The sequence below is a fragment of the Hydra vulgaris genome, chromosome 02, assembly GCF_038396675.1.
Source record: "Hydra vulgaris chromosome 02, alternate assembly HydraT2T_AEP".
NCBI lineage: Eukaryota > Metazoa > Cnidaria > Hydrozoa > Anthoathecata > Hydridae > Hydra > Hydra vulgaris.
In genome coordinates, this window is record NC_088921.1 from 8,238,064 (window position 1) to 8,310,152 (window position 72,089).

General features: G+C 28.1%; 3 protein-coding genes across 3 annotated transcripts; 2 read left to right on the top strand and 1 right to left on the bottom strand.

The window, feature by feature from the left end:
• Nucleotides 1–19,036: 19,036 nt before the first annotated feature.
• LOC136075792 (piggyBac transposable element-derived protein 4-like) lies at nt 19,037–20,818 on the bottom strand. Its single transcript, XM_065789229.1, has one exon. It carries the CDS (start codon nt 20,816–20,818, stop codon nt 19,037–19,039), a length of 1,782 nt encoding a protein of 593 aa, XP_065645301.1.
• A 16,970-nt stretch (nt 20,819–37,788) lies between these two features.
• LOC136075793 (uncharacterized) lies at nt 37,789–38,232 on the top strand. Its single transcript, XM_065789230.1, has one exon. It carries the CDS (start codon nt 37,789–37,791, stop codon nt 38,230–38,232), a length of 444 nt encoding a protein of 147 aa, XP_065645302.1.
• A 2,126-nt stretch (nt 38,233–40,358) lies between these two features.
• LOC136075794 (uncharacterized) lies at nt 40,359–42,600 on the top strand. The gene is made up of 2 exons (XM_065789231.1): nt 40,359–41,139; nt 42,467–42,600. Exons 1-2 carry the CDS (start codon nt 40,359–40,361, stop codon nt 42,598–42,600), a joined length of 915 nt encoding a protein of 304 aa, XP_065645303.1.
• The last annotated feature ends 29,489 nt before the right edge of the window (nt 42,601–72,089 follow it).

The following is a 72,089-nucleotide window of genomic DNA, read 5'->3' on the forward strand; positions in this document are numbered from 1 at the left end:
GGAATCTTTGGAATATTTTTTTTAGTAGCTGCCTTAGCGATTCGATCACTTCCAACTTTTCTTTTTAGAGATCCATTCTCCTGTTTTACGATTTTATTGAAGCAGTTGATCTGGGTAAACCCCATTCTATAAACTGCTCCACAACAAACGCTTTACCTTTTTCTCGATTTTTTTGGAAAAAAACTCGAGATCCTTTAATTCGACCATTTTATTTTCAATATTTAAATTATATTTTTAACTTAATTAAATTAAATTTAAATAGATTATAAAATCCTATTTCAAATAAGTATAAAGGTTTTGTGCGTGCATGAAATAAATTACAAAATAAATGCAATTAAAGTTTGTCCGAAATTTTATTTAAAGGGTGTTACTTGTTGACAAAAGAAATTATTACTTCGACTTTTTAACATAAAATTAGGACTCATGAAGCAGTTTGTAAAAAGATTGTGTAATATAATGCTCCAAGTTATTCTTTATTTTAACAATTTTAACGGATCATGTTCTGTTATTTCTATTTATATCTAACTTTTTTAATATTAATTATCTTGAATTTCATTTTTAACGGTTCATTAATCAAAACTGAAAAAAATTGATTCAAAATACTCGTGTTAAAACCAATAAACGAAACGTTTGTCTACTAATATTTTGATAGAGGTAATAAAGTGCCTAAAATTAAAATTTTCGAGCTTTTTTAACCGCCCTAATATTAATGGCATCGTCGTCGGTCACCTGTTTAGCAATATCTTTATCAATCGACATAATTAAAAGATCAGCAACGCAATCTCAGCCAGTCGTAGAACAGGAAAGCTTTATACCATAAAGAGTTTACTGAACAATCTTTCACCCTCAGCACTGACATAGAAATAGTGTTGAAAATCCGGAGTGTGATGCAAGTGTACAAAATGTACGGAAAAAAGGCGTCCAAGCTATTTCTCAAAAATTTGATTGAGTAGCTGCAGTAGAGGTTTTTTGCTTGAAAATTATTTTGAGGGCATTGTTAGAACGGTAAACCATTTTAATCAGACCTACTTAGCTCATATATCTTCAATAAAACCCTGCATCTTCGCAAGCTTTGTTTTTAATGGAGAGATCATCATTATCTAACAGATGAATGAAAAAATATTGCCAACCATCCTGTTTTTTTATTTTATTCAAAATCTTGCTTTTATTTCAAAAATCAAATCTTTCAAATCTGCTGGATCATCTAAAACAACATTAAAAACGTTCACTTCAAGTTCTTTAATTTAGCTGAAAAGACGTGAAAAAAGGCTGTGTTTGATGAACCATTGTAAAAGCACTTAAGTTTACGCTTTCTTTTAGTACCACATTTCTATTGGTCTCTTTGAAAAGTGGATTGATTGCAAAGGTACGAGAACTCCATCTTGTCGTGAAAAGTTTATGCAAATGAATTTCTGTCGCTGTAATAAAGATGTAGTAGTACTAGCAATAAAAATACGTAAAAAAGATTTGACATTTCCAAAGATTTTGATCAAATTCAGACTGTGAGATCTGCAGAAAACGTACAGGGATTCCAAAAAATTTTTCTTATTAAGGGTTAAACTCCCATAAACACCTGAAATATTGGATCCATTATCATGTTACTAAAGGCAGTTTCAAATATCCATACCTAGCCTTTCTATTACATCAGGGATAACCTTGGTTTTACAACTTCTTTCTTTTTCGTGAATGCATCAACACATAACAATCTATCTTTGATTTGCCAGCAGTTAGTTTCTATTTCATGGAGGAGTATCTGGTGTACTATTGACTATGATCGTGAAGTATATAACATGTTTTACTTCTTCTAAGGCTGTTCTTTGGATGACACCACATTATCTGATGTACTCATTTTTCTAAAGAAGGAGAGAGGTTATAGACACTCATTCTAGAGCCCTCTTATTGGATTGTAGTAATGGGATTGTGGCAACCAATAAACTCCCGGCAAGAAAGTTTCCAATTGCTTTCTCATTCTCATGCCATGCTTCCCTTGAAAACGTTATTGTATATAATAATTAGACTAAACAATTCAGAACCAATTGCACAAGGCGGGCCGGTAGGCCACGTGCAACCCCCTTCTTCCAGTTTTTTTGTAATGTATTTTTTTTTTAAATATTTTTAGATATTGAGGACTTTTTTTTGGAAAATGATGATTGTGCCCATCCACCTTGAAACCCGTGACGTCGGCCATGTTTATACAACATTTATAAAGTTAATTAAAATTGATATTTAGAGAGCTCTTTATTAAGTTACCTAGAAAATCATAAATTCTAGAAACCTAGAAAAGAGTCACATCCAAATTTTCACAATTAATTGTTTTAAATTTACCTGTCTAAGAATTTATTTGCTTTTAAAGCACTATACCGGTGAAACTGCATAGCAAAATGTATGCCTCCTTCCAATTCTCGTAGAACTTTTGGTGCGATGAACTGGATTGATTCTTCTTTATCCAACCTTTGAAATTTTTCCATTGATCCCTAGCTCTTCCATTCCTAAGAAGAAGAGACAATTTCCCGCTTTTGAATATTTTCTTGTGCCCAAGAAAGATCAAGGGAAACAGTAGAGAGTTTGGTGGTTGAGCTCGAAACCAAAAAATATCTTTCCATTTTTACCTTATTAGACAAAGATTAATAAGATATATGTATACGAAAATAAAAAATAAAATAAAGTATTAAAGATTCTCTTTGAAATGATTACATCCTAATATTTTTAACTCAAAACAACTGACCACAAAGAGTGGTTAGCATTTTTTGTGTGTGTGTGCGTGTGTGTGTGTGTGTGTGTGTGTGTGTGTGTGTGTGTGTGTGTGTGTGTGTGTGTGTGTGTGTGTGTGTGTGTAATTTATAACGCCGTTAAGAAATACTAACATTGTTAATAAATATATCGAAATTCATGGCTGGAGCAAGAAATTGCCTATCCCATTTACAAAAAAAGCATTCTTCATTACCTTAACATACAGTTATATATATATATATATATATATATATATATATATATATATATATATATATATATATATATATATATATATATATATATATATATATATATATATATATATATATATATATATATATATATATATATATATATATATATATATATATATATATATATATATAAACATAGATCATAATTAAAACAGAAAATAACAAAGAAAATTAAGAAATTCATTATAGCAGTTAATTAAGAAGTGTTAAAATGTTACAACAGCTAAAATGTTCAAAAATTACAAAAACAAAAATTTTTACATAAAAAAATTATAGTATAAAATTTCATAATTAAAATATTTGCGAGATGAAATTTTAACATCGTCACTTAAATTTCATTGATATAAATAAATTTGTTTTTATTTAATTAAGCCTCCTTTAAAGAAACCTTCTAAGTCAGATAAAATAAGTTCCCTGAACAGTAATAATTGTTTTGATTCATTTTAAAATTGGTCTAATATTGTTTTGTTTTTGTAGACAATATCTGGGATTTTCTTCCACAGAAAAGGTTCGCGGTATTTAATTGAATAGGAGGTTAATTTTAAATTATATTTGAGAAGATCAAAGTTGTTATCTGAAAACTTTATTGAATATTTATATCTAATTTTATTAAAATAAGTTTAAAAATTTTTTTGGAACAGTCTCATTTTTTTTAAACATAAACAATAAAACATGGTGTAAATTGAGTTTAAACACATTTATAGGCCGAGCGCACGTAAAAGTGGTTCGCAAGGAGTATCTCTGTAGGCTCCACTATTCTGCACGTTTGTTTTTGTTTGTTGTAGATTTTTCTTAAATTTTGTATAGCCAGCAATAGCCCGCACAATATTACAGTAAGAAAAATAACTGTGAATAAAGGCCAGGTACAATTTTTTTAAGAATGTTACATTTAGGAATAGTTTAGTTTTAAACATTATTGCGATATTTTTTGAGAGTGTTGTTTTAATACTAAATATATGTGAATACCACAGTAAATTTTCATTCATTTCCGAAAAGATTTAAAGTAAAACATATGTTTCCCATTTAACATAAGTATTTTTATTTAAAAGATTTGGTAATTTTAGAGAAATGTTTTATTGATTAACTTACTTTATGGAAAAGTATATATTTTGTTATATCCACATTTAATAAAAGTTTGTTACCTACAAACCATTCATTAACTTTACATAACTGTTTATTAACTGTTTTAAAAATTGTTTTAAAATCTCTGTAACAACATAAAAGTTTGGAAACATCAGCAAACAAAAATATTTGTTGCTAAGTATAAGTTATTTATGTATAATAGAAGTAAGAGTGGTCCTCAAATTGAGCCCTGAGGAAACATGCAAGTTATGGAATATGGAAATGTATTATTTTGATCATAATATAAAAATTGCTTTCGGTTTGTGAGATTATTTTTGAACCAAAATAAGCTTTTATTTTTCACTCCGTAGTTTTCAAGTTTTTTACTAGTATATTGTGATTTACAATATCGAAAGCTTTTGACAAATTAGTTATAACTCCTAATGTTAAACAGTCATTATCAAAGGCGTTAGATAATTGATAAAAAAGTTCAATTATTGCTTTTTCAGTGGAATATTTTTATTTAGATCAAATTGCTTGCAATACAACATTAACTACATTATATATATATATATATATATATATATATATATATATATATATATATATATATATATATATATATATATTGATTATGATTATTTGTTTATATATTTATTTATTTATTTTAAAAATAAGTTGTTATACACATGCGCAACACTTTTCATAAGCATCAGTTCATCATTTATATTGAGGCTTCCATGCATATCATATGCCTCTTTTAATATAACACCTAATAAGTACATTAAGGGAGTCATCGAAACAACATTTTTTGCAGATAGTATAAATGATTGCGGTATTTATTGTGTCAGAAGCCTAGATTGTGTATTTGCAAACTATAACATAAATCAGCGCACTTGTCAAATAATGTCATCAAATGCAAACTCTCAGGACAGTACAAGCGACCAGCAATGGACAGTTCTAATGACCGATTCTACAAACAATAGAAATGTGAGTTAACTATGTTTTACGTTTTTTATTTTTTATCTATCTAAGCAATTTGAATTAACTACCTGATTTTTATTTTATTAAATAATAAATAAAACATTTATACCGTCTCCTCAAAGCATGACCGCACCACCTAGATTTTTGCTTAGTCGAGAAAAATTTTCTCCACTGAGCAAAAAACATCATGGTGCGTTCTTCGTTTGAGGTGACCAATTTCATGTTCATCAATTTTCATGTTAGAGCATAAAACACTCAATTCAAATATATAATAATCGAACTGAGTGTTTTACTCTCTAAAATGAAAATTGACGAATAACCCAGATGGTGTGTTCATGCTTTGAGGCGACAATATTCTTGTTTTGTTTTGATTTTACCTGAAAAATTGTAATTGTAAATAATAATAATGTTAAAATAATATGAACAATGTACCTAAACAAAAAAAAGGTGAATTTAAATTGTAACTTAACGTAATAAAATCAATAAATAAACTTTATCGCAAAAAATATTAGATGAAGACTTTCATAGTTTTTTTTTATCTTTTCTTAGCGCCCTTTGTGTGTTGATTTACCTTGGAGCAGTTTCGAAACTATGTATATTTTACTTAATAAAGAAGTTTAAAAGTTTTTGAATGTTCATTAAAAACTTTCGATTTTGTTTCATTATTTTTGTTTCGTTTAAAATATTATTATAAAATATAAAAATTAATAAATAAACAGTAATTAGAAAAACTGCCATAACAACAACCAATATTTAAATATATAATATAATAAAGTTTAACTTGTTTGGAAAGATGAGTTAATTTGATCTATATTCAAAATTTGTTATTTACACAATATCTCATAAAACTTCAAAACCGTGTAAAAGATTATATGGCTGTACTATAAACAAAAGGCAAAAACATGAAAGCTAGAAAAAAGTATATAATGACATATCATGATAGTTACAATATTATATTTAACAACTTGTTGTAATATTAGAAGATCAAATTTTCAATAACAAAGCACGGCTTTTAGAAGATTATAAGGATCCTATCATTTATCACTTAACAAAAAATGCTCTATTTAAATAAAAATATATTTAAATCAATCAAATTTTTAATTTTTCAAACTTCTGTGTGGACGAAACATAAGTCAGTTAAGTAAAAAAAAATTTGTTAAAATTATTTGTTGCATATAATTTTTGCTTACATTTTATGATAACGCGCGGTGTTTATTCACCCATTAGTTACTTTAAGTGTGTTTATGTATGTTTGTGTTCTGTCAGTTTATGTTTATATAACCGTAAATTATTTTATATATGTTTGTATTCTGTTTAAATTTAACTATTCTGGTTAAATGATTGAATATTTTTTGATGCCGTTTGATCTCAATCTCTAATTAGCTACTCTAACCCTAAACTTATGTTCACCTAATCTCTTGTATTTTATTAGATGTAATAATTTTCCGAATGCATTTTCAAAATCTTATGTCTAACGTTTTAAGGTACTATGTGCAAGAAGTAGCTTTTAATTACTCCTTGATGAATAAATTGGCTCTAACACAACTCTGATCCTGCCGCACTAAGGTCTTTGTCAATCTATTACTCAAACAACTCAGTTAAAATCGTGAATCATGTTCTTGATAACCCTAATTATTTACCTTCAATCCATGCAATGATCTCTTTAAATCTTTCATCTTGTACACCCGCTTCGGACTCATCCAATCATTGCACTACTTACAACTACCCTAATGCTAATTGGGATTTTTTTCTTGATTTTTTTCGCAATGGATCTTGGTCTGATATCGTTTTTCTCTCAGCTTAAAAGTTTCTCCTTCTATATAAACTCCTGGATTCAGGAAGGAAGAAAAGCTTTTTTTTTACGTCGGTTCCAAGTCAAGCCTTATTCTACTCCATGGGATTCACCTTTTTGTCCAGCTGCTATATTTATTCGTAAGTACTTTTTATATATATATATATAATTGCAAGAAATTTTTTTAAAAAAGCGTTTTCTGATGCTTAGCTCTATTATTTAAGTTTACTAAATCTTCTACTTAGAAGTGAGGTTTTACAGACTTTTGGAAAACCTTTAACAGCGTTTTTAACATGGGTAGGTCTAACACTTTATCTATCATTTATGGGACTGATCATATGACCTCTCCCAAGAATAAGGCAGAACTAATTCAAATTTTTTTTTTTAATTTGGTTCTTAAGTCTTACGGTCATTCTCTTCCTTCCATTTCAATTAATCAGATGAACCGATTGTTAGACATTCAAATTATTCCAGCTTCCGTTGCTTTAATAATATCTCAATTAAACTCATATACCGCTTGTGGTCCACATAACATTCAATCATACTCTTACAAAATTGTTCTCTAGAACTCTCTTCAATTTTCTCTCAAGTATTTTAAAAGTGCTTGACTCAATTTTGTTTTTCTGCCTGCTGAAAAATAGAATCTATTGCTCTAATATGAAATATGTAGATGAGTATTCTTAATTAAATATGTACATATATCTATAGTGTTGTCACATTATTCATCGTTATTAGTTTTAGGTGTGTAAAACATAATATTAATAAAGATAAATTACAATATGACACGTTATTTAATAATTTTAAATTGAAACCAATATATTATAATAGCAATAATCTATATTAATAATATGAACCTCAGTAGCCAAAAATATCATAAACATACTAATTAGACGGTGTTAATATAAAAGTTGTTTGAACGCTCTTATTTCTTTTAAAAAAATATCTTATGCAATTTATAAAAAATCCCCACTTTTTAAAAATACAACTATGATGTCATACTATTACGTATTTAAATTAACATAACGGGTAACATAACGGTAAAGCATAACGCCTTCTTAGACAAAAGAAAATATAAATAACTTTTTACTAACATAATAGTAAAGATAAAGTTAAATTCACTAACCGCTATGTTTGCGTTATATTTTTTATTGTCTATAATGTCATTGTATGTTTTAAAAATATCGCAATAATTTATCACTTTATGTGTATAATATCATTGTATCATTTAGTATGCAGTCGCCTACTTCAATTACTACATTTAGTATTCAGTCACTTTACTAACTACTTTTAACTACTCAAAAGCAACTCAAAAGTTATTCTAAGTTCATATTAGAGTTTATTGGTGTTTCAAATTGATCAACAGAATTATCTTTAATTTATGAAATCCTATTGCTTAATTTATTGTGTATGCCTTTTCTAATACACCAGTTATAATGAAACAAACTTGATTAGTAAGAGTTATTATGATTTCAAATATAAAAATAGTATACTCAAGGGGATCATTTCTTTTAGCATAATTCAATTAAAAGAGAGATAAATGTTTTTTATAATAATGTTTCTTAACATTGATTTAATTGGAAATGCAACTTTTTTTCATAAAATGACGACCACTATTTCTTGAAGTCTAGAGTTTTTGTGAACTTAAGTTTCTGTAACAAAAATCATTATCTGACGATTTTCAATTAGACTACTTTTTATTGTTTACTTGTATGCTGTTTGTTTGCTGATTTAAGTTAGTTCTGAGTCATTATGCTTAAATTCTTTTTGGTCCGAGCAACTATCTGAGAATATATAAAGTTTGGTATGCTTCTTCATTACTTCCATTAAAAAGTAATACGCAAAATCATATTCTAAATAACACACTAAATCTGAAACCTTTCTTTTGTACCTTGTTGGTTTCAAAATTATGTCCTTTGTTGGTTTCACTGTTATGAATAAAAAACTCATTAACTGAAAGTTGTCCAAGATTTTTAGCTTTAATATTTTTGTGATCTATATATTCTTTATAAAGCCAAAGCACAATAATGAAATTTGACTATTGTCCTTTTTAATTACATTCCTTGTGATTTCACAATAAAATTTTGATTTGCTTTTATGTACATCAAACTATGTTTCTGCTTAATTGAGATAAAAACTACTTAACTTTGAATTGAGTTTTTCGGAAAGGGAGTTTTGTGCCAAGCTCCCTTGCAAAACTGTAAGACTTCTTGAGTCGACTTAAATATTTTTTCAATTATTTTAAAGAGTAGTGGGTATTTTTAAGCGTATACAACTACACAATTTCTATGTTTTTAGTTTTTATGAATTATCTTTGAAAGTAAACAAAAAATTATAGCTTAAGTTGACGAAAATAAAATATAATGGTTATATATTAATTTCGTAGCTGATTATTTAAAACAGCGTCACTTTTATTAACAAAATTATAATGGTTTTGTTAATTTAAAAAAATTGAAGTTAACAACAAAGTTAGTTTTTATAATAATATTTCGGTAAAATTCTATATAAATTACCGTTCATAAAAAACGGAAGATCTGGAGTATTACCATAACGATTAGCTGAAAACAAATCGTTATTGCAAGTTTTCTCTGAGTTAAAGTTCAACAATGCGAGCCCCATGCTGCAGCAGGAATGATATCTTTTTCAAGCTCAAATGCCACCTCCAAGCAATCAGAGAGTGTTGGCTTCTAATCAAGACAAGAGTAATTGGTATTATCAATAGCGAACAATGCTACCTTAGGTGATAAAATATCTGGAAGATCATTATGTAAATTAAAAAGAGTTTAGGGTTAAAGGTTAAAGCTTGAGGAACCCATGAAGTGACAGGGTATGAAGAAGAGTGCTGTCCGTCGAAGGCACTATTAATACTACGATTGGTAAAAAAGGTTTCAATAGTCTAACAGATGCAATTAATACATTATAAGAAGAATACTTACAGAGAAAACCGGCTTACCAAACTTTATCAGCATGTCAAACTTTACTAAAATTTTACCAGTATGCCAAACCTTATTAAAATTTTGACAGTATGTAAAACTTTATTAAAATTTTACCAGTATGCAGTATGATATCCTTAGCTTTTCTAAATCTATCTAATTCACGATAAAACTTATTGTTTATTGCTGTTAAGCACTTGATGAATACTTTTTAAAGTTGTCACAACAGCTCCGGAAAACACTTCTGCAAGACTATTACAGATATGTTGGCCGGAACACAAGCTGCAAAATAGTTTAAGCTTAAAATCACTTTAGATAAAGAAGCTGGAGTGATACGAATTTCAAATAATGGATCAACCTGTTTGATTTCAGGTCAAATAAAATTAGTGGAAATATAAAATGAAAAACATAAGCTTCATTTGAATTTTTTTTGTAATATTTGTATACATATATATATATATAATATATATATATATATATATATATATATATATATATATATATATATATATATATATATATATATATATATATATATATATATATATATATATATATATATATATATATACATATATGTATATATATATATATGTATATATATATATATATGTATATATTTATATATATATATATATATATATATATATATATATGTATATATATATCTATATATGTATATATATAAATATATATATATATATATATATATATATATATATATATATATATATATATATATATATATATATATATATATATATATATATATATATATACATATATATATATATATATATATATATATATATATATATATATATATATATATATATATATATATATATATATATATGTATATAAATATATACATATACATGAAATAGAATAAAAAAAGATGATATTGATAAAAAGTTCTTAGCAATCAATTCAGCTTTGTTTTTATATGAGGTGACAAAATCTGAACTATACAATAGTGGTGGAATAACAGATTGAAACTTTTCCAAAAGTTATGAGAGTCTAAATTTTGAGATGAAATACAAGATTTTATCATATTTATATATAATCTATATATAATAATCTATATATAATAATCTATATATAATAATCTATATAATATATATATATATATATATATATATATATATATATATATATATATATATATATATATATATATATTATATATGCATATAAATTAGTAGAAAATCACTTAACAAAAATTTTTCTCATTTTACACTGTGTTTCATCAATAAAGACTCATCAGAAATGAAAGATCAAATTAATAAAACTTCAATTTATACCAAAAATTAAATTACAGGAAGTCGCAAATGTCTTAACTACTGTAAATTTTGACATATTTGTTGGATTTGTTGGATTTGCTGACACTATTATAAAAAGAATTCCTTGGAAATGATTACTTTTTTAGAGACTTAATGTAACTATTATGTGAGCTCATTTATTTTTATAGTTTTTAAGGAGAAACTCATTTTCGTGCCTGCATTTAGAAATTAATTCCGATTTTTTGTTTAATAAACAATAAATGGTTTGCGTGTGTAATTATTTCAAATTTTTCTGGAAGGCATAGTATACATTTTTTGGAAATATTGTTATATGGAGGGGCTGTTTTAAGGTTGGACCAATTCCATATAAAATCATCAATATTTTTATCTTTTAACTCCCATATAAATTTTGACAGCATGGTGTCTTTTGAATTCTTTTTATTTTTAAAAGATTGCTTATGATTGGCAAAACGTTTTTTACATTCATCCTCTGTTATGCCAATATATTGTTTATTAGGTACATTCTTGGAGGAAACAACACATTTATATACCACATTTTTTGATAAACAACTTCCACTCATTGGACAATTATTTTTTAAGAACACTTTTCCTATGATAGTGGAAACATTTTGGCTATATGGGGGGTTGTACTAAATTACATTTCTAATTCTATTTCGTTTTTTTGTATTCTTTTTTTCAGGGTCAAATTTTAGTTCAAAATTTTCAAAACCACTTTTTTTTAGGGCATCTTCAAATATTCGTTTAGAGGAATTGAATACATTTTCATTAGATGAGTTTTGGTGTAATCTGTTATTAATTGAAATCGGGTTTTATTTTAGAATTTGGGGTGGATGATTAGAGTTAATATTAATATACAATAATTCATCGTTTGGTTTTTTGAAAAGCTTATATGAATTTTCAGAGAGTTTAAATGTGACATCAAGAAAGTTCCCAATTTTAAATTTATGTTTGTTTCGATTTGAAAGCCAATATTTTTAAGAATTTTTATAATATCAATTCTAATTTTATCGAGCTGGGGACCAGATCTTTTAAGTATTACTAATAAATCATCGTCTCGATAAAGGCCTAAATCATTTATATTGATTATTTTAATTAATAAATCTAATATGTATAGTCCAACAAATTCACATATACGTGAGCAGAGATTTTGTTGACTGTACACGTATAGTCAACAAAATCTCTGCTCCGCCATAACTGCCCATTGTTACATCAAAGCAGTCATGTATGTTTTTCGTTTTCCAAGTTTCCATATTAAAATAGAGTAAGGTTTTCCTACAATGTTTTATTATACGGATTGTTTCTTTAGGAATAACTGTGTGGCTTTTTGCAAATTCAATTGTTTTGTCTAAAATACCTGCAGTTATTGAAGGGTAAAAATCATTAATATCAAATTGAATAAATGTACAGTCATTTTTATTTTCGATTATGGAGAACCAATTTATAACATCAATGGTATTTTTCCATTGTTGCAAATTTAATTTATTTCTAAGAATATTAATAATTTTGTCCAATTTAATTTTGCTTACATGTCCCATCTCACTTTTTGAGGGAACCAATAACCTACAAAGAAGTTTGTTTTGAAATTTTGATTTATGGTCTTTTAGAGTTACGAAGGCTTGGGCAGGGGCAGTTGATTTGATTCAGTTATTAAGGTTTATTTTTTTAGCAATACTTTGTGCTTCTAAATTAATTGCGTTTTCCAAACTTTTAGGGGCTTTTTCATAAGAACAAATAATATTGTCGCGTAAAATTTCTTTCATGTTATCTGTTGTGAATTGGTTAATGTTATTTGTTTTATCAGCAAAAATCAAAATATTAGGGTTTGATTTAATTTTTTTAACATCTTGCTTTAATTCCGTTTGAAATTCGTTTTTTATAGGGCGAAACTTTATTGTTTTAATTAAATGCAAAAGGTCATTTTCAAAATTTACTAAATCAGGTATAAATACATTATCTGTGTTTGTATTTAATTTTTTAAAAAAATGGGCCTTCCAACAAATTCTTTTAATAAAATGCTCAACTTTTTCAATCAAAGAAATAGTATAACTTTTTTCATCTAGTATAGGTATATTTTTCAAAGAAGTGAAATTTAGTTTTTATATTTACACGGAATGTTAAAATACAATTAAGAGTGCTCAACAAATGTTAATAAGGAGCCTAATATATATAATTAAACATTTTAAAAGATATTCTACAAAATAGAGTGCTCAATTTTCTTAAAAGAACAGAGCAATTATAAATTAGTAGAAAATCACTTAACAAAAAGTTTTTCATTTTACACTGTGTTTCATCAATAAAGATTAATCATGAGAGAGACTAGGTTTTTTCAAACCGAGACGAGACCGAGACGAGAAGTTAGTACTTCTCGTGAGACGGAGAACGAGACGAGAAATTTAACGATTTTTGAAAACAAATTTATTAAAATAAAAAATTAAATTAAAAAAAAAAATGTAAACATGGTTTTGACAAATAGACACAAATGACATTTGTCTAATGTAAACAAGTTTTTCAAATATTAATTCAGAAATTTTTTGCCAAACTTTTCCAACAAGACAATGTTTTCTCTGATTAAGATGATTTGTTCTACTTTTACTGGGTGTAAGTTGTGCCTGGATGATCGGACGACATTTCCACCTGAGCTAAAAACTCTCTCTGGTTTAGTTGAACTTGCTGGAATAGCTAAAATTTGTCTAGCTAATGAAGAGAGTTCTGGCAATGTATTTGAATGCAATTTCCACCAATCAAGAATCGGAAAGTCTTTTTTGGCATCAGGAAGATATTCATACTGGCACATTTCGCTCAAAATAGGATTCAGTTCAGATGTTGGCTCTTGTGTTTCAAGTCTGACGTTTAACCTGCGCTTCAGTTTTGAATTAGGGGACAAATCTGCTGAAAGGACTCTGGCAACAGGTTGGCACTCAACATTGTCCTTAACCTGTGAGGCTAACCATTCTTTTGTTGTTTGAAATTTTTTGAAGAGCTTCAAGTGAAGTCCCTTTAAAGCAGGATTTAAGTAGTTTGCTGCAGCACTCAATAAGTTTCCAGTGTGACAAAGAGGAAATCTTTTCTCAATGCAGCTTTTCAAGTTTTTTGTATACAAGACACCGTAGCCATTTTTTCCATCCGTCTCAATAAATTGATCAATTTTGTCATGGATTAGAGAGATAAAGAGAATCGGCGACAGTGTTAATTGTTGGAATAGACTCAGCCGACCACGTTTCCGTAGCTTCTTTAAGTAGTGCCAAAATTTCTACAGCTCCCTCAATTGATTTCCACTGTGATGCACTGATGGTCTTTGAAGAAAAAATATCTTCAAGCTGATAATTGCACTCTTTAAATGTAGGACAGAAGCCATGCAATCCAGTTCACTATTCCATCTTGTGTCAACAAATTGGCGTAACTGTCTAAAATTGATTCCTTGAGCGTCTGATTCTGATTCAAGCAACTCAGCTGCAACTGTTGACTGGTGAGTTAAAGAAGCCAAATCTTTGCATGTTTGCAACGCATCATCCATTCGAGCAGTCATTCCAAATGAGTCTCAAACTGCACATTGCAAAATATGATTGTTGCACAAGTATTGGTCAAGGCGCTTTGACAATTTGACTGCAAATTTCATGTTTCTTGCCTGGTCGTTCACGCAGTACATTGGCAAATCAGCAGGCAAATTTAGTTCTTCTAAGTAAGAATCCAGCTTTCCTTCAATTAAGATACCTGTGTGTCTGCCTGGGAACTGTTGGACATGGGGTGTCCAGTGATCTAGTCTCCAATTTTTGTCAATAGCATGAAAAGTCCAAGAGATGTAGCTGTCCTGAGCTCTAGAAGTCCAAAGGTCAGAAGTAAATGCAGCACTTTTTAGATTTGGCATAATCTCCGTTATTATGCTCTTCATTCCAGCTCGAACTTTGCTTGACCGAATTGAAAGCTTTCTTGAATATGTTGTTCTGTGATGAAGGCTCAGTTTAGGGTTTGCAATGTCAAACAATTTCTTGAAACCTCTTCCTTCGACTGCTGAAAAGGATGCCAGATCAGTGCAAAAGTAATCTAGCATTGCAGAGCCAAACTGTTTTTGAATGGAATTGTCTTTGTCATATTTGAACTTTGTTTCAAGCATTTCGACCGTGGTTCGTTGTTTCTTCTTAGGAGGAGGAAGAAGAGAGTCGTCAGTTTTTTCAGAATACTTAACGTAATCTTGGCTGTGTTTTTTTTCGAGGTGACGATGAAGTCCGCTTGTGTTTCCATCTTTAGTTTTCAAAGACTTTTTGCGCGTCTTGCATTCAGCACCGTCACTTGTTTTTTGAAAATATCTCCAGATTTTGTTTTTCTTGGTGACATTTTTGATCGTTGAAATGAGGCAAGAATATTTCTTTTCAATATGAACAATATGTGTCAAGTTAAATTCCACTGGTAATCTAATGAAATTAAGTCGAAAGTGCACCATTTTATACAAAAAGTTTTTGTATTTAAAATCTAATTAAAAATATTTAAAATCTAAGTAATATTTTTTAATTAGATTTAAAAAAAAAATCTAATTAAAAAATCTTATTAAAAATCTAATTAAAAATTTAATTTGTTTTTGTCAAAAACAAATTAAATTTTTAATTAGATTTATTAAAATCACGGAGTCAAAATATTAAATAATTAAAAAAACAAATTATTAGGCATTTTTTTAAATTATAAAAACTTTTAAATTGGAAAATAATATAATATTCAAGTCTCGTTCTACTTCTCGCGAGAATTTTCTATTTCTCGTTTCTCACGAGAAGTCCCATTTCTCACGAGAAACGAGAACGAGTCGAGATCTCGCTCATGGTTAATAAAGACACATCAGAAATGAAAGATCAAATTAATTAAATTTGGTTCAACCCCCCATACGGCAAAAAAGTTTCCACAAACATAGGAAAAGTGTTATTAAAATTGGTTGATAAGGATTTCCCGCCCTCTAATAAATTATATAAAACTTTTAATCAAAATACAATTAAAGTTAGCTACAGTTGTACAAAAATTATGGAAAGAATTATAAAAGGTCACAATAATGTATTTTTCGTCATCGATGACTAGAAGCGATTTTGTGTTATAGAGTTGGTTAACTAGTTTTCTGCTTATTTTCTTTGCCTTTATTTGTTGTTCTATAGTGCATTTTGGAGTCTTCTCAAATAATGAAATTAGGATTTGTCCGATAACTTCCGCATCACCCGTTATGCCTTCAAGAAAAATTTGAAATAAATAATTTATAAATAATAAAACAAACTACTATTATATTTTTTTAAAATAAAGCATTTATCTTTTAATAAAAATATATTATTTTTTATATGAAAAAACTCCACCATCTGCAATTGATCTCAATTTTGCTCTGACGCCTTTCATATGCGACTGTAAAAAGTTTAAATCAATTTCTTGTAGTTTTAGTTTAATGCGATCAATCAAAACTTGCTCTGTTGAAGCTTGCCAATCTCCCTCGTAAACCTTCTGTGCCAAATGTACCCCAAAATTTTCAATTGGTCGTGCTTGAGCCACATTTGGGGATTGGATTCTTTATCAACGTAATAGACATATTGGTCCATCCAATTTAGAGAATCTTTAGAATAATGAGAACTTGCTGAATCTGGCCAAAATAAATAGTTAAAGTCTCCATGATAATTGTGAATAAATGGAAAAAGTTGTTTTTCTAAACATTTATTAATATAGATTGATGAATTGATCGCTACAGCCTTGGAAGTGCGAAACATTGGCTCGGACATACCACGGTCAGATATGGCTATCCACATTAATAATTTTTTTGGCAATTTCTCTTTTCCTATAAAGCGAACACTTTCTGGGCATGTCTTTTTGTTGTTTGTGTAGTATCCAGAACTTCCAGGCATGTTGTCCCCTGCAAAACAAAAGTATTTTTCGTCATCGATGACTAGAAGCGATTTTGTGTTATAGAGTTGGTTAACTAGTTTCCTGCTTATTTTCTTTGCCTTTATTTGTTGTTCTATAGTGCATTTTGGAGTCTTCTCAAATAATGAAATTAGGATTTGTCCGATAACTTCCGCATCACCCGTTATGCCTTCAAGAAAAATTTGAAATAATTACACTCGCAAACCAAGAATGTTTATTCAACAAATTCAAGAATGTCTATTCAAGCAAATTCAACAAATGTGTGAATATTTACAGTAATTAAGACATTTGCGACTTCCTGTAATTTAATTTTTGGTATAAATTGAAGTTTTATTAATTTGATCTTTCATTTCTAATGAGTCTTTATTGATGAAACACAGCGTAAAACGAGAAAAATTTTTGTTAAGTGATTTTCTACTAATTTATAATTGCTCATATATATATATATATATATATATATATATATATATATATATATATATATATATATATATATATATATATATATATATATATATATATATATATATATATATATATATATATATATATATATATATATATATATATATATATATATATATATATATATATATATATATATATATATACACACATACATAAATATATATATAGATATATATATAAAAATCGCATAAATAATTTTTTTTTTTTTAAATGATTTTCTACTTATTTAAAATTGTTTTTTTTTTAAGAACATTGAGCAATCTACTTTGTAGAATACATTTTAAAGTTGTTTAAATATATATGTATATATATATATATATATATATATATATATATATATATATATATATATATATATATATATATATATATATATATATATATATATATATATATATATATATATAGATATATATATAATAATAATAATAAAATTTTAGAAAAAACAACTTTTCATGGAACTTAAAGTTTCATGCCTATCGGCAATCATCAGCCATGAAGTACAAAATCAAAAATATAAAAAGCCGTTTAAAAATTACAAACTGCGGTAGAATGAGTTCTGACGTTATATTACAAGAAGTCGTAATGGAAAACTAATCTCCGCTATCAAATAATGAAAGGAGAAATTTATTTTTGTGTCTGCATTTAGAAATTAATTCGCCTCTTTTGTTTAGCAGATTGTTTGCTTTGTAAAATAATATTGCGAATTTCTCATTTAAACAAAACTTACAAATTTTTGACGCAGGATTGTATGATTTACAGCGTTTAATAATATTCTATTTGATTAGGGAGTTTTGTCACGTGACATTTTATCGCGGAAAAAAATCGTTAATATATTTTTGAAAAACTTCGTCCAAAAAACGCCAGAAATGATTTTATGTAGGTGTTGAAGAATAAAAACCCACCCATGAAAATAAATAGTATATACGTACATGTAGATGTTATTTTTTTTAGAAAAGGTTGTACTACAATAATTTGTTTGGGGACGACGTTTTGGTTTAGAATTGATAAAGTTATTTAGTTTTAAATCTTTCAGTTTTGTTAAAATACAAGTAAGTTAAAATAATTCTTTCGTCCCCACGTAAAAACAAATTCTGCAACTATTTATTTATTAAGTGAATAAGTTTTTTTTTTTTTTTTGTAGTCTTATAGGGTGGGTTTTTTGTTTTCTAAGTAAAGATTATTATAATTTCCCCCGTCTTTAGATATTTTTGGTAAATTTGCCGTTTCTTCTTTTACTTGACTAAAGATTTTTGCACACGTTGTATTCAATATTTTATATAGCTGAGATTTTATTATAAATTTTTACTAAAAGTATTCTAAAGTGAGTTCGTTTTGTGTTGTTAATGTGGTTTTTGCTAACCATTTGGTAATTGAATCACAGCAGTTTATCAGTAAGTCTTATTTGTAACTTACAATTTTCTTTTTATACAATTTACTTAGTTTTTAACCCTTTAAGCGGCACCTTTTTTTTTTTAGCCGTACATCCAAATGCGCGGGTTATTTTGAATAAAACTCAACTTTTTACTAATTCAAATTTAATATGAAAATAATGTATAAAAATATCATTTAAAACACAGTAATAGTGAGAAAACATGTTATTAATACTAAAAAATATATATTTTAACACTAGTAGTATTTGTTTGAATGATAGAGTTGGAAACATGGTGCAGCACACAACCCTACATCACAAGGGGTGCACTCATAACGAGAATCTTTTCTTTTCCCCTTTTTTCTGCATACAACACACCTCCGTTGAGGTGCAGTTTTACATTCTGTTTCCGGAACATATGATGGAAAATGACGATGCACTAATCGCATTGGATTTCCATCAAGACTTAGTCTCCCACCCTGTCCGGATGTTACTATGTCATAACCATAAAAAGAAACTAAAGCACTAACAAGCTGCATTCTGAATTCTAAAGCCTTTAGTTTACCTCCTAACATTTTGTGAATGACTTGTGCATTAAATATGGAAAGATTAATCAGATGAAAATAAAACTTCTTATACCACTTTTTCACCCTTTTTTGCTCACAAGCATAGGAGGTGGTCATTTGATCACTAAGATCAACACCACCCATGTTGCTGTTGTAAATGTGGATAACAGTTGGTACTTCTTTCCTTGCACCTTTACGTAAGACAATTTCTAAAGTATCAGGTATGCAGGTGGTTATCATGTAAACATCACGTTTATCCTTCCAATGCATTACCATGAATTGATATCCTTGCTCGTATGCAACACACCTTTCATTTGATTTCAATTTTGCATTAATAACATCTTTTGGTAGATACTTTCTGTAGCTTCGTAATGTTCCCACAACATCAGTCTTTCTTTGAACAAGAAAATCACAAATTTCCAATGAGGTATACCAATTGTCAAGGTATATACACCGTCCAACATCTAACAGTTCTTCAGATAATGACATTACTACATCGGTGGCCTGATATTTGTATTGTTGAGAAATTTCTGTGCCAGCACCAAGGTATATAATTTGATTCCAGACATATCCTGTTTTCCCACATGCCAATGCAAACGTCTTAATACCGAAGCGTGCACTTTTTGATCGTATAGATTGTTTAAACGACAGCCTTCCCTTCCACAAAAGTAATGATTCATCTATGGATATATCACGTCCTGGTTGTAACATAATTTTCCAGCGGTTAACAATGTACTCCTGAATGTATTTAATTTTTATATCCTTTGTATAACTTTTGTCCACAAAACTAGAAATATCTACAAAATGAAGAAATCTCTCTAGCAATAATAATTTGTTTTGCGATAGTATACTTTTAAAGCCTGGTGTTTCAAACAGTTTGCTTTTTGTATAGTACATTCGCAATTTGGGCTTTCGAATAATACCACAGTAGATTATCACTGCAAAATGAAGGCGTATGTCACGAGATGTAAATATAGCTCCACTATTGATAAATTTAAATATACGAGAGCTTCTTTGAAATACTTTACCTCCTGTCATTTGGTTAAAGTATATGTTAGTTTGTTCAGCAATGTACTCACAAAGTTCGTTTGTAATAATATATTCAAATATTTCAAGAGGGTCAGAGTTTTTTATATCTCCATTGACTTTTTCTTCAGAAATAAAATTAAATCGTCTCATTCCTTCTTTAGGAGGTTCCTTTTGCCAATTTAAATTCTCATAGCAACTAACTTTCTTCTTCTTTAGAGCTGGAACTACTTTTATATTCTTGATATTTTGCTCAATTGATGGAATATTCTTAAAATTATCGTCACTGTAATCACTCAGATATAATTCTTCATCTGTTTCTGATTCGATTAAAAATTCTATTTCACTGTCAGATAAAGATTCTGTCAACGAAGAAAGATCTGAGTCTTCTTCCAAGACAAAATTTACAGCGTCTTGAACAGATATTGATCGTCGTTTATCTACCATATTTTTTTTTATTTCTAAACGAAATTTGTGTTTATTAGTTCCGTAGAACATTCGAGAATAGTAAAATCGTGGTTTGAAGGGTGTATGACTAATTTTAAGGTGTTACAAACTCTATAAGTAACACCTTATACCAGTGCGTATTATTACGGCGGTGCTCCTTAACTCCTAAAACGGTCCTCCGTATTATTACGGCGTTTTGTCTTAAAGGGTTAAGTTTATATATATATATATATATATATATATATATATATATATATATATATATATATATATATATATATATATATATATATATATATATATATATATATATATATATATAATAAGTAAAAGACTTAAAATAATATATTTATATGTTTATATATTTTTTCGAATTGATGACTGGAAAATCTTTATTTATTTAGATAAAATGATAAATGAAAGTATTTATGATTGGTATTTGGCTTTAAAAGATACATCTTATGATGCAATATATTGTAGATATTGTGTGGATTTTAAAGTTGAACTGTTCTGCTGCAAGAAAGCTTTAGCCAAAAAGATAAATAGATTAGTTGACACCATCAGAAAATTAAAGAAACAACGAAAAAATAAAAAATTAGCATTGTTATTAGGTAAAGCCTTTTTTCCACCTGTGGCAAATTTTTCTGATAATACAGTGAATGCATCCAAAATTCTTAAAGAAACAATACTGATATGCGAAAACAAAATGCTTAAAAAAGAAAATAAATTTTTAAAAAGGAAAATGGAATCTATGATGGATTTACAAATGGATTATTTTACACATCTAAAAGATTTTGAAGATATGTCAAACAATCTAACAAAACTTATTTCAAAAAACTCTCTAATAGAAGCTGAATTAAACTTTATTGAAAAGTGTTATTGTGAAAAAGAAGAAAAGCTTAATAATATCGAAAACAAATTAGAGCTATTGAAGTCAAAAAAAGAATCATTTAATGTTAGAAATTTGAATAAAAAAATAAAATATCGTGATACTCAGCTGGAAATAAAAAAGAATAAAATGAATTCGTTAAAAAATGAAGAAAAAAAAATAATATTGCAATTAAAAAATAAAATAACAGATATTAATTCAATTCTTGAAAACTCAGACATAAACATTTCTGAATTAAAAAACGAAAAAATAAAGCTGCAAAAAAAGTGAGTAATTTAAAAGTTATTTTGCAAAATAAAACCAACTATATTAATGACAACAATATGAAAGACGTTATAAGTTTAGAGAAGGAAGTTGTTTCGTTATATAGTAAGACAAACATTTTAAAAGAGGAGAATCTAGAACTTCAAGAATTGGTTTCTTTGCTGGATGATGACGAAGTAATAACATTTGAAGATGGCAGATACAGTGATGACATTCGAGAAACAATAATGAAACTTCTTTCAATGAACGTGAGTATGAATAGTGTCAACGAAGTCATAAAAGTAGTTTTAAACAAACTAGCCAAAAAGAACATATCTAGACTGCCATCAGCCGCTGTAAAATGTAGGTTAATGCAGGAAGCTTCAATTTTAGGTCAATTTCAAGTTGCGGAAGCAATGCTTGAAAATAATTTGATAAATAAAAACTCTAATATAGGCAATTGTTTGCATGGTGATGGTACTCAGAAATACCATAAGCATTATCAAAACTTTCAAATTACTACAACTAGTGGGAAAACTTTATCTTTTGGTCTGTCAGAAGTGGTTGGCAAAGATGCAGCAACTGTTTTGCAAAACTTTACTAATATAGTAGATGACATTTGTGACGTTGTTAGCAACTCAGCTACTGAAAAAGAAATTAATTTTGCTAAACTAATAACATCAATAAAATCAACAATGTCTGATCTTTCTTCAGTTAATCCTCTTTTTAACTCACAGTTAAAAACATTAAGGGAAAAACTTTTGCCTATTGCAATTAGTAACTGGGATTTTCTTTCCTCAAACGTCAAAGACAATATGAAGGACATGAGTAATTTTTTCTGTAAACTTCATTTGCTTGCTAATTTTGCTTCTGAAACTGATAAAGTTTTAAATTCTTTTGAAAAAATTCTGCTTCAAAATGATTTTGAAACTGTTTTTGCTTTTAGTGGTAAAGAATGTGGTGCTGTACGGTTAGTTTGTACTACATGTAAGGCATTTCATTCAAGGGGTAGTGAGGAAGCTGGTGTTGCATCATGGTTTAATTCTTTTCTTTCCTCTCGTAACAATAAATCTTATTTTGTTCCATTTATTGGAAATCGATTTAATATTTTGTATTACAATGCAGCTGCCCTATACTATCATAAGGATTCTATAACAGAATTTCTTAATGCTTCGCCTAACCCTAATAATTTATTAAAAGCAACTAAGGAAGAAATCACAAATCTTGTATTCATTGCTGAAGTCCGTGCATTAGGTATTATTGACAAACTACTTACTGGTCCAATGTGGAGAATTATCGAATCACTTGATAGTATATTATGTTTAAACCCCTACCTACTTCGCTTGAAAGTTAGACTTTCATCTCTTTGTATCGATGCATCTTCTTTATTGTTTGCTAATGGAAAAATTTTTGAGGATACCAATCTTCTTCATCAAGATGTGGTTTACACCAAGCTGTTTGAATGCACTCAAAATGATGAGTTTGATTCTTTAACTGTTCAATCACTTGAAATTATTTTCCACTCAATTCTTGTTATTTTGGAACGTCAGTGTGCTGATCAATTACCAGGTGGTAAATATTGGAATCCATCTAATTCTGTTTCTGAAGCTGCTTCTAATGTCCCTGTCACTAATAAAGCATCAGAAAGCGACTTTGCCATTTTGGATTTAATGGTTCGCACAAAACCCAATGCAAATGTTCAAACTATCCAGGCTTTGACAATGTGGTCTCAGAGCCAAACATTAGAATGGCTTAATAGTAAATCAGATGAAGAAAGAAAAAAATTGCTTGAATATTCAAGAACTAAAGTAACATTAATGAAAAGCAAATATGATGAAAGAAAAGAAGCTTTTAAAAAAGATAAAGCTATGCACCTTCTAGCAAAGCAAGAAGAAAAAAATCGAGAAGAAATTAAACTACAACATAAAAAGGTTGCAGCTTGTAATGATTTGATAAATTTAAATGTAAGGGCATGGATATCATTAGAGGAAGCAGAGAAAACAGTTTCTAATATAGAAGAGCCATTGAAATCAAAAGTACTCCTTGCTCAACTTAATTTTTATCGCATAATCTTATGTGTTGAATGTGACAAAAAACATTTTTGTAAAACAAAAGTAGAAGGAAGCAAAAGAATAAACTTGTCTTCAGAGGAATTATATCAAAATCTTCTTATTGTTATTCAAGCAAATTTAACACCAAACAAACAATCTTTAAGTAATAATATAAGTAATAATTTAAAGCCTCGTACAATACGTGATGCAGCTGTTGAAAACAAAAAAAAAAGAATTAATGGAAAAAGTTCAGGATGCAAGACTAAACAAACTAATAGAGCAACAAAAAAAGCACTCCTTATCAAAATTTATTAACAATCCATCTGATTTTGTAGGTTTTTCTATACAACATCGTGTTAGTGAAGAAGATACTCTTAAAGTATCTTGGGAACGTGCGCAAGTGGTTCAAATTGATCAATTAAACGGTAGAAGAACTACATACCTTGTTAAGTATGATAACGAACCTAATGAAGTATGGTCATTTCCTTTATTGATTGATTTTGAAAAAGGTGATCTTATTCTTTGTAGCTAGGGTTGCGAGGTAATTTTATTTAATGTAAATTTAGAATTATGTTACAGTATATATTAATCTTATTTCTTTTATTGTTATGTTCCAATAGTTTGTTTTTACTGCATTTGAGTTCAGTGGTTTTTATCTTTACAAATAGTATGAATCATATCTGATATGTTTATCTGTACCAATTTTGTTTATTTGTTGTTGTTTATTTGCAGCTTAACTGCACATTTTTATTATTAAAAAAAAAAAAAAAAAAAGCTTATGCAAAAATACTATTACTTTTACATTAACTGCCTATCAAGTAAAAGAAAGAATCCAGAAATGGAGGGCTAACCTTAAGCTAATTTACTGTTACTTTTACATGAACTGCCTATCAAGTAAAGGAAAGAATCCAGAAGTGGAGGGCTAACCTTAGGCTAATTTACTATTACTTTTACATGAACTGCCTATCAAGTAAAGGAAAGAATCCAGAAATGGAGGGCTAACCTTAGGCAACATGACAGCTCACGGATGGAGTGCAAAGTCCTATGGCTTACCTTCTCGTTGGTGCACTTCGTTAAGTAAGTTAGACAATTTTGTCTAATTTATGAACGGAATAGCCAAGGCAAATTATGTATAAAATTGTTTGTTAACAATACACACACAGCCTACTCTAAAGTTTGAATTGAAATTCGATAATTAAAATATTTTTTCTGAGTTCAAATAATTTGCAACATATAGTCAAATTTGGGTACATTAATAGTGCGATAATTTATTTCAAAGACAAAACGATTTAAAACATCTATTAAAAAGTTTAAGACAAATAGATAGATAAGATAATCCGTATAAGTATTTCCATGTGTCTGTTAATCTATGTAATCCATGGCTTACTATATAACAGGTCTTGCCAACGCGCGGCTTGTGTAAAAAACTGGAGGCAAGATAGTTTTATATTTGAAAAACTAACAAGCAATTTTACAAAATAAATACGGGGGTGGTTTTTTTTTGTAACAATAATAATTATAAAACAATAATGAATAATTATTATAAAATTAACAAATTAATTTTTATTTAAAATTTTTTTAAATAAAATTAATTTAAGTTGAATATATATATATACATAAGGTAATATTTGCATAAAATTTACAATAACCAAACACCCGTAATTATTTTAACTAACTTCTAAATTTAAAAAAAAAAGTTAGTTGAGAGGTGAAGGATTAAGCAAAGGATTTAATTTAGTATTTAAAAAATGGTTCGTCGATGTTGTGTAACAAATTGCAATGGCAATTATAATCCTCAGAATAGAGTTAAAACATTTAGACTTCCAAGAAACATTGAAGAACGAAAACGTTGGATTGTTATAATACCAAGAGATAATGTTCCTGATACTAATAACACCGTAGTATGTGAAAGACATTGGCCCAAAAATTATACAACTGTTACTGATTATGGAAAGCTGAGACCTCGTGATGCTCCGTCAGTATTTGATTGTATAAAGCCAAGCTTATTTCCTACTATACCCATGCCACTTAGAAAAACATCAAAAAGTCTTAATAGTGTTCGCTGGCAAGAAAAGGACGATTTAGCAATATTTAATTCACAAGAAAAAATAGAAAGTATTAATGTTTTATATGAAAAGTTAAAAACTAATGAATTTAATTTTGCTATTATTAATTATTTATGCAATGATATATTATATATTCAGTCTTCAGACTTTTTAAAGGAAAGTGCTATTGCTAGATTTCTACTCTGCATATATAAAGATCTCACTTTTGAAGCATTTCATTGTGGAGTTAAAATTAGTGTTATGACTTTATCATCTAACCGAGTTTATATTATGAACAAATTTTCTCATATTCAAGAAGCATTAAGATTTTTAAATTGTTGTGAAATAACACCCAAAAAAGAAGTTGTATATCAACAAATTTTGTCAATGAATAAAACATGTATTAGGGAAAAAAAGTATCCAATTGAAACAATTGTGCGAGCATTTGAGTATTTTTCTCTTTCACGATCAGCCTACAATCGCATCAGAGAAGATTTTGAACTTCCGAGTTTACGTACTTTAGGAAGAATTACATCTAAATGTAAATCTTTAGAGGATACCACTTATATCAGACATATTTTCTCTAATCATAGAGATGATAGACAAAAAACGTGCATTTTACTTCTTGATGAGATTTATGTTAAACCAATGTTGCAGTATCATGGTGGCATAGTATTTGGTAAATCAGTTAACAAACCTCATCTGTTAGCAAACACAGTACTGAGCTTTTTGGTTGTAACATTGTTTAATGGACCAAAATTTCTTTACAAATATTACCAGTCAGAGAACTTGATGCTGAGTTTCTTTTTGAACAGACAACCCTGATTCTTGATGCAATTAAAAATAATGGGGGCAATGTTGTTGCTATTGTCTGTGATAGTAACAGAGTCAATCAGAAGTTTTATAACCTTTTTGAAAAAAAAGAAGCATGGTGTACTAAAGACAATATTTTTCTTTTATTTGATTATGTTCATTTATTAAAAAGTATAGGTAATAACTGGATCACAGAAAAAACTCAAGAACTTGAATTTTATATTGATTAGTTTATTTTGCAAAATGTAATAAATGTATAAAAAAAAATTTTTTTTCTGTTATTATAACTTAGTAAAACTTATTACTTATGTATGAACTTCTAGCTTAGATTTTTATTTAGATTGTTTTCATCATTAAAAGTAATTTCTTAATTTATCTATTTATTTAAATTTACAATAATATTTTATAAACTTGCATAAATAAGGTTAGGTGTCACTCATATAGTTAAAAACTAGTCAATGGAGTGACACCTAAAAAAAAAAACACAGAATAAATAAAAATAAAAACACAGAAAGAATTATAAATAAGAAAAAAAAATTAAAAAAAGGAAAATAAAGCACTAATAAATAAAGATGATATTAATAATTGCAGTAATAATATAATGAAAATAATAATATTAATAATAATGTGAATAAAAAAATATTATGCCATATTATATTAATATTATGCCATTATGCAGAAACTGTTTTGAGAATGTCACAATTATTATAACAAGCAAAAAGATAGCACAACTCATCAAAAATAAAGAAAGTTATTTCCTTATTTTCTATTTTGTATACATTAAAATATCTTTTACGTACACTTTATACAATACAAAAATTTTGTTCTTTGAAATTTATATTGCTTTAAATATGGTGCTTATCAGTATACTAAATAATGACACTGATGTGTCAGATAAAGTAAAAATAAAGATTGTAATTTTTTTCTTAAACAACAGGAACTTTTTATTTAGAGTATATATTTTAATTGATATTGAAAACATAGTGATTGACAATCATTCATTTGTTATAGAAGGTATGAAGTAGTTTTTAGACTGACGTATAGCATTTTCTTTTTATAGTAAAATTATCCAAATGTTAAGTATTTATACACATAATAACTTTTTTAGGTAATATGGCCCCAACAAAAACGTCGCTTATATTTCATAAAGCATTCAAAAAACATTTAAATGATAGTTTCACATTGCCTTCTGATTCAAAGATTGAGTGTAGGAACGACCATATACTTTTTATATTTATTGAAAATGGAGAGTCGTTTACTAAAACTGTTGAATTAGCCAATCAGTATTTTGGCTTCAACTTAACCACTAATAATATCTATAGCCTTGTAAATATAGCCAAAAAATGGACTCACAATTATAAAAGAAGTTCTAAACTTTTTTTGCCTTTTGCAATGACCTTTTTGTTTCTCATAGACCAGTGGATACAATAGCACAGTCATTAGAGTCTACTTCTAGTAGTACCAATTACCCTCGTGAAACAGTTTCAACATTGTCAGAACATGAAAAAGTATTATCTTCAAATAATAGTAATCCTGTATCTTCCACATGTGATATTTCAGACTTTCAAAGTACTTCAAGAGAAAAACTTACTCCTAAGAAAATAATGTTTAAAAAAAGATTGTCAGTTTTGTCTTCAATATTAGCAAGTACTTCTAGGAAATACCAAAATAAGATAGCTTTAGTAAAAGCCAAATTGAAGAGCATGCCATATAAATTAAAAGTTTTAAGGCAAAGTGTTAAGAGAAAAGAAGAAATAATAAAACTTTAAGGGCAGAAGTTAGAGACCTAAAAAAAAAATTACAAACAAATTACTACAGTAGGCGTATTCGCAATCTTATAATTCACAAAAAATGCAAGAAAAATTAAAGAGAGAGAAATGTTAAGACAAGTAATGCTAAAACATAATGTTGTTAATAGAAAAAATAAAATAGCAATTGCCAATTTAGAAAATGATATGATCCAAATGGAGGAAGGTGACTGTCAAGTTGCATTCAGGTCAGATGATAATAAAACTTATACATTACAAACTAGGATGGTAATTTATAGCATGTTGTTGTCTAATGTCCCAACAATTAACATTCCATTCCTGTTTGAGAAAATTCTACAATATCTTTGTGTTAAATTTTCGGATATTCCCCAGCGTAGTACTGTTGAGCGAATGGCTCGTGAGCTTGGCATATCAGACCTGCAATCAGCGGAGTGGGCTATCAGTAATAATAATCTTACTCTTGGGTTTGATTCCACAACGCAAGAAGGTGTTCATATTAACAGTGTACACTTAACATCAAAGAATAAATGTCAATTCATTGCTCTAGACCAGTTACAAGGAGGGATAGCTGATGATTATGAAAACCATATATGTAAAGCTGTAGATCATATGGCTTCAATTTATTCAGATTTTCACTTGCTTTCCTTTGTGGATTGTCGTAGTTTGATCATCTCAAATATATCCAATACAATGTCAGACAGAGTGGCAGTAAATCATCTTACCATAACCAAAATTTGTGAAACTTGGGGCAAAAATCTGAATGAGCTAAACTGCCATTTGCACCCTCTCGAAACAATTGCTACTTCATGTCGATCAGCATTGAAGTCTCTAGAATCTGAAAGTTGTGAGTTATTTGTTAATGATTGTATGGCAGGTAAAATTGTTATGGCTATGAACAAAATGAGGTTTAAAGACGTCAAAGGTGATCCAAAAGGATTTGTTAATTTTTTAGACAATAACAGATTACCACGATGTATCATTCCAAGATATCGTGGCAACCATCTTCACGTAGTGTTCCATACTTGTTTTATTTTCATTAAACACTATAAAGAGTTTGAACATTTTCTTACTGTTGGAACAGCAAAATGTCAAAGTTTACAAAGGCTACTACGTGCAGCTTTTTTAAATTCAACTGCAATAAAACAAATGTGTGTGCTTGCAGTATTTGGAAAACTTCTTACTGGACCCTGGATGCAAATATTTTATGTGTCAGCAGATAATGCAAGTTTTGACCATGTTGCTGGTATTCAGGTAGTAAAAGATGTTTTGCAAATAATTAAAAATTGCAAATCTGATCCAGGCGCACTGTTATGCAGAACAACCGATTTTTTTGGAAATCCTCTTATCCCAAATGTTTTAGAATCTGTAACAAGTATATGTTCTATTGATGCACAGCTTATCAAAATGATTTCTTCATGTCTTGTTGCGGTGGAAGATGTTTTGAATAGACAATATAAGAGGTATTTCTTGATTACAGTTACTGAGATGCTCAAAGAAGAGACAGCAAGTGCAAGACTTCACAATATAGATAGTGAAGAGTTAATGGGTATGTTTAGTGATGCCAAAGAACGATCACCTAATGCGTCAATTTGTTATATATCTTCCAAGTTAAGATCAAAAAAGAATAAGACTTTAGATTATCTGGATAGCCTTAACCAATTATCTAGAGAAAATGTTGTTTCATGGTCAGTTCATGCAGCTCGTAAAGAAAGAATGATAAATCGATTAAAGTATGCTGAAATTCGAGCAGAAATTTCTAAAAGACAGGCATGCAAGCGTCAAAAAATGGATGAAAAACAAAAAAAAAAAGTTAGAGCGAGAGCTGCAAGTTCTAACTAACAATGAAATAAAAATTTTATATAAACACTTGCCTACAAAGCAACTTGATGATTTAGATGCGGTTATGTCCGAAAAAATTGTAGGCAGAAAACTCTGTCACGAATGGTACGACACAGACAAATTGAAGTCTGTCTTGTATGATGGGAGAGTAGAAAAAATAAATAAAAGGAATGAAGACAGAATTTACACTATCTCGTACTGGAAAAAAGATGAAACTGATTCAGAAGCTTTTGACTATTGCATGAAAAAACTCCAGCTTGCAGCTGATGTTATATCCGGAGAGTTGATATTTTCATAAAATGACTGTTGTTTTTTAAGTGAACATGTAATAAACTGTAATAATATTAGTTTGTGATGTAAGTATATTATATATAAATAAAGTTAAATGTTATATAAATGTATATTATATATATGTATATAAATAAAGCACCAGCAATAGGCGTGGCTTGTAAAATAGGTAAGATAGACTTGCAAAATAGGCAAGCCAAGTACTGCAAGTGGTGTGACTTGCAAATTAGATACTGCAAGTGGTGTAACTTGCAAAACAGGTACTGCAGTGGTGTAGCTTGCAAAAAAGTATCTGCAAGTGGTGTGACTTGCAAATTAGGTACCGCAAGTGATGTGCCTTTCAAAATGGTACCTGCAAGTGGTGTGACTTGCAAAACAGGTACTGCAAGTGGTGTGACTTGCAAAATGGTACCCGCAAGTTGTGTGACTTGCAAAACAGGTACTGCAAGTGATGTGACTTGCAAAATGGTACCTGCAAGTGGTGTGACTTGCAAAAAGGTACCAAGTCAGTTCAGGTTAGCCTGCACATGTAAACTTTTTTATGCCTTTGTTAGTTTTCACATGTATTAAAAAGTTGTATTAGTAAATATCGAATAGATTTTTTTGGAGATTCAATATACAATGCAAATGAAATTTAATGTATATTCTTTCAAATTACATGTTGTAATTTTTAAAGTGTTAATGCAAAATATTGGATACATTAAATAATTTTTTCACTATATTGGATTAAATAGAGTAGTTTTTTAATTACCTTTATTTTTAATGATTTTAGGTTTAATTGACAAAAAAAAAAATTCAAAATAATGTGAAAACTTGCAGAATCAAAAATAAAAAGTGACATGTCATGCTGATTTGGCATGGAATGTCCAAATTGCAAATGATGTGATTTGCAACTTTATGATAGACGGCTCTGACTTACGTTCTCGTCGTGTCTATCGTTAACAATGATTATTAAATTTCATTATTGAAACTTAAATTTTTAATCATTAACTAAAAGCCAAGACAAATTAATAACAATTTTTCTTTCAAAATAATATTTAGTTTTTCTTTTTTTTTAGATTAAAGAGGGAAACGGTTACAATGCTCTGTTTTATAAAAATATAGATTCTTTGATGCCTCTGGTAATGTGGTAAAAAAAATTTTATACTAATTTCCATTATTTTAAATAGTATCAGTTTAAATTTATTAAAATTATTAAAACACTTTTTAAATTTTTTTTAGGTTCAAAAGGCGGAGGGGGGCATACGCCCTTTACCCAAAGTCAATCTTTATACCATTAATATATGTTGTAAAGAAGTGAAATTAAATTTTTGAATTTTGTATTAGATTTATTTATTTTAATAAAAATAGAGATATTTTTGTTAATTTGTCATTTTTGATAATATGATGTGTTACCATCACACCACCATCCACCCTTAACTCAAAAATACACATCTCATATTTGGCAATGGTCTGGAAGCAAATTTAATCAGTTTGTTAAATTTAAAAATTACAAATTTTGTAAAGATAAGCTCATTTTCTTTTTAAAAAAATGATTTTTTAGACGGTATAGGTGGTGGTTTGGTGCCCCCTCTAGCCCCCTAAATACGCCCTGTTGCTCAAAACTATTAAAAATTTGTAGTTCACTTTTACACCTTTCTTTTGATACCAAGTGGTAGGCGTTTTGATAATAATTGACAAAGTTATAACAATTTACGTTAAGAATAACTTAATTTTGACCACAGTTTCTTCAAGAAATCCATATATCAAAAATTTGTTACGATTTTCTTAATTTTTTCACCATTAAAATACTGAATTATAGCTCTTTCTAATGATATATAACAATCTATAAAATAATTAATTTAAAAATTTCATGTAACATACCTAGCATGGTAGGCAGCTAAATATCTTTTTAAAATAAACTATTATGAAATTAGTTTTTCAAATAGATATCACAAATTTACAAATGCTGCATGAACTATTAGCTGAGCTCTGTGAGTACACACAACTCAGGGGTTCCTTCTAGAATTTTTTTATATAGTTATTTGTGTCTTATATTATTATTATATATAATATATATATATATATATATATATATATATATATATATATATATATATATATATATATATATATATATATATATATATATATATATATATATTTCTAGTTAATTTGGCAGCTAAACTGCCAAATGAGCTAAAACAAGGAAAATATATTGTTATCACTTATAGTTGAGTCAAACATGAGGAGCTAGATCAATTATTATTTTCAAGAAATCGACTGATCTCAAAGCAACACTTGCTAATGCATTTTAAAATTCAATTTCATTTGGAAAGAGGCGATCTATTAAAACAACCAATTAATTTGGAAACACTTTCTGTTTCTTTGCATATAATACTTATGGTTGGTTTAATCAAACCTCCTATGTCTTTGAATTTTAAAAAGCTATTTTGTTTTAAATGAAAAAGGAGTACTAGTGCATTCTGACATTTAATGAGGATATTTTTTTTGAAGTCATTTTATCTACATATCCAGCAATAGATGGGATCAAAGTTTTTTTGTATTCAAATAGATTGTTGCAGTTTGGAATATCTGCATTATTGTGATCACTAACTGTTGGTTCTCTCTCCAACAAATCATATTTTCTTATTAATTCAATTTCAGTAAAAGATATTTTAGTACTAAAATCACTAAAAGAATCGTCAAAACATATATATGAGTTTTATCTCTGATGCTGCAGTTTTCATTTGAAAATTGAACGGTACTTTGCATAAAAAGTTATTTATATGTGAATTGTTGGCAATTGATATTGCTGTTAAATATTTCTGCAGATCTCGCAGCACCAAAAAAGAGCTCTAGATGTTTTGACTGAGCTTAAATGATAATAAATAATTTAATGGTGAACCTTCTTTTTCATCCCAGTCAAGAAATACCTTGAGCAGATTTAATTGCTGCCAAATATCCAATGAAATCAGTTTTTCGATTATACAAGATCATTTGTGTAGCAGTAATCTCTTTAAGACTAATGATATTCTTTAGCAAATCATTTTCTTGAATTTAATGTCATATAATCAATCTATTATGCAAATAAACTCAACAACATATTTATAAAATTATTCAACAGCTATTTACAGTTCATTAATATAAAAAAGTCAGCAAGCTGTAATATATAACCATAATACTTAACAGCAAGTAAGCAGGATATTTAATTAAAGTTAAGGAGATATTTCAAAGAGGAGGAAATGTTTTGAACATTTCTATATAAAGATATAAATAAATTTTTTTCAAACAAATGTATTTTTATATACATTTGTTTCTTCAATTGTATTGAGTGATTATCCTTCAAACTATAAGAAACTATTATTTACTTTTTATTTTTTTTTAAAAGTTCTAAGTAACTATAATTCGGATCTGGTTTTTTTTTACCAGTATAAGTGACACTTAATAATATTTTATTCAAATAGTTTATGCAATAATAGAATTCAAGTATAATATAATTCTAGGAGGAACCCCTAAGTTTTTGTATACTCACAGCACTCAGTTAACAATTCATGTAGAATTTGTACAAAATGGCATCTTGCTACAAAAAATAAAGAATATAGTAGTAGAGAATATAGAGGGTAGAAATTATTGCCGTTTATCATACTGTTATGTTATTAACCTTTTAGCATACAGCATTGGGAACTAAAAACTATAAGGCTTATAATTTTTTAGTAAATGCCATTTATTAATAAGTTCAATTATACAAACAAATAATTTCTTTTTTTCTCTAATATTTATAAAATTTCTTTTATTTTTAACAAATTTATAAGCTTATTTAATTATTTTTTTTTTGTAATTTGATATAGCCATTTAAAATGTATATCGGTTTCACCGCTAGGAACTAAAATCGCCGCCATCTTGGGAGGCCAATTTTAGCTTCAACTTTTTTCGGAAAAAACAATAGAACCAGCTATCCAGTTATATTTTGAGATCAGTGGTCAGAACTCATTCTACCGCAGTTTGTAATTTTTAAACGGTTTTTTATATTTTTGATTTTGTACTTCATGGCTGATGATTGCCGATAGGCATGAAACTTTAAGTTCCATTAAAAGTTGTTTTTTCTAAAATTTTATTATAAAACGCTCTGTTTTTGAAAAAATATATATTTTCTTAAATATTGAGCACTTTACAACAATCAAGAGTTTAGTATTTTTAATACTTAATCATACAACATCAATATATATATATATATATATATATATATATATATATATATATATATATATATATATATATATATATATATATATATATATGTATATATATATATATATATATATATATATATATATATATATATATATATATATATATATATGTATATATAAAAATTTGTAAAAAACACTTATCCAACTTTTTTCTTCAATTTGAAGTTTCACCATTGCTTGATCATCAGAAAGAATTACTAAATCTCAAAAAAAATTTAATTTATAGAAAAAAATATTTTACAGGAAGTTATAAATTATTATAAAAAAATTTTAATTAATATTTTTTTTTTGGTTAACGGGAAGTTACAGAAAGTAATTATTAAATAAATTTCTTTGGAATTGGGAAAGTTCAATTTGGTCATTTGTTTTTATAATTTTTCAAGAGGTATTTATTTCGTGCTACATTTAGAAATTAATTCAGATTTTTATTTAATAAATTTTCCTGATTTAAATGAGTAATTATTTCAAACTTTTCTTGCAAACATAGTATACTTTTTTTGGAAATGTTATTATCAAGATTCTATACCAACTCTGGCCAGACAAGCAACATTGGTAAAGAAAAAGGCATAAATTTCCTAGTTAAATGCTCTTACGTAATATGCTTTTTCACAGAGTGTTAAGGGAGACCGGGGCTAGTTGGCCGCAGGAGTAAGTTGATGAACTGCGTTTATCTTCAGAGTCTTTCATCAGAAAGTGACAAAAATTACACAGAACCTTCCTAATTGATCATTTTATCATTCACTATAGTATTGTCAGGATTCGCGCATGCGCATGGGAAATTAGGATTTATGCGTTTTTTGGACAAAAACGTAACTTTTGGAACATCGCTTCCTTTTTACTTTACAAGAATACAGTAGTATAATTGTAAAAGTTCCAGTCACAATTGGTTTACTATATCCAGTCAGACTTTTTTTCAAAGTTACCGTTTTTCTGGATCTATAGACTGTTTATTGAAAAAAAAAGGCTTTCGGGGTAAGTTGGCAAAATTTTCATGGGGAAAGTTGGCTCATAGCATTTACTATGGAAAAAATATATTTTTATAAAATTAATTTTTTTTTTTTTAATTTTTAACAGTATTGAAAAAACTTATTCTTACAAAAAAATTAAAAATATATATATTTTTAAGTATTTTTTTTCACAGATAAAAAGTGGGATACTGTTTTGACTGTTATACGGACTTATATTTGGTACCAGCTAGAAAAAGAAAAATAATCTTGAAAAAAGGAAAATACTCTTTGCAAAAGCTAAAGAATTTAAGATCCTCAGGTAAGTATGCAAAAGTAGTCTATAACAAACTGATAACACGCAATTAATAATAACAATAACAAAAAGAAAATCTTTAAACCTGTGCACATGAAAAAATAATTATAAAAATGAATGACTTTCAATCGCTAACCTATAATTTTTACGAAAAATACATTATATTAGATGAAAACGCAGACCCAGATGTAAATTTTTTTAGTGATACTACACGGACAGTTTATATCATTACCCCAGCACCATTAAAGAATTTCTTTTTAAAAATGTAAATGATATAAACAGCGGAAAAATCAGAATCCTCCACATTAATATAAGGAGTTTAAGCAAAAATAATGAAAACTTTCGGCATTTTCGAGAAGAAACTGAAAACATTTTTAATATTATATGTGTTACGGAAACTTGGTGCTCTACTTTCGAACTTGAAAATAATTCTAATTTTCTTTTTAAGAATTTGAATTAGTCCCATTAGAAAGACAAACAAATAAACGTGGTGTAGGAGTTCTGATATACGTTAAAGAAAACATTGCATATAAAGTTAGAAGCGATTTGAGCGTTTCTGACAAAGAAAAAGAGATCGCAACAATTGAATTAATTATTAACAAAGGAAAAAACATACTTATAAGCAGCTGCTATAGGCCACCTGACGGCGCGTGCGAAAATTTTAGCTCTTATTTGCAACGTAATATAGTTCACGCTGGTAACAACAAAAGAAAGAAAAACTTTATAATTGGGGATTTTAATATGGACTGTTTTATTTATAACGACGACAAAAAAATTAGAAGTTTCTATGATAAAATTTTTTTAGCACGCGCAGTTCCCCTAGTCAATCATCCAACTAGAGTAACTAAGAATTCTGCAACCCTCATTGACAATATTTTTACTACAGATATCTTTAATAACTCCATCCAAAAAGGTAAATCATAAAAACTCATTTATCGGACCACTTCCCTATTTTCCTAACCTTTAACACAACATTATCTAATAAAATTAAAGAAAATAGAACTGTAAAAAAACGTATTTATAACGACAAAAAAATAAATGATTTTAAACATCAACTATCATTACTTTATTGGGGGCATATCAACTTTAATGAAGATGCTAGTACTATTTATAATAAATTCTTCGAAACATTCTACTTAGTATATGACGCGAACTTTCCAGTATGTGAAAAATTAATAAGTCATAAAACTTTTAACAGTCCTTGGATTACAAAAGGCTTAAAAAAATCTTCGAAAATAAAGCAAAAGTTGTATATAAAATATTTAAAGACTACCTTCTGCAAATCTTCTGCATATGAAAAAATATATAAAAATTATAAAAATTTATTTGAAAAAATTCGTAAAAATCTAAAAAAAAAATATTATTCTAATCTGATCAATAAATTTAAAAACAACTCCACGCGCACCTGGCAAATAATAAAAGAAATAACAGGAAATTCAAAAAATCACTTAAGCTCTTTACCACAAACTATAAAATTTGAAGATGTAAATATATGTGAACCGAGCGAAATTGCAAACATTTTTAACAAATTTTTTACTGAAATGGGAACCCATCTCTCTAAAAAAAATCTTATGACAGAGAGTTTGTTTGAAGACTACTTTTGTCCTATAAATAAATCTTATTATAACAATGAGTATTCTTCTGAATTATCCCAGGACGAGCTTGATAGAGCCTTTAAATCTCTAGAAAGAAATAAAATTATTGGTGCTGATGAAGTAAGTGGTAACATAGTTGTAGATTGCTATGAAAGTCTGAAAAATATTCATTATAAAGTATTTAATGCACTTATGAAACAAGGAGTTTTCCCGGATCAATTGAAAATTGCGAAAGTTATTGGCTTTAAAAAAAATATTTCAACTGAGCACGCAATTATTCAATTTGTTAGGGAAATCTCAGAATCTTTCGAAAAAAAACAATATACCTTAGGAGTCTTTATTGATCTTTTGAAGGCTTTCGATACCGTTGACCATAAAATATTGCTTTAAAAGCTAGAATACTATGGAATTAATAACAATATGCTAAAATGGTTTCATAGTTACTTATCAAATAGAAAGCAATTTGTTAATGATAGCCTCTAATGATGGCCTTCAAAGTGGCTGTACTGAAATAACCTGTGGTGTTCCACAAGGCTCTATTCTAGGTCCTCTTATGTTTTTAATTTATATTAATGATTTAAGTAAAGCAGCTAATCTTCGGAGTATTATGTTTGCTGATGATACGAATTTGTTCTTATCAAATTGTAATATTAATGAGCTGTGTTCTGATATGGATAAAGAACTTAAATGCGTATCTGAGTGGTTTAAATGTAACAAATTAACCTTAAACCTTGAAAAAACCAAATACATTCTGTTTCACCCTACATCTAAAAACGTTTTTACCAACAACCATGCCAAAATTTCTTATTGATAAACTTGAAATAAAAACGGGAAACTTTTACTAGTTTTCTTGGCATTTATCTTGATGAGAATGTTATCTGGAAACCGCATATTGACTATTTTGCACTAAAGTTTCTAAAAATATAGGAGTACTTTATAAGTCAAGAAATTATTTAAACAAAACCATTTTAATCCAACTCTATTACTCATTTATACATAGTTGTATTAACTATGCAAATATTGCTTGGGGAAGTACAAGCAAAAGTAAGTTGCGTACTCTTTATCATCGTCAGAAACATGCAATACACTTAGTTTGTTTTGAAAATCGACTTACGCATTCAAGGTTTTTATTCAAAAATAAAAAAGTACTTAATATTTATGAAGTGAATGTATATAAAATATCATGTTTTATGTTTCAATGTAAAATCAATCCGTCATTACACATTTTTAAAGATTTTATTACCTTAAAAACAAAAAATAAGTATACACTACGAAATGATAACTCACTATATGAACCCTTTTGTCGAACAAAATTCAATCAGTTCTGTATAGCTTATCGTGCACCAAATCTCTGGATCAAAATCATTTTACCTAATTTTGATTTATCAATTACCTGCCCAGTCTTTAAAAAGAAATTAAAAGAATTCATTCTTTTTAATGACAATATTTTGAAATACTTTTAAAAATAAAAAATTTATATAAATAAATTTTTTATTTTTAAAAGCTCTTTTGTTTTTGTATTTTGTCATTTTTATTTGTTTATATTTATTAATAGCTCAAGGTGGATAACCACAAAACAAAACTTTTTTTTTACGAAAAAATCAATTTTAAGATATTTAAGTGATATAATGCTTCGATGATCCATTTTATTTATGATAAACTTAGCTTTATCTAACTCATTCTAAAAATTATTGTGTGTTGGATAGTTTGAAGGTAAGTATAAAAAAGCGTCATTAGCAACGTCCATAGCAACTGCATTTTTTTTTGTCAAGTCATTTTCAACAACCCTATAAATGCTTCTCTTTTTGATCAACTGCCTAAAAATTTAAACACTATATGGTTTATTAAGCCAGCTTGGTTTGCAATTGATTACTGTATGTCCTCATACTAAAATATTTATAGTTTAACAGTTAGTTCAAGGAGCTTTGTTTGCATTTATAGCGATTCGGACAACAAATTTTATTTACATTTCAACCAAAGATAGTATTTATATATATATACATTTTATAGTAATGAGTAATAAAAAAAATAGTGAACGAAAAAGAAAAAGAAGATTTAATTAAGAAGGTTTTTTTAAAAAAGTGTACTAAAAACAAGAGTCAAATACCATTTCAATCAACTTGTGTCAATTCTAAAAAGCTCAGGTTTAACAATAATACGGACACTGAAAACAACTACTACATTCTTTTCAACTTTCAAATTCTTAAAGATATTATTGAGAAATTTTGTATATGTCCAAATTGTGAAAGTAACATGGTAATTAATGATGATTCAGCACTTAGAATGGGGTTTTCACACAAATTAATTATAAGTTGCAATGAATGTAAATATGAGCTCAATAGATACACTTCAAATCAAGTTTATAAAAGTAATTCAAAGTAAGGAAGAAATTTATTTGACGTGAATATAAAAACAAGAATAGCTTTTCGCGAAATAGGTAAAGGGCATGAAGCTATAAAAGATTTCTCTCGTATAATGAGTATGTCATGTATGCAAAAAAATGCGTTTAAAATTCAATGAAAACGTTATCAAAGGCTTACCATTCAGCTGCGTTACAGTCTATGAAAAATGCTGCTAATAAAGAAAAAAATATTTCACCAAATAAAACAACTACTGGAGAAGCTTTAATTAAAGTTTCTATTGATGGGATGTGGCAAAAACGAGGTCACGGTTCTTTAAATGGAGTAGTAACAGCAAGAAGTGAAGGGAGTTGCATTGACTTTGCAGTACTTAGTAAATATTGCAGGGTATGTCAAATATGGAAAAACAAAGTGAATCATCCTTTGTATAACTCTTGGAAAGCTAATCACAAATGTCACCTAAATCATTCCAAACCTTCAGGAGCTATGGAAGGTACTGGTGCAGTAGAAATATTTTCTAGATCCGTAAATAACTATGGGGTAATTTATAAGCACTATTTGGGTGATGGTGATTCTTCATCATTCAATGATGTTGTTAATAGCAAACCATATAGTAAATATGGAGTTGAAGTGCAAAAACCTGAATGTGTTGGGCATATACAAAAGCGTGTGGGAAATCGTTTAAGAGAGCGAAGAAAGCAAAGTATTTGTGGGAAAAAATTAACAGGTGTTGGAAACCTCACCAATAATTCTATAAACACTATTCAAAACTATTTTGGTATAGTGATAAGAGAAATTGCAAACAATAAAAATTTAAACGATGATGAAAAAGTATACCAAATGAAAAAAGGTATAAGAGCTGTTCTAAATCATTGTACTAACTTTCCAGATAAATTGCGACGACATATACTATGCCTTAAAGGATTAAATATTTGGTGTAGGTGGAAGAACTGTGAAGAAAAAGTCGACATTTACAAGCCTTAAGTAAATATTCCTGTGTGGATTTATGATGTCATAAAAAAAGATTTTGATGACTTATCTGATGATTTTCTTCTCAAAAAGTGCACTCATGGAGGGACACAAAGTTGCAATGTAGGACTTAATAACATAATATGGTCTCGATGTCCAAAAAATATTTTTGTTACAAGATTTTTGCTTGAAGTGGGTGTTTGTTCTGCAGTTCTTTACTTCAACGATAGTACATGTGGTCTTAACAGAGTTTTTAAGTTCCTTAACGTAAAATTTGACTTAAAAAGTTCATTGGCATTTCATCAAAAAGATCTGAAGCGTTTAAAAAACATGTTTCAAAAATATGATTTCAAAGTTAAAAAAAAGAAGAGAAAAGTTAAAAGCATTAAAAAAAGGTTGCATTGATAATAAAGAAGGAACTTCATTACAAAAGTCTTGTTTATCTGGTGGATTTTAATAGTTTTTTGCTTTTGTATTTTGTTTTTCTTTTTTTCTCAGAATTGCATTTTAACAATACTTAACTTGACTTGCAACATGATATCTTAAGATTGGGTCAAGCAATTTACTTCAAATTTTTAGGAGTTGTTCAAAATACCTAGATGAAGGGAATGAATATTAAAATTTTTGAAATATACATTTATTTTTTGCTTTTTTAATGTTTTAACACCTGAAAATATTTTAAAAACCACAAAATATTAAATAAAAATGCTAAAAATAGTTTGTTTTCATGGATTTTAATTCATTCTCTTTATTTCATTGGTTGACAGAAAATTGCAAAGTTTCAAAGCTCAAAAATTACTATAACTTGATAAATCGTGTTGCAAGTGTAGGTATTAAATGCTTCATTTTTACGTGATTTTGACAATTTTCTGCCTTATTATGAAAGATCTACGTATTTAGCAATATTTACGTTGCAAAAAATATATAAATTAACTTGAATCAAATAGTGGTTTTCAAAATATAATTACAGTTATTAAATTTGGTTTTTTTTGTGGTTATCCACCATTATTATAACGATTTATGGTTATAGCGACAAGATCATTAGATCTTCTATCAGATACCAAGTTTTTATTTAAACTATTCTATATTATAATTTATAAAAAGTATAAAAATTCCAATATTTGTAAATGTAAAACTTTATATTAAAAAAAAAGAGGACAATTTATACATACAAAATAAAAATATATACAAACAATAAAAAAAAATTAAAAAAAAAAAATTATCAGAGCGGAACACATTGGTCAAAACAGCAATTTCTTAGTATCTAGGTCTTTATTGATTGTCAAGAACTTGAGACGATTTAAAAGAAGAAGAAGAAGAAGAAGAAGAAGAAGAAGAAGAAGAAGAAGAAGAAGAAGAAGAAGAAGAAGAAGAAGAGGAAGAAGAAGAAAAAAAAAAAAGAAGAAAAAATGAAGTGTTATATTATTAAAACTGAAAAACGAACATCGCGATGAAAAGAGAAAAGACTAATAATTCCTAAAAAAACTGAAGATTTGGATGTTTAACAACTAAAAATAATTGTGAATTTGAACAAGATTAACCGGATATTAAAACTCGAAAAACCAATTTCTAAGTAAAGGTACACAAGTTCTGCAAGTAAACATTTTCACCACAAACAAGTTATAAAGATAAAAATGTAAACTATGTAAACTATATTATAAAAATATATAAAAAACTAAAAAAAAAAAAAGTAATATTAATTTTTTGGATAAAATTGTTGCCCAAAATAGGAAAAAATTTCTATTTATTTTGCACTTAATAGTACATTGATAATCATTTTTATAGTTTGCGTCAACTTACCCCGTGGTGCGGTAAGTTGGCGCAAATTTTTTTTTTTTTCTTTGAGGGCCCGGAAAGGCCCCAATAATTTTTTTTTGTTAATGAATGCAAATTGTATAAGTTACCCAAGTTTATACTCTTAAAGACTACACTTTAATATTTTTGTACTGAAATGTACTGTAAGGGCTACGGAGCTCATAGAGTAAAAACCGAGCCAACTAGCCCCGGTCTCCCCTACTTTGTAACAAGACCGTGAGGACTTCTTGAAACACTTTAGGTACCACACAAAATATAAAATATTTATAAACTATAGACACGCTTACTTACGCTTAAGTTCTATATCATGCATAATCGTTTATCCATTGATACCCTGTTGAGGCTGGTTGATCAGCCCGGTAAACTTTAGGCAATATCTTTTCAATCAAATGAGATAAAAGTACTTTTTTTAAACTAACATTTCGTAGAATAAATTATATTTCTAAAATGAAAAGCTTATTTAAATCCAAAGCACCGATCATCATCTTTCTTAGATTTAATAAAAAATTTCTTAACAAAACTTCTAACCTTGACATTAACGTGCCATAAATATTGTTTAAACTCTTAAACAACCGAGAGACAAAAAAAATGGTTAGACTTATTTGAGTTATTGATTTTTATAAAAAACCGGATTCAAAGGAAATTTAAAAATACTGCAAGTTACATAAAGTTCAAGGGTTACATTTATCGGGATTTTACAGTAATCAGTGGTGTACACTGGATTTTTAGATGTTTGAGTTTTGACACTTACAGACATTATGCAAACTCCAAACTTTTGTATGTTTATGCTTATATCAAAGAAGAATGTTTTTCAAAGAATTGGGGTGATTGGAGCTTGTGAACAAAAAACCCTAATTTTTGGGCCCACTCAGCCCTTAATGTGGGAGCAACGAGTTTGTAAAATATTTTCTTTACTATTTTTATCTAAATTCATATTTATCAATAAATTTCAAGTGTAATAAAATAATCTCTTAGTGTTCAGTTTTTATGACCCTGCAATGTTTACAGCCCCCTCAAATTGAGGGGGGTTAAAACTTTATATGGTCATAGTTTTTGAAAAATAAGAGATTATTGCATTAAACTTGAAATTTTTTGATGAATATAAATTTAGATAAAAATAGTGAAGAAAATATTTCATAAACTTATTGCTCCCACCTTAAGGGCTGGGTGGGCCCAAAAATTAGGACTTTTTTGTTCCCAAGCTCTAATCACTCCAATTCTTTGCAAAACATTATTTTTTGATATAACCATAAACATAAAAAAGTTTGGAGCTTGCACGGTAGTAGTGTAGTAATAGAGCGCTTGCATCATTAGCTTGAAGTTCCAAGTTCAATCCATACCAGGTCTTTGAAAACACCGCGCTCAATTTTTTTTTTTTTTTTTCTTATTATTATTTGCCGTCCCAGTGGGCACAGTACGTTTTTAAAACGGACGTTTTTATTAGTTTTAAACCTTATAAAAACGTCTAAAAAACGTTTTAAAAACGTTTTAAAAAAGTACCGTGCCCACTGGGGAATATTAAGTGTTAATAAATAAGAGAGCTGGAGCAAGCAGACGACATCAACTGTCTCATCATCGAGCCCCATTTACATTGAAAAAATTGTTAGTTTATATACAAAAATGAAAAGTAGCTAAGTACTTAGTAAGAATTTTACACATGTTAGTTACAATATAAATATTAATATAATATAAATATTAGTGTTGAAATATAACGCAATATATCAAAGATTAACAACAACATAAAGGTATCAAAGTTTTTTAACAAAAAAAATTAAATAAAATAAAACTGCAACAAAAGAGAAGTAGTGTCAATAAATATTATTTTAGATAATTTATATTATTTATATATTTATTTTAAAAGAGATATTTTAAATCAAAGTCATTTTCTAATAAGAGACTCTTAGATTCTTTCCTGAATTGTTCCAAAGAGATGTTTTGAATATTTATTTTTTTTGTAATAAATTTTGAAAAGTGTTTCCATAGAAACGGTCCACGGTATTGGATTTGGTAAGAACTTAGTTTTAAATTAGTTTTTGGTACAATAAAGTTGTTAATTGAAAATTTAGTAGGATACCTTTGCGAGATTTCACTAAAGTAAGACTGAAATACAATAGGAGAAAGCCCATGTTTTATTTTAAACTTGAATTGTAGAACTTGGTGTATATTGAGTTTATAGATACTTAGGGCACCTAGCTTCCTTAAAAGAGATTCACAATGAAAAGTTCTGTGTGCACCAAATACAGTCCTGCATGAGTGTTTTTGCTTACTATAAATTTTTTTAAATTTACTACAACTAGTACTACTCCATACAGTATTACAGTAAGAGATAAAACTATGAATAAATGAAAAGTATATTTTTTTCAAGGAAGCAGTGTTAAGATATGGTGTAGTTTTATATAATATGGAAATATTTATTGAGATTTTATTTTCTATCTATTCTATATGTGGTTTCCATGACAAATTTTCATCTAGTATTACTCTTAAAAAATTAACGATTGGTTTCCTTTTAATAAATATTTTATTAATTAAAAGATTTGGTAATTTTAAAGGAACCTTTACTAGGTTTAAAGACTAAAATAAATATAGTTTTTTCTACATTTAAATAAAGCCTAAACCACTCGTTTATTTTTAACAGTTCTTCATTCAATATATTAAAGAGAACTTTTATGTTTTTGTTGGAATAAAAAAGATTAGAGTCGTCTGCAAACAATATAACATTTAAAATATTTGATGCTAGGTACAAATCATTTGTAGTTGAATTATATTTTTTAAACCAAAAATGTTTTTGTACAGCAAACTGTTTAACATCAAATAGTTATAAAGTCATACATAACTTGTTCCAATAATTTTGAGAAGCAAGGTAAGACGGATATAGGTCTGTCGTTTGAAATATTAGTTTCGTCACCAGATTTAAAAATTGGAGTGATTACGGCAACTTTAAGTTTTTTTTGGCACAACACCTAGTTTTAAAGAAAGGTCAAAAATATGAAATAATGACGGTTCAATGATATCGAAAACTGACTTAACAACATTTACACTAATTTTGTCAATGCTTATTTTGTAAATACGAATTATTTGTTTAATTATATGCCACGTTTTTTTAGTGTCGCCGTTGGTTTTTTCCAACAACTTTGCATAATAAATTTTTATAGTTTTAGTAGTTTATTTCATTTTTATATGTTTTATGCCTTAAATATTTAACATAAAGATTTTGTTTTTTCTTAGACGATTTTATTAGTCCCTTGGTCGTCCAGGGGTTTAAAAGAGACATGGATTTTATCATTATTTTTTTAACAGGAAATGCTATGTCATACTGTTTACAGAATTGCACTAAAAGAATTTCATATGCATTATTGACTTTATGTGATTGTAAAAAAGAATTAAATTGATATTTTCTGGTAAAAGAGTTCTAAAATACAATAAGGAGTTTTCATTGTTCTGTTGCGTTAAAATTGTTGAGTTCGAGGGGGAATTATTTTGGGTAATGTTATCAGTAACTAAGAATATTGAAAAGTGATCTGTTAAATCAGTTTTGATTATGCCCGTTCCTAAACGACAGTTTTAAAAATTGTTAGTAACTATATTATCAAGTAATGACAATGTAGTCTTAGTAATTCTCGTTGACTTATTTATTGTTGGTATTAGGTTATATTTTGTTCGTCAAGGTTTGTGTTTTGGAGTTAAAAGAGTTGAGAGTAGTTTGTTACCACATAAAAAAAATTAAAAATTTGGCTCCTTGACTTCAGTGGCTGTCTCGACATTGGGGAGGTGAATAACTTAACAAAAAAAACACTTTTCTATTGAAAAAGTATAGTTTTTTAAGCAATGCGATAAATTCATACTCGTTAAAACACCTGAAAAATGCAAAAACTTGATGGGAAGAATACAGATATATGTTTACATTATTGTATTGTCGTATTTGATAGCAACATCAAAGCTATGTCAAAATATCAGCAGTAAAAAAAGGGCGTTCCAGCTTTTCTTTTTTCAACCATATACCTATCCATATTCTCATATTATATTTCAACCATATACCTATCCGTATTCTCATATCATATTTCAACTATTTCAACTGAGCCAAAATAATATATATATACCAACCATAACATATTATTATTATATTATTTTAATTTGGTTACAAACTCTCTTACAAACTCTCTTACAAAGTCTGAGCTATTGTAATTTTAAATCAATTTTTAGATCCTTTAGATCCATAAGAAGTAGGTCTTTCAGACCCATAAGAATTAGATCCTTCAGACCCATGTAAATTCGAAGATTTTTTAAGTGAAATCTACTTTGCATTAGGTCATTGAGACCTTAGGCGTAAATGTAATCTACTTTGCATTAGATCTTCGAACTTAGCTTAAGAATAAAACTTCCAGATTGTCCAACTTGTGCATCACCAGAGTTTAATGTAACTACTAATCTCCTCCAGTAGGAACACTAGGCATGGAATCAGTAAAATTTCTGTAAAATGAGATAGTAGTTGTCGAACCAATTACTGAACTTGATTGATACAATAGTCCAGATGATTCATTGTTAAATAAACTAATATTAACACTGTTCCACGAAGAAAGATAAAACTCTTCTAAACCAGATGAAGCGTATATGCATACACTATTATTATCAAATCCAGGAAATCCTACTGTAGTACCTGGTCCATCATAGGGTTTCAATGTATTCATAACATAGTTCGTACTTTTTGGAGAATTATATGCTTCATACATGCGCACTCTAGATTCCCACCAATTTCCAGATAATCCAATTACATGCATTCTAATATTCTTAAGATAAACACCTTGACCAGCTTTGTCTGTAGTGTCTAATAAGATATACTCTTTATCATAAGTTGTTTTCTCAAATCTAAATGTTTTTGAGTATAATTTAATAGGTGATAATGATCGAGGTATTGATGTAGTCATTGTAATATGGGGTTGTATTCAATATGTAACGTCTTTTTTAGTATTATTGTATAATTGAATTACTAGACTAATAGTAAATGGCATATCAAGTGTAATTTATCCTCCTAATGCATTAGCTGTATGTACATTACAACCTTAAAAAGAGTTTGATTAAAATGGTCCACAAAGTGGCGCAAGTAACAATACATCACAATCTAAAGGAACATTATTATCTCCAACACTTAATGTTGAAGTAGAAAAATCTCCTATGCAAAGTAAATTATCTGCATTTATTCTAAAAAATACATTACCTGGAACATTGATATCAGGATCTAATCCTTGGAATGCTAACCATAGTTTTCTAAGAATACCAGGACCAGTAGATTGTATAAAACTGTTGATGGATCAGCATCTATACTTGATGGAATAGTCTTGGATTTTAATCCAAGGCACGTTAAACTTGAATTTAGTATTATTCCTAATTCATTAAAATTAAGTGATTTATTATCAACATAATTCTTTGTAGCAGCATCTTGTGAGTTAGTAGGTTTTGCTACATTTATTAATTTATTAGAAATCATATTAATATTACTAGTTGCATTATTTTGTCCATCTCTCCTAATCAACAAGTTATTAGCTTCAGATATTAATAAATCATCTAAATATACATCTGAAGTAGTAGTACCAAATATATTGACAGGCATTTTATATATAAGATATAAAAAAATTACCATAAATTATTAATAATTTTCTGAAAATGATGTCCCTCATCTAGCTTTTTCAAAACATATAAACACAAGTGTCCACAGAATGAGGTATTTCCAAATTGAACTCTTTCACTATTATAATAAACAGGACTTTTTAAATAATTAACAATTTCAACAGGCGGTGGTAGTCCATAAGTGTCAAAACTTAGTTTTTTATTTCCGTCTTTGTACCAGCAAATCCAGTGAAATCCCTGCGTACTTAAATCTCCTGTATTTAATATTACACATTCTTTTCTTTGTGTATTTTTTGGTAATTCATCTCTTACAAATACACCTCTATAATATTTTTATTTTTTTATTTTTTTGCTGCTTTGATCAATTGAAAATTTGTTAGTGGTTCATTGGGTAGAATTATTCCTTCAACATCTATAAATTTGTACATTTTTTATAACATAATATATTTTATAAAAGTTTTTATATATTGATTTCAATTTGATTATATCTTGTTGCCTGAGTTTATGCCTACTGCCTGAGTTTATGGTTACTGTCTGAGTTTATGCCTACTGCCTTAAATTATTTTCTTTTAGTTTGTAGTGTCCATATGCTAATGTGTGTATTCCATCTTCTAAAATCTTTCATTGTTTTCTGCGCTTTATGCTATTTTATTGACCTCTTCTGTGTAAATTTCATGTGAATATGATCTTATTACATTCATTTTCCTAATATGATGTCTTTTATTTAATAAACAATCTTTGTAATCTTCATGTGTTATATACTTTTAAACAACATTTTTCTTTACTCCTTTACATTTTTTGTTATCTTTTCCATGTACTTTGTAAGAATACAACTTTGATCTGAGTCCTACGATTTCTTCAATTTGTGCTCCTCCAGTCTCATCTTTAGACATTCCTATTACTTTCTTATTAAGACCAACTTTAAATCCTACATTATTAATTGCTGGGTGCTTGGGTTAAACTCAATTGTGTCAAATTTGCTTTCAATATTTTTAGAAATATCGGAATAAAAGTCTTCTGTTTTAATTTCGTATGCTAAAGAATCTGTATCTGTGGATAATAGTTTTGCTCAATCAGCATATTTTTTCTTTATGTAATCATAATTAAATTCATACATTAGAGTTTTGCTCAAATCTAAAATACACATTCCTTAGCAAATTGGTTTAGCATATTTTAATTTTGTTTTTTTCATATGTATTGCTATTAAGTTTTCATCAAATATTGTTCTACTTTCAAAGTTTGGTTTTGATGCTAATTTAATAGCTACATATTTGTCTGTTACTAATCTAATATCAACTCTGTTTTTAACATTCTCCATTGTTTTTCCAAATACTGAATTGTTCATGAGTTTAAAAAAGTCTTTTTCAAAATCATTTGTTGCGTTAGTTCTAAGGTTTGTATTTAGTTTAATGTATTCATTGAGCCATGCTCTTTCTTCAAACTTTACGTCTCTATGAATTTTAGTAATCTTTAATCGTAATCTTAGATTAATCTTAATCTTAATCGTATAATTTTAGATTTTCATAATGTACTATATACTTTTCCTTATAATTCAAGTTTGGGACTGATTTTTCAATTTTATCAATATTTCATCTTTCAGGTGCTAGAGGATAATCATTACGTTCATCATGTAGATGTTCAGGGTAATCTAAATCTACCTCTAGTGTACATGGAATTGATTTCCAGTTTTCTATTTCATTTTCATCTATCCATTTAAAACCATGTGTTGGAAGTGGTTTACTCATTACCCATCCATATAAATTATTAGCATCTAAACATTGGATAATGTTGATGGTTTGCTTTGATCGTACTCATCACTCATGTACTTATTATTAGAAGCTCCTAACCTGTTTGATATCATGCTAATTCCACCTCTTATACCTTTCTTTATCATTAGTATCATATCATAATCACTTAGCAATTCTAATTTTATTTTTGTTTTCTTCAATGCTGCATCCCAAGCTAATCCTGGTGATGTATAATACCAAGCAGGATCTAATTTATAACAATTCATACAAACATCTCTAAAATTTTCAAAGACGTCAGCTAGTAAAAGCACATCTGAAACATTGTACAAGTCATGATAATCTCTAAATGTTTTGCGATTAAACTTATCCATACATTTTGTGCATGTGAGTAATCATCATCAGTTATATCTTCATCGTTTAATTTTAAAAAGAATGATTCTTTTGGTGGTAATTGTGTCTCATTAAATCTATTAATAGAATCAACCCAATCATATGGATATACACCTTTTCTGAGTAAGAAATCTAATTTTTTGTCTGAATATAATTTTCCAATATTTTTGCACTGGTCTTTTGCTAAATTCTTTGATAAAGCATCTAAACTAGAAGGCATAAATCTATAACTATCTAAGAAACGAAGCTAGCGTTTAACTTCAAATATCTTACCCTCTTTAATATACTCATCGACTTTAATTTCTGTAGAAAAGCTAATATACTTTTCTTTATTGTTTGGCGTACAACTCACTTTTCCTCCTAATAATTTCTTTATAAACAAGTGAGAATCATAACCAGATAAATTGTGAAACAGTACTGGAAAGAATATTGGAATTTTATAATTTAAGTTACAATTTTGATGAGCCGACCTCTATATTTTCCAGTAATATGACAATGGTGGCGTACTTTATCTTTTCCAAAATCTTTTCCACAAATGTGACATAATATTGCTGCATTAAAATCATGCTTTTTTTCATTAGTAAATATCATTTTTTTGGAAATTTAATCATATCACAAATTTTCTTAATATCTTCTTGTAAACTATTAACAAATATTTGTGCAACATCTTCTGTTTCGCTACTTGCAGTAAATGTGACTGGACTGCTTGATAAAAACTTTCATCAAAACATTTAATACAATAACAAAATGAACTTGGAATATGTTTCTGATATTGTTTAGTATAAGATTTATTCGGATTGGGTTCACAAGTGTCAGATTGTTTGATAAAACTTTCAAAGTCAGCATATACTACAAACGAAACTCTCATTGATTTATTGTGATTATTAAATTGCATTGTTGAATTTGGTGGTGGAAGTTCGATACGTTCTGAATCATGTGTTTCACAATACGATTTATGATTAGATAATGATTCTTCTGAATGAACAGAATGCCCAGTATACACTGCAACAAATAAGTTACTATTATGAAGCCGGACGCATTTCAAGCTCTTTTTTGAACAATCAATGAACATTCGCCATTCAATTAAGTTGTTGTCTGAAAATCCCAATTCCTTAAGTAAACCTGAAATTTTATGGCAAAACACAAAAACACTTCAATTTGAAACTACTGCAGAAATATATTTTCTCTAGTATGAAAGTAAGATACTTTTACTTCTTTTACAAGTTTTTCTCATTTAGTCTTGATGCTAGAATTTCTTAAGCTTTTTTGATAGGCTCAAATCCTGTTCCAAACCATTCAACTCTAGTTCATTAAATCCCCTGAGCTGAATTGTGATGTTCAAAATCTGCATCCTTCCTGTCAGTGTCATCTTGAACATCACTAATTTTTTTCTAGAGAAGATATAAATGTTTAAATAATGGCTCTGGAATTTCATTTGAATGACACGTTGGTCTTAAACCTAATGATAAATTAGGATAAACTACTTTTCTTTTATTTTTTTATTTAAAGCCTTTTACTAGACAGAAGTAACAGTCTGTTGAATGATCTTTTTGCTTACACCAAACCTTGGGAATTCCGAATGCTAACTTTTCTTGTGTTCCCTTAGTCCACATAAGTAAATATTTGACACATTACTTGCACACTTTGTAAGGGGCTCATGACTTATCTTGATCACCAAGTTTCATCAGGAATATTTAAATGTAAAACTCACATGTTTTAAAAACAATAAAAAATATTTTAACAAAATTGAAAATTCACACAAAAAGTAGCTTGTAGCCCAGACAAACTATTTTTGTAGATTGTAGGGTAAATGAATCCAATCGTGATCAGCGGGTAACGCTTTTACGGTGAAATTTGTTTAACTAAAGCGCAAGGGGTGGAGAAAAAAGTTGACTTCTTAGAAAAAAAACAATTTTAGTTTGGAATCAGCATGTCAATTTTAATCAAAATAGGCCCCCAAATCAAGTTCAACAAAAAACTTTAATGAAATTGTTTCTCAGAGTATTTTATTGAAATATTTATAACTCAAAATATCACACATTTATATATAGTTTTACATAGAATTTTACCTGTATTTAGCTTTACCATCTAAAAAATAATTGTGTTTTATCAAAAAAATACATCATATAAAGTATCAAAGTTCACATTTGCTTCAACTGAATAGAAATTGGTAGTAAAACTAAAAAATCAATATCAAAGAACTTTTGGTTAAAAAACTTTTGTTTAAACTCAACTAAAAGTTGCTAGACTACAACGAAATTATAATTTCAATATTATATTTAACCAATGGAGGTCAGAAATACACATTTCATTCTATATATACAATGTTTTCCTTTACTTAAATCCAAGGCCGACGGTTTTTGAAGTAGGAGGGCACAACCGTCAGTCTCTAAAAAAATCTTCTATATATCTAGAAACTATAAAAAAAAATGATAAAAAAAAGTCGTCTAGAAAAAAAGACGAGGGCATGCACCCCTGGCGTTGTCGGCCCTGAAATCAGAATTAAAGTTTTTTTTTAATAAATAACTTGCTTATTAGCAAATTTTATTGAAATTATTTCTAGTTTCTTCTACAAAATGTTGAATTTTTTTCAAAAACTCTTATTTAGACTTTAAATATTTAGTGACGGACTTACTATAATTTTAGTGGGGTGGGGAGTGAGAATGTTGATACAAAAAATATGCCATACTCCAATTCCCCCACCTCCATGTTTTTATCACCATGATTATTATTGTGAAGGAATTTTATTTTTACCATTAAAATATTTTTTTTAGGGTATTGATAAAAACAATATGTGTTCAAAAATCATTTACATATTTAACATATGGATCTAAATTGACGTTTGATCATGATGCATTTATAATGAAAGTTGAGATCTTTTGTTGAATTTTTTTAATTTGATAAAATAAAATTAAAATAACAATTTATTCCAACCCTCTTTGTATATAAGCGCGTATAAGGTCTTTAAATGTATCGTATGTATGCGCGTATAGGTAATTTAAATGTATGCATACTAAACATACATTTAAATAATCTATCTGTGCATATCAACGCCGTAAATTATGCAATGTAATCTGTATATGTGGAACTGGACTATATATATATATACAAAGATTTTGAGAATAGACAAGAAAATAAACAGGACAATAGAACAACAAAAGAAGTTATGAGAGAAGGTTTCAAAAAAGACTTCGAAGCGTAGATAAATGCGCAGTTTTGAAATATAAAAAAATATTTTAAAAAGCAAATATTTTAAATAGCAAACTAACTAATTATTATCCCCCCCCCCTTCCCTCGTCCTCAAAAAAACAAACAAATAATAATAATAAAAGGTCAAGCTAATTTTCATTTTTATTAAACTTCAATAATAACAATGTTTCAATATTTTTCAAAGAACATTTTAAGTTTACTCTTCTGACCTTAAGCGATGCGAAATCATTTATAACATCTTCATAATTAAGTGAGCTTGTCTGTGTTTAATCAATTCTTGATGATTGACAAATTTGATAATCTGTCTCATTAAAGACCTTTAAAAGTTTTTTATTATCTTCGACTTAATGAAACTTCTTTCACAAGATGCAACTGTCACTGGTAGTGTCAAAAATATCTTCAGGCAGATTAGCAGGTAAGCACCATTCAACAAATATTTATGAGTAAGCTGTAAAAGATCCAGTGGATTGCCACTTTTTAAATTATCCATTAAAGATTCTGTTTAAAATTTAAGGAAATAAAAAAAAATTTCCGTTTAAAAATTATGAAATATCTATACTTTTTATATTTATACTTCAAAACTACTTTTTTTAAAAAGTCTTACGTTGAAAAAACTTACAAGTTTGACACCAAAAATAATTTCACAATTAAAAAATGAGTTTTATCTATGTAAATTGATAATATATTTTCTAATTCAACTTCTAAAGATATTTTTTCCGGCAATCTAACTATTAGGATATCGGATCATTTGCCACAGTTTCTAATTTATTCATCTTTTAAAAAAAGAATTATTAATTCTCGAAAAAGCAATATTATTCTTCGAAATTCAAAAAATTAAATAGTGAAGAATTCAGAAATGATTACTTGGAATTCAACTGGGATAAAGTAATCAAAGTTTCCAATAGTAATACAAATAAATCATATGAAGATTTCTTTACTACCTTTAACTCTCTTCTAGACAAACATGCACCGTTAAAAAAACAAAGTAACCGTGGCTTAACTCGAAGCCTTTAACCATGGATTACTTCAGCAGTTTTAACTTCGATAAAAAAAACGAAACAATATATTTAAGAAGTTCCTTTAAACAAAAAATCTTCATGACAAACCAATTCTTGAAAAAACTTACAAAACTTATAGAAATTTACTTGTAACACTTATTCGAAGAAGCAAAAAAAAAAACACTTTTCAAACTACTTTACTACCAATAGCAATAGTTTGAGAGCTACGTGAAAAGGTATTAGAACTCTTTTGAATATACGTTCGAATGATATCTTATGTACATCTTGTATATTTTCAAAAAACACCATTAGCAATGATCCAATTCAAATCTCGGAAACTTTCAACTCCTTTTTTATTTCAATCCGTAAAAAACTGCAAAAAAAAATTCATTTATCTCCATAAGTATTTAAAGACATCAAACCCTGACTCTCTTTTCATTAAATCAACTAAAAAAAATAAAATAATATCAGTTATTTTTTCTCTAAATAATGACAAAGCTTCTGGTCCAAACAGCATACCAACCTTTGTTCAAAAACTTTTTGCTAATGATATTTCCTCAGTACTTTCTAAACTATTTAATCTCTCATTCGCTACTGGTATATTCGCTAATATTTTACAAACTGCATCTGTTAAACCAATCCATAAAAAGGACTCAAAACTTGACTGCAATAACTATACACCAATATCATTATTATCAAACATCAGCAAAATTTTTAAAAATTAATGTATTCTCGTATCTATCACTTTCTTGATCATTCTAAGTGTCTCTACGGCCGTCAGTTTGGATTTCGTTTAAAACACTCTACTTCCCATGCACTTATTAGCATTACTGAAATGATTCGTGGTGCAATTGATAGTGGTTCTTTTGCCTGTGGCGTCTTTATTGATCTCCAAAAAGCATTTGATACAGTTGACCATAAGATTTTAACTGAAAAATTGTATCACTATGGTATACGGGGTATTGCTAAGGATTGGTTTTCATCCTATATTGACAATCGTACTCAGTTTGTCTTGATTAATGGGTTTCAATCCACATGTAAAGTTATTAAGTATGGTGTACCACAGGGTTCTGTTCTAGGACCTTTACTTTTTTTAATATATATTAACGATCAGCCTCACTCTATAAATAATTCGATTGTTCATCATTTCGATGACGACACTAATCTTCTATGCATAAATAAATCACTCGCGCAGCTTTGTAAAAAAGTTAATTCAGATCTCCATCATTTGTGTCATTGGTTAAATAGTAACCGTCTTTTCCTAAGTATCAGTAAAACTGAATTTATTATTTTTCACCCTCCAAAAAAAAAGATTGATAGTAATAATGTGAAAATTAGAATTAATGGTAAAAGACTTTTCCCATCTAAATATATAAAGCACCTCGGGCTATTTCTTGACAAAAACCTATCATGGTACTATCAACTAATTCAATTAAATAAAAAACTCTCACGTGCCAATAGTATGCTGTCATTAATACGACACTATGTTCCCCAACATGTTTTAAAATCAATTTACTACTCCTTGTTTTCCTCACATCTAAGTTATTGTTGCACTGTTTGGGGTCAAAAAGGTAATTTCCTATTACATCGTATAAACAGTTTACAACGCACTTTCTTAAGAATTATGACATTTTCTCCCTTACGATCTAATATCGAAAATAGGTTTTCTGAATTAAAAATTCTAAAATTTCAAGATCTTGTAAAGCTTTATAATTATCTCTTTGTGTTTGATTTTCTTCAAAATAAACTACGAAATTCCTTCAATAATTTTTTTATTAAAACAAGTGACACACACAAATATTACACGCGAAATACCGAAAATTTCAACATGCACACTTGTTTTTTCAACACTATTAAATATGGTAAGCGCTCTATAAAACATCAATTTCTCACTGCAACCAAATAATACCATTTATAAAACAAAAGATTTTAACTAAATACCCTATTATTACCAACATTCTTCTCCTTAATCGAAACCAAATTTAGAAGTTTTTATTAGAGTATATATTTAATGAATATTAATTTTATCTTTTATTATTATTGCTATTTTTATATTACTGTGAATATCTTTTATTATTATTGCTTTTTTTATATTACTGTATTTATAAAACTACTATTACTTATATTTTATACTGTCTTTTTTAACTCTACTAATATTCCTATTAGCATTAATTTATCTTTGTTTTTTAAATCTTAATAACATTATTTATAATGATAGTGATAGTGATTTAATTGTAGTAATAGTTTTATGGTTATTGTCCTAATTTTTGCACTTGTTATGTTTATTTTATTAGTTTCTGTCATAAACTTTACTATAATTATTTTTACCATTGTTTTTATCATTAGTTTTAATATTTAGTAAAGTTATCATGATATAGTTACTATTTGTTTTTTTATTCACATTATTATTATATTATTATTGCAATTATTAATATCATCTTTATTTATTAGTGCACCTACTACTTTTTTTATTACTTTTGTTATTGTTGTTTACGCCAGTATTTCCATGAAAAAAAAAACAACAATTGCAGGAGGAATATCCGAATATGATAAAGCGAATAAAAACGGAAAAGTCCTATGTTGACAACGAGTTCTTCACAATTGAGATAATCAAAAAATCAAAAAAAGATGCTATGCAATGAAATCTGGATTAACGGTAAAATTTTAAGTTAATTGATGTCACATTCATTTATACATTCATTCATATATTCATTCATGCGTACATTATATTTACTTTCTAAAACCTGTTTTTAAACTCCCCCCCCCCCTCTATTTCCATTTGATGCAGAAGCTAAAATAGTTTATTGTGACGCAGAAGCAAAAATTATGTTTACAATAACTAATTATACATAAGTAATGAAATAATACAATGATTTGTAATTAGTTTTCTGGCCGCCAAAAATTTCCACCCAGTTGGACTGCACCTCCCGCAATCCAGGCTCTGTTTTCTCGTACATTTTTTTCTCACTCATCTTATCTTATCCGTTTATTCTCTCTCTTTTTATCTTTTTCATCAGTTTTACTTCTTTAATATTTTTTTTCTGATTCCGATTTTTTAAAATATTATATTACGTTACAATTATTATGTTCCTATTACTTTTTTTTATTTTTTATGTTATTGTTGCTTACTTCAGTATTTCCTTGTCTTAATATTTTTTATTTTATTTTTTTATTAAGGTCCATTGACAAGTTTTTAACTATATATGAGTAACATCAAACTTAATTTTATAAATTATAATTAAGATTGTAATTTTTAATTTTATGGTTAAATAAATAGAAATGGATAGTAATATTTTACTAAAAGACTTTTGAACTATATAGTTTTTAACTATATATGAGTAACATCAAACTTAATTTTATAAATTATAATTAAGATTGTAATTTTTAATTTTATGGTTAAATAAATAGAAATGGATAATAATATTTTACTAAAAGACTTTTCAAACGCAGAAGCGCAAATTTTTCAAATAAACAATTTTGACTCGCAATAATTCAAAACAGATTCATTTAAAACTGAACGTGAAACTTTAAAAAAGAGTTTCACTGCGATACACATAAATATTAGAAGTATAAATAAATTTCTCGATTTATCAGAAACTTGATTTTGCTGCCTACAGATATACTTTTTAAGACTAAGAAATGTTAAATGAATTCAACATGTATAAAGTAAAAAAATTAAATATGTATAATGGAAAATTTGCAAAAGAATTTTGCCCAAACAAAGGATGTGAAAAAAAAAATAAAGACCCTAGCGTAAAGGTTTTGCAGATGCCAATGAAGAAACCGTAAGAGTAGTATATGAAACTGTTTTTTTTTGAATTTTTTTGTACATTGTTATATCTAGCATTTGACAATTACTAACAAATTGGTTTGTATATTTTTCTACTTTCTTTTTTTTTTCAAGTGGTTTATATAATTTTGAATCATAAAAAAAAAACATTACTAAAGCCAATATAGATTTGAAACAGTAAAAACAATGCTTTGCTAATGCAATTTTTGAATAATTGGCTTAAGTTTTCTAGATAATTGGCTTTAGGATCTCACTTCTGCTACAGCATGGGGCTCACAGTGGGTGATAAACTTTAACTCATATAAAACTCAATTTCTTTCAGCCAATCGTTGTCGCAATAATTTAGATCTTCTTATATTTATGAACGGTAAGGTACTCGATGAGTCATCTTCCCTTCACCTTCTAGGATTAATTCTTACTTACGATCTTTCTTGAAAACCATATATCAAATCAGTTGCAAAATTAACATCTGCTAAGGTTGCATCTCTTTTTTGAGCTCGACACTTTCTTAATCCGGATTCTGTTCTCTATCTCTATAAATCTCAAATCCGGCCTTTTATGGAATACTGTTGCCATATCTGGGTCGGATCTTCTAATCATGTTCTTTCTCTTTTAGACAAGGTGCAAAAACGCGTTGCGAACATAGTTAGACCTGCTCTTGAAGCCAACCTCCAACCATTATCACATCGTCTTAATGTTGCTTCTCTTTCTCTTTTCTACAAATACTATAATGGGCACTGCTCTTAAGAACTAGCGCCTCTTGAAAATTTAAAAATTGCACAAATCACACCGGTTTTTAAGACTGGCGTTGACTATATTATTTCTAATTATAGACCTATATCTATTTTACCGTGTTTCTCAAAATTGCTTGAAGGAATAATGTACAACAGGCTATTTAATTATTTATCAGAAAACAATATGTTGTACTCAAAACAGTTTGGTTTTAAAAAAAAATGCTCCGCTGAACATGCAGTGCTTGAAATAGTCAATCAAATAACAAACGCATTATGTACTAACTACTTTACATAAGGAGTTTTCATTGATCTGTCAAAGGCTTTTGATACTGTAAACCATAACATACTAATAAAAAAACATAAATATTATGGAGTAAAAAATAATAACTTACTTTGGTTCAAAGGCTATTTGATCAATAGAATGCAATTCATCCAATATATATATAAATTTTATTTTCATATTTTTCAACAAATACTTTGTATAATATACGTATATAGTGTGGCTCTTGAAAATACGTGCTCTTTAATTAATTTATTTATTTTTTGTTTTTCTTTTTTACTTTTCTTTCAGTTTTTCTTGTTAACTTGATTATTACTCTAAACATGAATATTGTTCTTGAAGTATTTTTTAAACTAATTGTTATTTATTTATAATAAATAACAATTAGTTTAAGAAATTTGTTATAATTTTTAATAAATAGTTTGTAAAGTATAAATATAATATCCGGCTATTGTAAATACGTACGATTGGGGTTTGGTGATAAGACAAAATAATGTATTCTACTTGCCCCGCCAGTTTTTTTATTTATAAACCTTGTAAATTGTAAAAGTTATTAAACGGCGAAATAAATAAAAAATAAATAGAAAAAAAAATTTAAAAAAATTGATTTTTCTTTTTCTTTTCTGTTTTTCTCAAAATGTGATTTTTGGAAACCGTGCGTCAAATAAGTGCTAAAGAGCTGAAATTTGGTACACTGATTCTATTATATGTAATCTATTGACTGAATAAACACTTTTATCTTTACTTTTTCGGTTCTTAAGTAAATTGGGCTCAAAACCTGAATTAAGGATCAAAATTTTGCTGCCATTTTAAATTATAATTTAAGCAAAAACTTTTTGATAAATTTTTTTCTTTTTGATTCAGCCAATTCAACCTTCATATTAGATAATGTGCAAAAAACCCAGCTCTGTATCTCTAACCCTTCTTGAGTAATTTATTGCAGGTTAGATACCCTTATTTTTACTCCCGCGGACCAAAAACCAGTGTTTTAAAACCAAATTTAGAAATTTAAATAAAGATTCCATGGTTTGAAAAGGTTTTTATATTGTTTTTTATATTGTTGCCAGATACTGAGTTTTTTGTTAAAGAATTCTAGGACTTAGTTTTCAAGGTAGACTACCACCTTAAATACAGGAATCATTAAAACAGATATATTAGATCATTTATTTGGACCAATTTATTTATTATTATTTAAAGATGTAAGAACAGTTCAAATTTCTATAACCTAAATCTGCGAGATTTAGGTTATAGAATTTCCCGGGAACAAAAATACCCAAAAAGTGTTCTCCCAGCCCGTCTGTGACGGCAATTAAATAATAAAGTAATCTTTTTTAGAATATTATAATAAGTTAAAATTCATTAACAGGTTTTTAATTTTGTTTAATAATCTTTTATTGTTTAAAAATCGCGACCATCTAAAAATTCTACCCTCACCCAAATGAGGGGGTTGTAAATTTGACACGATCATAACTAAAAGATTATTAGATGAAATTAAAATATGTTGATGAATTTATAGTATATAAGTTTATTGTATTATTTTAATTGCCCTTACACTTGGGGCGAGGGAACACAATTTTTAAGGTATTTTTTTCCCCATGCTCCAACCACCGCAATGTTAAAAAAACTTGAAACGTACTGAAAGAAATACTCGGAAAAACCATACAAAATTAAATAGTTTGCTTGATAGAATTGTTTTTAATAAAATAGAACATAACAACAAAATTGGTCATTCGATCAAAATTTCAATAGTTAAAATTCAAACATTGGCCCTAAAATGGCTTCCAAACGTCCGCATCACTCTTTCAAAAACTTATATTAAACTTAAAATTGCAGTTTCAGTTCGAATGGACTAAACTACCAAGAACTAGAAATTACGATAAACTCGCTGGAAATAAATAAGGCTCCAGGCTCCGTGACGAGGTTAGCAGTAATATAATTTAAAAATAGCAAACGTATTAAAAATCGGGAGTTCATTTACACTAAATAACAAACCTTTCTTAATTCTTCCTGTCTTTTCAAAACTTTTGCTGCGAGTAATCAATGTAAAACTTTACAAATACCTAGTAAATAACAAAACTTTAAATAAAAAACAATTCGGTTTCAGAACACAACACTCAACCGAGCATACAATTTTAGATCTTATAAATAACGCGAATGACTAATTAAAAATTCAATAAACAATTAGATATAGCCCTTTTATTTTTATTCTTCTAAATTTAATTCGTCTCAACAGTATTTAAATTAGAGTAGTTTAGGTATAATAAGCATGTTAAGCGAAAATTGGAATATCTTCGAAAAAAGTTATGCGGGATCCAAAACTTTAGCAAATAAATAATTTTTAGGGATCATGATCGACTTAAATATTTTGGCACCCGTAAATTTGTCTTAAAAAAATATTGAGACTATTTGATAATATGAACTGGGATATATTTAAATTAGCTTAAAAAAAAGAAACATTGAGTAAATTCAATAATTAAAAAAAGAAAAAAAGAAATGGTGTTTTTGAAGTCAAAAACAAATTTTTGAATGCATTGTTTTTAAATGTGTATGAAGGCCACTTGTTGAGCCACCTGCTGTTTTTATAATTTTTGCACACTTCTTACACTTTGCACTATGCCCTTTTTCATATTTGAGAAAGAAAAACCAAACAGAATATTTATCTCTGCCCTTTGAATGCTCAATAAACTTTTTAATTTCACTCTCCATCTGCTAAATTAGAATATTATCTCAATTTGTAAATATGTGTCACATATTTTATCCTCACAATGTTTATATCAGTGTTGTTTTTTTTTGAAAGTTTAATTTAAATTTAATTTTTTGAAATTTAAATGTTTGAAATAAAAAATTGTTAAAAATTAAAAAACTTTATGCCAAAAAAATTTTATAAAAAATTTCTTCATGCACTTTATTGATTGCGATAGTTGTCCACCTTTACGACGCCGTCTTTACAACCTTCATTTTTTACAGCCTTCAGCCTTTACAGCCTACAGCCTAATGAAAAAGAAAATCGAGGAATCAGATACATGAATAATATCAATAAAATATGATAATATAATAAAAAAATATGGGATTAAAGAATTTTTTAAACAAAATTAGCTAATCAACAATAAAAATAAAAATTACAAGCATCTATTCGAAAAAAGTAAATTAACTAACAATTCGTAGTCGGTTTATAGAAAAATTTATAGAATAATATTTAAGTAAATAATAACATTTAAGTAAAAATAAAAATGGAGTAAAAAAAAATATATACATATATATATATATATATATATATATATATATATATATATATATATATATATATATATATATATATATATATATATATATATATATATATATATATATATATATATATATATATATATATATATATATATATATATATATATATATATATATATATATACACTAGGGGGTCTCAAAAAATGTTTTGTTTCGAAAATATGTGGAAAGGTTCAATCGTTATCGTTATGTATTAGTAGCATAGAGTGAAAATTTCAGCCGTTCAAATAAACTCTAAGGTAAAGAAGGTGGTTTATTGAATTTCTATATAATAGAATATTATATTGCAAATTTATTATTTTGTAATAACTTTTTTTATATTAGGAGAATTTAGCAACACTTTTTTTAATTGATGTAAATGTTTTAATAAAATTATTAACATTATTTTTTAGTTATTTACACATTTTTATTTATAATACATGACAAAAATTATTAAAAATAAAAAATGGTGTAATTAATAATTTTAATAGGACGTTAAAAAAGAAAAAAGATTTGTTTGCTAATTTTCCTAACATAAAAATTGCGCGCGGACAAATGAAAGTTTTACGTAATAAGTAAGTTTTCATTTTATTAAAGTTTATTTTTCAATCGTTAAGCGACTTTTTTCAAATAATTTGTTAAGTGTAGATAATTATAATAAAAAACAACGCGTGTATGCTACGCTTTTTTTTTGCTTGGCAAAAAAAGTATTTTATTAATAGTATTATTTGCTGTTACGAAACAAACTACTGTACTGTAAGCTATATTTTCTACTATAAATTTATAAATAAATAAAATTTTATAAACTGTATTTATAAAGCTATATTTTCAGACAATGGCTTCAGGGAAAAAAATACCACAATACAATACTAGAGCCAGCTGAAGATTTGAGATAGGCTGCAAGAAAACGCAGACAGTTTTATTTGTTGGCTTTCCATTGCAAAGCTTTGCTCCAAATCGACTTCCAACGACTGGAGAAATGCTCAGAAGGTTTTACTGGCTCAACATTAGAAAAGAAACTAGGTAACGTCTAAAATATTTCTGAATTTTATCTGTTTGTTTTTACTTGACCATTTGGCATTTTCTTAGCACTACTAAGATGAACTGTAAAGTTGGATGTGCCCTTGCTTCTGGAAAAAGTGAAATCTGAAATGCAGCAAGTTAGGTGAAGGAATGTGTGAAGAGAATAGGCGACAGACAATCAGAGGTATTTGCATTTTGAGAGAACTAGTAAACTTGTGGGGCAAAGCTGGATTCGACAACAATATCATACTCACAGAGCAGCAAATTCGAAACAAAATTACTAACAAGATCAATGAGTACCAATCTCTAAAAAGACTCAAGACTCTAAGTCTACCAGAAAAAAGCTACTGCAAGAAAGTAAACAACTTTCTAAATGAAAGCAGCTTTTTATTCCCAATTCATAAGGTCAACATTTTTAACTTGATAAAGAGTGATCCATTGAGGAACAAAGAGGCTCAAAAAGAGGACATTGAATTTCTAAAGCACTGTCTCAAAGGACGCCAGGTCAAGATGGCGGGTATTGATAACACATTTCAAAAAAAATGCTTGTTTGGCTGTAGAGAAAATAAGAATAATGGAAGAAAAAAGGGTTCACAAGATGAAAAGCTCAGAAATCAAGAAAAAAAGAATAAAAGGAAGGTAGAAGTACTAGAACAAAGAGAGTTTGAAGTTTCCTGGTACACAGACAGTGATAGCCTTCCAGACTCTGACGAAGCTTTTATGCCTCCCACAAAAGACCCAAAAGATTTCAGGGGAAGTAAAAGTTAGTCTTCAGCTAAGCATGGATGAACTCATAAACAATTGGATCCCAATCATAACAAGATATGGTATTGGTGTTTGACCAGGAACCTGTTTATTGACATCTCTTTATAAAGCTGGTGGTATTAACATTGAGGAGTTGAGAAGATCTCAAGATCAACTCTGACTAGGAAAGCACACACTGTAGTAGAATCAGAAGCCCAGATCATCCGAGAGCAGAACATGGACAAAGTAAGAGGCTTAAAGCTAGTGATTCACTTTGATACTAAAATTGTAAGGCAGTACACCAGTAAAGAAGCAATTTCCACAAGTCATGAGAGGATAGCTATAAGCGTTTCTTCTCCTGAAGCTGACCCTTTAAATTTTTTGCTTGGTATTTAAAAAATCAAAAGCTCCAAGGGAAGCGACCAGGCTGTAGCCATTCAAAGTATACTCGAATACTATGAGCTATCAGATCAAATTATTGGGGGGTGTGCTGACACCACAGCTAGCAACATAGGAAAGAACAATAGAGCTATAAGAAGTGTTATTGTTCATGCTTTGGGGATGCCTGTTCTCTGGCTAATGTGCGGACATCACATATATGAGAGACATGTGTCTCATGTCATGGAACTTGTTTTTGGTACAATAAAAAGTCCAAGCAAACAACTTTATGTTTTACTTCAGAAGCTATGGCCGCAAATACATAGAGAAGTTAACAAACTTGAAAGAATTGTCAAACTTGAATTTTGCACCACAGCACTTCAGAGAAGCACTTTCTAAAAAGGAGACTACAAGTATCTTTGCCAGCTACTGGCTTATTTCCTGGGTGCAGGTATATCTAATTTCTTCTTTAAGCAGCCGGGAGCTCACCATAAGGCCAGGTTTATGAGTGACTGTCTTTATCTTCTTGTTCTGCAGATGACACAGAACTATCATCCGAATGATTCAAAAACAGTAGAGCCTGCTACTCTCAAGAACATAAACACTGCTACAAATTATATTGTGTTTTTCCATGGTCATCTTTCTTTCAGAAGAGTCCTATGGCAACTCAAGCTCCTTCAAATGACCTAAGAGCTTTTAAGATAGCTTACCAGCTCCAAATGTCACATGATTAGAAAGCCTATGTAGAGATTGGGAAAGTTCTCAACAAAAGCCTTCTACGGCATACTTGGTATCTAGCTCCCCAGTTTGTAGTTTTGTCTCTTGTTGAAAGGGATCTAGATACCGACGCACAGTGGGCCAGAATGCACTTTTACTGGACAATATTCATAACTAATTTAATATTAGAGCTATATTCACTAAAATTAGTATGAGTACTAATATGATGTCTGCGCTTTTTATGAAGGTAATATTTTTTTATTTGGTTGCTATGGATACCTTTATTTTGCTTAGCAACAACCTACTTTTGTTATCTGCAGATATTTTATAAGTGCTATATTCACTAAATTTGGCATGAGTACCAATATGAGATCACACTTCTTACAAAAGTGATAATTTTTTAAATTTAGTTGTTATGGATACTTATATTGCTTAGTTACCGGATACTTTCCTTAGTTACAAAGTGGTAAATTGATATTTGAATATCTTATCGGATTTTTGACCCACCTATATTGAATAAAAATTGAGTATTAAGGTAAATAATGTTTTAGGAATAATAAAAGCAAAAAATAGTGCAAGAAAACGTTATCAATTTTAAATTACATCAAAAAATTATAAAACAATAATATCGTTTGAAGATTGTTTAAGTAATTGTAAAACATCTGAAGAAAATGCTTTATGATTTGTTTGGTGTGATGTTGATTTACGCAATGATGAAATAACAGGATCACTGGAAACTAGGAGTCTATTGATAAGATCAGTATTTGTTGCTTTTCTGGATGTTTTTCGGCTGAAATTTTCGCGATAAGATTTAAAGTCTTTATTTCTAGCCTCTTCAGCTTCCTCTGACATAAGTCCGATGGCTAATGTAAGGCTTTTAATTATGTCATGTCCATGTATCAATACTTTGTGAACTGATTGAGCCATGTAATACCATGGATAAATGGACACATATAGTCTAAAAGTGTCAAAACAATAATCCTTGAACTTTAAGCAGTCTATTTCATATCCTGAAGAGAGCGTTACCAAGATAATGTAAAATCTGAATATAAGGTTTTGGTCAATACCCAGAATTTCAGCTGTTTGTTCATATGCTGCAAAAGCACGCCTTGAGGTATTGCCATCATTACTTGTTCCAGAACCACCACTTTTAGGGAAATCAACAACAAGTCCCATTTTGTTCATAAAATCAGTCTGAATCTTTTGTTTAGCTACAGATGCCTTTTCTTTGTGTTCTTTAGATCTTGCTTGCCACTTTCTTGTTTCTTTTTTATATGCAATGTGCAATAACATCTCAAAAAATCGAATCCATGCATGAAGACTGGAAAGACCATATTTGAACTCTCTGTTAGTATAATCTATATTAAGGATATCAAGACTATTCATATTTTTTGGAGAGACACCACACACTGAACAGCATTCGTATGAGTTATTTTTTTCAGATAATATTGTTTGAACCTTGCCATCAATCATTGTAAGTTCAATAATACAATTCACTTCAATAGAAGATCCGCAAACCTCTAATAAAGTCATACCCAAGCTTTCTATCTCACTTTTAATGTACTGATCTTCTTCAATCACAGATTCCTTGGATTCCATTTTGTATGCAAATCTTATGGGTCTACAATAGGCTGTGGAGGACGACTTTTGATTTCTCCAAATAGGCACCTTTTCGTTGCTGTTGTTAAATCCAGTCAAATCCAATGGGACAAGACAAGTAATAAATAATGATTCTTCACGCTTTAAATCTCTGTTAATGTCGAGTTCTGATAAAACTTGTTTATAAATGCTTTAACCAGTAGCACCATCAAAACCAGCCTTACACGTTCGTGTCATTATTTTTATTGCTTTGTCGTTCAATATCAAGTGCCTTAGCACAGGTTCCTGAACTGCACAGATTCTTTGCAAAGTATGAGTCATTAAATCTTTTAAAGGAACTGAAGCTGACTAGTCCTCCACTGTTATGTTTGCAGGATAACATTTCAATTTTGCATCTCTGACATCATTGTAAGCGGTGTAGATGTTATATTCTTTCTCCAAGGCTCCGCTTCTAATCAATTGATAGGAAGCTTTTGTCAGACTTGCATCAATTATCAAAGCCAGTGCTTCGTCTGCTGAATATTTAGTTGCTTTATCTGTATTTGATATATTTAAAACATTCTTGGCAGCAATAACAACAGATTCATCTCTAAATTTTTTATTAGCAGCAAAAAATAATTCATTAGATGAATGAGATTCAATTAAACAAGATACACGCCGTTTTTTAGTTTTATTAGAACTATTATCAAATGCAACTGGTTTTCGACCACGTCTACTTGCAGTTGGTTCATTGTCTTTTTTTCTGACAATTAAATATTCATTAAGCCAGTTCACAAACTTCTTTTCAAAATTTTTCACCGTATAGTTTGCAGATTTCCACTTTTTTTTATACAAGTAAACAAATCGTTGAACAGCATGTCTAAAATCAACGTCTTTAAAATCAGCAAATTTTGGCTGAATAAATTTTAATATATCTTCAGTAATATTTTGTTTTGAAATACTAAGATTGTTTTTTTGGAGAAAATTATGAATGTCTAAGTTTAACAAAACCATATCTAAATAATTATTGTAACAAGTATTTTGTATTTAAAAGTAAAATGTTATAATATATATGCCGCCTGGACTACTAATACTTGTTAGTAATTAAGTTACTACAAGTGTTAGTAATTAAAATTAAAAGTAATTAAATTACTGTCAGTGTTAGTAATTAAATTACTAACAACTACCGAAAATATGTTGTTGCTATGTTATGCAAAGTAAGGTATCCATAGTAACCAAAAAAAATTAACCTCATAAGAATTCTGAATCTCATTTTAATACATACCCCCAATATTGTGTATTTAGCGCAAGTAAAATACTGTTAAAACAACGTTATTGTAAAAATGAGTTGTTGCTATGCAAAATTTAGTACCTTAACAACCAAGTTAAAACATACATAAAATCTGAACGGGGATTTAAGGGGACGAGCAATCAATTAAAACTCGATTGAAGCATCATATAGCTCAAATAAATATAAGGCAACACATGGCAAATTGTGGTAATTATTAGTTATTGTGCGGCAAAAAATAAGTTTCTTAAGAAATTTTTTTTTTTAATCTGTGATTTTCAAAGTATAACTGAGATAACATGCTATGACAAATTTATTTCACACATTGGTTTTTCTTATCTCTAAATACTCTAGAATAACATGTACTAATTTTTTGTTTCAAAAACGTAGATGTAATTGAAATATAACACAACGTTGATGTCACCGTTAATTACTTATTTATAATTTTTTTTTTTTTTAATTTTATCTGAATATTCAAATGCTTAGAGTCCTGGTAACTAAGGGATTTAATATGAATAAGTTATCAATAGATTTCTCCTAATATATGTAGATACTAAAATTAAATAGGTTTTCAAGATTAGACAACTAAAATTTTTCCCATTTTGTCCACCTACTGGCCCACTGTGCGACGTTAAGAACAACATCCTTAACAAATTGTTGTCTTTTGCCGTTCCAGAAAAAGAATATATGGTGCTTGAGAAACCTGGAATCTAGCCAGTAATTGTTCCAATATCATCTCTTGATGATTTTGTCACTGAGCAAAGTTATCTTCTCTTTTTTCTCCTAGAAATCACTAAGGAAGAGCTTTTGCTGTAGAGGGAGAAAGGTAAAGCTGCTTGCGAAAGTGAGAGAGCCCCTAAGTCATTTATCAAGTTTTCTGCTTGCGCAAATCAGCTTGCAGTGATAAATGATAGGGCAGAACGTCACATAAAGCTGATCCAATACTTTATTGGAAGGACACATAATAAGGATAGACTTAAGGATACTCTTCAGGTAATTACCAAACATTATTATACAGACCTGTAGTGTGTAAACTGTTAGGGGGAGGGGGTCGTTTTTGAGAAATTAGCAATTTAGAATAGCAAACACATATCATGCTCATTTTTAATATCAAGAAAAGGAAGTCAATTGCACTTAACAATTTAAACCTAACAACCACTTACCCCACCCAATGTACACGCATGCTATACAATAATGTCTGCAAATATTTTTAAAGTATTTCCATATCATTTTATTTAAATAATAAACTATTAATTTCAAATACTAGGAATTTTTTTCCTTGGAATATTATTTTACAAAATAACCTGCTTTTTTTAATTTATTTATTATTTTCTAGGTTGTCCATAAAAACAGACTACAAGTATCCAAGAAAGTTACAAAGAAGTACCTGCAGAATATCTAACAAGTATTACAACTGTAATCACGATTTTGTTGCTTTTCAACTCAATTTAGAATTATTATCTGAAATAAAATTGTTACACAAAATCTGTATCTTCCTTATTCTATTAGATATATTTTAAATCGAAACCACTGTTTTGTGAGTGTTTTAAATTTAAAACTCGGAATAATTAATCGGAATAATTAAGTTTAAAACTCGGAATAATCGGAAAATTAATATTCGGAACTTTAAAATAAATTATTCAGGAAAAATTATATTATATAGAAATTGTTTAAACCCACCTTCTTTACCTTAGAGTTGATTTGTGAGGCTGAAATTTTTACTATAAGCTACTAATACATAATGATAACGATTGAACTTTTCCACATTTTGATTTTCAAAAAAAATTTTTTTTTGAGACACCCTAATATACACACACACACACACACACACACACATATATATATATATACATATATATATATATATATATATATATATATATATATATATATATATATATATATATATATATATATATATATATATATGTATATATATATATATATATATATATATATATATATATATATATATATGTATATATATATATATATATATATATATATATATATATATATATATATATATATATATATATATATATATATATATATATAAATATATATATATATATAAAAATTAGAGGTATCACTTTAATTTAAATAACAAAAAAATGTTAACAACTTGGTGGTTATATTGGATATCTTTTAAATATATAGTTTTATATTTAATGAGGCTTTAAATTGTTCTATACTAGGTTTCTGTGTATTTACAACTTTAAAAAACTCATTCCACAAATCAGTTAGACGTTATTATATTAAATATGAAGTTAATTATGAACTATATTTAAGGAAAATAAAGTTTTTATTTTTATTGGATATTCATGAACTATTTCTTTAAAATAGGCTTGAAGTATTTCTATTTTTGTTTTATACGATACATATCTTTGTTTTAAACAAGAACTTGAAAACTTGGTGTAAATTAATTTTATAGACATTCAGGGCCTTTATTAGTTTTACCCGCCTTAAAAAAGCGCATTACCAAACTCTTTTTTTTTTTGCGCTTTAATGACTTCACTTATTTTATTAATTCTCTTTTGAGCATACTCTATTGAAACCATTTGGGACTAAATAAGCTACAGAAGTGGTTGAAACCATTTTGGAAATAAAATATATTAAGGAATCCAATGCATTTAAAATAAAAAAATAATTACGTTATCTAAAAAATCCCCTAATAATATGAAAATATGAAAAAAATGCCATTGTATTTCATATTCATTCATATTCTATTTGAAATTTCTTGTTAAAATAATTTTTAGCTAAAAGCTTATTGAGTGTTAAGAACATATAAGATATAGATAGAAACATTGGTATGGTTAACTTAGGCAAGTAAATGTCTTTAAACATATTAAGTAAATTAAATAGTTGTGTAACTTAACTGGTTGTTTTGATTTAGTTTCTAGGTAAATTTACTGTGATGTACTTTATCCATTTAAGTCTATTCTTAAGTAACAATTATATTATAACACAAATAGAAATAAAATTTTTTATACTATAATATGCAATTTTTGAATTATGTAAAGAGATATTTAGAGACACAATCTTAATGTTTTGTTAAAAAAAAAAGCAAACTTTAAAATCTTTATTTTATTAAATTTTGCTGATAAAAACATGAAATCTGAAAAAAATCAATTCAAAAAATAAAAACACCAATGTAATAACTACAACAGCATTTTAATATAAAGAATGATAACACCAAGTTGGTGTTGTTGGTGTCACAAACAGCGATATATCTGAACCCCAGGCGCGTAGCTACCCTATAGCAAGAGTAGACACAGCCTAAGAGCCCGTCGAAAAAGGGGCCCAAACGTCGACATTACTCAAAATTCATAAATT

What these genes read in the sequence shown, in the direction of transcription:
- LOC136075792 (XM_065789229.1), bottom strand. Translation starts at nt 20,818, where the DNA reads ATGGTAGATAAACGACGATCAATATCTGTTCAAGACGCTGTAAATTTT.
- LOC136075793 (XM_065789230.1), top strand. Translation starts at nt 37,789, where the DNA reads ATGGGAACCCATCTCTCTAAAAAAAATCTTATGACAGAGAGTTTGTTT.
- LOC136075794 (XM_065789231.1), top strand. Translation starts at nt 40,359, where the DNA reads ATGAAAACGTTATCAAAGGCTTACCATTCAGCTGCGTTACAGTCTATG. An exon ending in TAAAGGATTAAATATTTGGT is followed by an intron (nt 41,140 to 42,466) that starts GTAGGTGGAAGA and finishes CAAGAACTTGAG; the next exon opens with ACGATTTAAAAGAAGAAGAA.